This window comes from Gymnodraco acuticeps, unplaced genomic scaffold (genome assembly GCF_902827175.1).
Source record: "Gymnodraco acuticeps unplaced genomic scaffold, fGymAcu1.1, whole genome shotgun sequence".
Classification (NCBI taxonomy): Eukaryota; Metazoa; Chordata; class Actinopteri; order Perciformes; family Bathydraconidae; genus Gymnodraco; species Gymnodraco acuticeps.
Genome location: NW_022990879.1, coordinates 88,281 through 160,143, shown reverse-complemented (window position 1 = coordinate 160,143; position 71,863 = coordinate 88,281). Strand labels below are relative to the sequence as shown.

The 71,863-nt window shown below is 40.2% G+C and overlaps 4 protein-coding genes, 1 non-coding gene and 2 gene segments (V, D, J or C); 4 read left to right on the top strand and 3 right to left on the bottom strand.

Moving 5' to 3' along the window:
* ccdc177 (coiled-coil domain containing 177) overlaps positions 1-18,519 on the bottom strand; it is a 168,015-nt gene extending 149,496 nt beyond the window's left edge. The window contains exon 1 of the mRNA XM_034233413.1: positions 18,195-18,519. The gene's annotated coding sequence lies outside the window, so the exon portion shown is untranslated. The remainder of the gene's footprint in view (positions 1-18,194) is intronic.
* The window catches only part of LOC117557521 (M1-specific T cell receptor beta chain-like), a 37,126-nt gene extending 6,871 nt beyond the window's left edge, over positions 1-30,255 (top strand). The window contains 6 exon segments of the mRNA XM_034233399.1: positions 25,711-25,755; positions 28,156-28,193; positions 28,195-28,510; positions 28,595-28,618; positions 29,183-29,289; positions 30,000-30,255. Coding sequence (XP_034089290.1) covers positions 25,711-25,755; positions 28,156-28,193; positions 28,195-28,510; positions 28,595-28,618; positions 29,183-29,289; positions 30,000-30,026 — 557 coding nt within the window. The 3' untranslated portion in view covers positions 30,027-30,255.
* Positions 16,118-17,403, top strand: LOC117557546. The segment is given in 3 exon segments: positions 16,118-16,206; positions 16,302-16,749; positions 17,109-17,403. Coding segments are annotated over 3 exon segments (501 nt in total).
* Positions 19,085-19,590, top strand: LOC117557552. The segment is given in 1 exon segment: positions 19,085-19,590. A coding segment is annotated over 1 exon segment (363 nt).
* Positions 30,256-40,265: 10,010 nt separating the features above from the next.
* LOC117557539 (4F2 cell-surface antigen heavy chain-like) lies at positions 40,266-51,325 on the bottom strand. 5 transcript variants are annotated; one of them, XM_034233417.1, is made up of 12 exons: positions 50,048-50,209; positions 49,214-49,274; positions 48,453-48,772; positions 47,212-48,358; positions 46,435-46,625; positions 46,084-46,257; positions 45,303-45,400; positions 44,643-44,785; positions 42,822-43,128; positions 42,221-42,280; positions 40,908-41,035; positions 40,266-40,847 (listed from the first exon to the last, which is right to left on the bottom strand). In XM_034233417.1, the coding sequence occupies exons 4-12, from the start codon at positions 47,595-47,597 to the stop codon at positions 40,604-40,606; spliced, it is 1,731 nt and encodes a 576-aa protein (XP_034089308.1). In that variant the 5' UTR covers positions 47,598-48,358; positions 48,453-48,772; positions 49,214-49,274; positions 50,048-50,209; the 3' UTR covers positions 40,266-40,603. The 5 variants fall into 5 exon arrangements, with proteins under 5 accessions (XP_034089308.1, XP_034089311.1, XP_034089309.1 ...); XM_034233420.1 differs by having other exon boundaries at positions 47,212-47,729; XM_034233418.1 differs by lacking the exon at positions 50,048-50,209 and adding an exon at positions 51,100-51,325 and having other exon boundaries at positions 47,212-48,772.
* On the bottom strand, positions 48,173-48,278 carry LOC117557560. Its single transcript, XR_004570734.1, has one exon. It is a non-coding gene; the product is annotated as a U6 spliceosomal RNA (small nuclear RNA).
* Positions 51,326-51,593: 268 nt separating the features above from the next.
* Positions 51,594-68,378, top strand: heatr4 (HEAT repeat containing 4). Its single transcript, XM_034233402.1, has 8 exons — positions 51,594-51,646; positions 55,467-56,012; positions 56,186-56,254; positions 56,761-56,954; positions 57,520-57,624; positions 57,694-57,812; positions 58,234-58,417; positions 68,331-68,378. The coding sequence occupies exons 2-8, from the start codon at positions 55,502-55,504 to the stop codon at positions 68,376-68,378; spliced, it is 1,230 nt and encodes a 409-aa protein (XP_034089293.1). The 5' UTR covers positions 51,594-51,646; positions 55,467-55,501.
* Positions 68,379-71,863: the final 3,485 nt, after the last annotated feature.

Genomic DNA, 71,863 nt, shown 5'->3' with positions numbered 1-71,863 from the left:
TTGCATATGGCTGACTAGTTAACGTGTTGGCCATATGAACGTCAACTAGTTAACTAGTGGATACATATTGCAGCTTACATGTTAACTAGTGAAGGCAACATTTTCACTAGTGAACTAGTTGAAGCCTGTTTTGGTCTTCTAAGCTGACTAGTGAGGCTCAAAATGTGCACTAGTTAACTAGTGAGGTCCAAATTGTCCACTAGATGCACTAGTACAATTGTTTTTACCTTACTAGTTAACTAGTTACACACACTTTAGCTCACTAGTTAACTAGTGAAGCCTTAGAGGAGTCACTAGTGAACTAGTGACACAGATGTTTTTCTTACTAGTTAACTAGTGGAGGGCATTTATTCTCACTAGTGAGGTTATATTATAAACATGTTAGACTTTGACCTTACATGTTGCACATTTGTCTTACATGTAAGCCCTTTCCTTCAACTAGTTTGGCTTTTTTTGCACTAGTGAGCAACTGCATGCAACTAGTTTGCTATTGATTCAACATGTATGGCTTTTTCTTAAACTAGTGGATATTTAGAGCCCACTAGTTGTGCTTTTGTTCTCTCTAGTTCAACACAATGACTTACTAGTTGACGTGTACGTGCAACTAGTTAACTAGTGAATTGTTTAAAAGTCATACATGTTGACTAGTGCATTTGTTGACACATCACTAGTAAACTAGTTGTACGTACACGTCAACTAGTAAGTCATTGTGTTGAACTAGAGAGAACAAAAGCACAACTAGTTGGCTGAAAATATCCACTAGTTCTGGAAAAAGCCATACATGTTGAATCAATAGCTAACTAGTTGCATGCAGTTGCTCACTAGTGCAAAAAAAAGCCAAACTAGTCGAAGGAAAGGCCTTACATGTAAGACAAATGTGCAACATGTCAGGTCAAAGACTAACATGTTTATAATATAACCTCACTAGTGAGAATAAATGCCCTCCACTAGTTAACTAGTAAGAAAAACATCTGTGTCACTAGTTCACTAGTGACTCCTCTAAGGCTTCACTAGTTAACTAGTGAGATAAAGTGTGTGTAACTAGTTAACTAGTAAGGTAAAAACAATTGTACTAGTGCATCTAGTGGACAATTTGGACCTGACTAGTTAACTAGTGCACATTTTGAGCCTCACTAGTCAGCTTAGAAGACCAAAACAGGCTTCAACTAGTTAACTAGTGAACATTTTTCCTTCACTAGTTAACGTGTAAGCTGCAATATGTATCCACTAGTTAACTAGTTGCCGTTCATATGGCCAACACGTTAACTAGTCAGCCATAGGCAAATGAAGCAGGCGGGACCCAGATTTTGATTGGTCAGTGTCCAAACTGAGTGAAGAGCCTTATAAGCAGTGGCGGCTGGTGGATTTTTTTTCTAAGTAGGGCTGTACCACATGCAATCAATTTCAGCAAACATCCCAGTATGACTTAATGCAAAAAAAAACAGTAGTTTCAGTGTTAATTTATCAGTCTTAAATTGTAATGCCTCCATAAACAATTTAAACATTTGAGTCTATGTACAAAAACTTAAAAAACAATTGCATTAGCAATACTTGCATATATATGTATGTATATATATATGATGTATATCATATATATATATATATATATATAAGTTGAAGTTTATTTGCATTAAAAACGTGTGTTTAAACCCTTCTGTTCAAAGTTAATATTTTGTTTCTTAAAAGATTACATCTTTAAAAACATGCTGTTTGCCATTTTTAAAGTTTGATGGAAGAAATTAAAATATAGGTCACTGACGTGGAGCTTTAGGCCTGCAATGCTTTAAAAAAAATGTTTGAGTTGTTTCAGTTTTGAAGAGTGATATGGATGTTAAATACACACATTAGAATAATCTTAAACAAGAACAGGATCTTGAGCCATGATAATCCGTGTATCTACCGTCCAATTGTTTTTCTTTATTAAACACGTAAACGGAAGAGCGTTTGAGAGGCCTTTTTGCTTCTTACCTTACTAAATGGTCTAATGGTCATTGGAGCGAGGGGCGAATCTCACGGAAGTGATTTCAAAACAAAAGCGGTGATAATATTATAAACAAAGGGAAACAAGGTGAATTTAGCGATCACAACGAAAACGGCCAAGACACATATTGAGCCCAGAAAATGGATGTAACTAAGGGCTGTAAATATAATAAGCCTCTGTCTAAAATGGACAACATTGTTAGGAGATTTAAACTATACAGTGATTCTGCACTGCGGTCAACTCCAAATCAGCTGCTCTTCATTCCTGCTATATTTGACGAGTGATACAAATATGTTTTACCACAAGTTCTTAAGAAAACTGACACTGTTGGACTCGGTTCTAGTTTGACTTCTACCAGAAATAAAATGAAGTACTTTTCCTGTGTTCTTTGTGAGTAATCCTCTGTCAGAGTCCCCTCCTTAGTAGGCTACATAATGCATGTTTTCTGCTGTCTTTGATGAATGATACAAATATAATTATATTTTACCATTAGTTCTTAATGAAATTGATACTGTTTGACTTTGTATTAGTTAGCCTACTACTTACAATACATTTACTTTTACTGTGTATTGTTTGAGAAATACTCTGTCAAAGTCCCTGCTGAGAACAACATCAAGCCACTTCTGCTGAGTTTGATGAGGGAATTAATTTTTGTTTCCATTAGTTCTTCGTGAGATTGATCCTGTTGGACTCAGTACTACTGAAACTACCCCCACAAGTACTATGAAGTACTTACTATGTACTTTTCCAGTAATCCTCTGTCAATGTCCCCTCCTGAGAACAAGAATGCATGTTTCTCTGCTATTTTGAATAAGCGTTAAAAAACCTTTCTTCATGAGACTGATATTGTTGGACAGAATATTTTAAGAGGATATGGTGGACATGATATCAGCAATATTTCCAGTCAGTACTCCGGCAGCAGAATTGTACACCTTGGAAAGTCTTTAGAGTCTGGCCTGGATAGCTGGTCTATCCTTCAGCACACTGACACACTCTGTCACTCTTGTTGGCTTCTTATGAAGCTGCTGTCTTTTAATATATGATTATTTCTCAGCTGCTAGTTCATTCCTCGCAGATTCTTCAGTCTCATCAGCCTCATCCTTCCATCAGTCCCAGTCAACGCCTCCAGCACCCTGAATCTTGTGGTGCTTGAAGAAATACACACTGGCTAAGCCGGCCAGGTTATATGCCTTTTTTGGAGCCCTTTTTTGCAATATTTATTAAAATGTCACTAGTTATTTAAACAAACCACTATCTGAGGATAATACAAGCAACCATACAACGCCCTTTATCTAGAGAGCCATTGAAGCCCATGAAGAATTTATCCTTCCACAAATCTTTTCAACTGCTGTAAGTTAGGGCACTATCTGTGCAGAACATTTTAAATATTCTTCATTTGCAGTATTTTTTTCAAAAAGTGTTCAGAAAGACTGCATCAATTATATGCTATATATATATATATATATATATATATATATATTTATATAATATCAATATGTTTATTAACTAACCAAAGTCAATTTAAATAGCGGACACAAATGGGTTAATTGCCATGCATCTGGTGTTTCATATAGTTTACGTTCAATTTAAACTATTTTAGGCAGAAAAACGTATTGACTAAAACTTTTTTAATAATTTACTATCATTTAGAAAGGTTTTTGTGAGAAATCATTTCAAAAGTAAAGTTCATTCAGTATTTCAGTATGAACTATTTGATAGCCCTTATTATAATCATTAAGTCCTTAAAGTTGTAAAATGCACTAAAAGCCGAATCTAGATTTATTTTCTGTCTCCATTCATTCTACTGAGCCGAGAGTAAAAACTCGGGGGCGGGGCTTAAGGGGTGCATGCTCTGTGAAAATCACATATTACGGTTCCCATGTTTGTGTTTGAACTTCTGTGAAGATTGATGGGCGAGGTCTATCTTAAGAGCCAATAGGAGACCGATATGCATCCACTAGTTAACTAGTTGCAGTTCATATGGCTCACTAGTGAACGTGAAGGCCATACACGTTCACTAGTGAGCCTATATATGCAAATGAAGCAGGCGGGACCCATATTCTGATTGGTCAGTTCAGCTCTGTGAGGGAGAGCCTGAGGGGGTGTTCTTCTGCGGTGTTTTTAGCAACGTCTTGAAGACGTGAGGTGCATCAGTCGGATATTTATGCCCACTGTTAACATATTGTCCGTGGGAAGTCAGTCAGTGTGTGTTTTGCCTAGAAAAAATACATGTTTTCTGCTTCGCTCCGCTTTGTGTGTGTGTGTGTGTGTGTGTGTGTGTGTGTGTGTGTGTGTGTGTGTGTGTGTGTGTGTGTGTGTGTGTGTGTGTGTGTGTGTGTGTTTGTTTTTGTTGATGCGAGTGTGCGTATGCTTATGTGTGAGAACACCGGCACTCGAGACACAAAAGTAGAGGAAGTGATCGTGAGACATTTTATCAGCGGTCCTCATGAAATGAATAAAGCAGAAACACTGGACAGATCTTAAAATCAGGGTAACGATAGATCCGTATGAAGATAAACAACCTCTCCATATTTGCCAAGACTAATATTTACGGAAGTCACGGCGATCTCTCAAAGCTGTGATCCGAAGAGGGTTACTTCCTCTTTCAATCCATCAATAATGTCACTCTTTTATCACAATGCCATTATAATCAAGCACCTTTCAAATTGCAGCTTAATACAATGTTTTAAAGAGGATCTATATTCGTGTCTGCAGTCATAAGGCAACTTTTTAATTTTAAGAAAGTCTTCAATGTTCTTACCTAATTTGATATACAATGATCATAATTACACAAATACCTTTGTTTTATATTTTTGTAAATATGGTCATATTTTAAAACACAGTGTATTTAAGCTCTTAAATAAACTATTTGGGCTGGGTGGCGCTCTATATCTTAGGGCCAATAGGAGACCTCGATGCGTTCTTTCCCCTCCTCCTCATTAGCATTCTGTGCAACTAGTGTGACTAGTGCACATTTGGGATCCACTAGTTAACTAGTGAACATTTTAAGCCTCACTAGTTCACTAGTGAAATTTAAACGCATCTCACTAGTTAACTAGTAAAGGGCAAAGGGTTCACTAGTTAACGTGTAGACATTTTGAGCCCCACTAGTTAACTAGTAAGATCAAAAGAGGCGTTAACTAGTGAACATTTTGCCTTTACTAGTTAACTAGTGAGTGATTCTGGGTGCGACTAGTTAACTAGTGCGCTGCAAAATCTCTGACATGTTAACTAGTTGTGCTTCTTTTGTGTGACTAGTTAACATGTCAGAGCTTTTGCAGTGCACTAGTTAACTAGTAAGACTTTTAGGGTCACTAGTACGGTCAGAGGGCCACTAGTTCATCAAAAAGCTTACACGTTGGGACTTTGGTGCTACTAGTGCTGCTCCTGGCGTCACTAGTAAGGCATACGTGTTAACTAGTCGGACAAAAGTGCCACTAGTTGCTGAAAAAGAGCGACTAGTGAAATGTTTTATTCAACTAGTAAAGCAGAGTGCCTGACTAGTTTGACCATATATCTAACAAGTGAAATCAAAGAGCCAACTAGTGTAGTCCGCTGCCGTCTGATATCAAGGAAATTGAATAAATACTCAAATGGCTTGCCATACTAGTTGGCTCTTTGATTTCACTTGTTAGATATATGGTCAAACTAGTCAGGCACTCTGCTTTACTAGTTGAATAAAACATTTCACTAGTCGCTCTTTTTCAGCAACTAGTGGCACTTTTGTCCGACTAGTTACCACGTATGCCTTACTAGTGACGCCAGGAGCAGCACTAGTAGCGCCAAAGTCCCAACGTGTAAGCTTTTTGATGAACTAGTGGCCCTCTGACCGTACTAGTGACCCTAAAAGTCTTACAAGTTAACTAGTGCGCTGCAAAAGCTCTGACATGTTAACTAGTCACACAAAAGAAGCACAACTAGTTAACATGTCAGAGATTTTGCAGCGCACTAGTTAACTAGTCGCACCCAGAATCACTCACTAGTTAACTAGTAAAGGCAAAATGTTCACTAGTTAACTAGTTGACGCCTCTTTTGACCTTACTAGTTAACTAGTGGGGCTCAAAATGTCTACACGTTAACTAGTGAACCCTTTGCCTTTTACTAGTTAACTAGTGAGAGAAGTTTAAATTTCACTAGTGAACTAGTGAGGCTTAAAATGTTCACTAGTTAACTAGTGGATCCCAAATGCGCACTAGTCGCACTAGTTGCACAGAATGCTAATGAGGAGGAGGGGAAAGAACGCATAGAGGTTTCCTATTGGCCCTAAGCTATAGAGCGCCACCCAGCCCAAATAGTTTATTTAAGAGCTTAAATACACTGTGTTTTAAAATATGACCATATTTACAAAAATATAAAACAAAAGTATTTGTGTAATTATGATCATTGTATATCAAATTAGGTAAGAACATTGAAGACTTTCTTAAAATTAAAAAGTTGCCTTATGACTGCAGACACGAATATAGATCCTCTTTAAAACATTTTATTAAGCTGCAATTTGAAAGGTGCTTGGATTATAATGGCATTGTGATAACAGAGGGACATTATTGATGGATTGAAAGAGGAGGTAACCCTCTTCGGATCACAGCTTTGAGAGATCGCCGTGACTTCCGTAAATATTAGTCTTGGCAAATATGGAGAGGTTGTTTATCTTCATACGGATCTATCGTTACCCTGATTTTAAGATCTGTCCAGTGTTTCAGCTTTATTCATTTCATGAGGACCGCTGATAAAATGTCCCACGATCACTTCCTCTACTTTTGTGTCTCGAGTGCCGGTGTTCTCACACACAAGCGTGCGCACATTCGCACCAACAAAAACACACACACAAAGCGGAAGCAGAAACATGTATATTTCTAGGTAAAACACACACTGACTGACTTCCCACGGACAATATGTTAACAGTAGGCACTAAATACCCGACTGATGCACCTCACGTCTTCAAGACCTTGCTAAAAACATCGCAGAAGAACGCCCCCTCAGGCTCTCCCTCACAGAGCTGAACTGACCAATCAGAATCTGGGTCCCGCCTGCTTCATTTGCCTATGGCTGACTAGTTAACGTGTTGGCCATATGAACGGCAACTAGTTAACTAGTGGATGCATATTGCAGCATACACGTTAACTAGTGAAGCCAAAATGTTCACTAGTTAACTAGTTGAAGCCTGTTTTGGTCTTCTAAGCTGACTAGTGAGGCTCAAAATGTGCACTAGTTAACTAGTGAGGTCCAAATTGTCCACTAGATGCACTAGTACAATTGTTTTTTACCTTACTAGTTAACTAGTTACACACACTTTATCTCACTAGTTAACTAGTGAAGCCTTAGAGGAGTCACTAGTGAACTAGTGACACAGATGTTTTTCTTACTAGTTAACTAGTGGAGGGCATTTATTCTCACTAGTGAGGTTATATTATAAACATGTTAGTCTTTGACCTGACATGTTGCACATTTTTCTTACATGTAAGCCCTTTCCTTCGACTAGTTTGGCTTTTTTTTCACTAGTGAGCAACTGCATGCAACTAGTTAGCTATTGATTCAACATGTATGGCTTTTTCCAGAACTAGTGGATATTTTCAGCCAACTAGTTGTGCTTTTGTTCTCTCTAGTTCAACACAATGACTTACTAGTTGACGTGTACGTACAACTAGTTTACTAGTGATGTGTCAACAAATGCACTAGTCAACATGTATGACTTTTAAACAATTCACTAGTTAACTAGTTGCACGTACACGTCAACTAGTAAGTCATTGTGTTGAACTAGAGAGAACAAAAGCACAACTAGTGGGCTGAAAATATCCACTAGTTCTGGAAAAAGCCATACATGTTGAATCAATAGCTAACTAGTTGCATGCAGTTGCTCACTAGTGAAAAAAAAGCCAAACTAGTCGAAGGAAAGGGCTTACATGTAAGAAAAATGTGCAACATGTCAGGTCAAAGACTAACATGTTTATAATATAACCTCACTAGTGAGAATAAATGCCCTCCACTAGTTAACTAGTAAGAAAAACATATGTGTCACTAGTTCACTAGTGACTCCTCTAAGGCTTCACTAGTTAACTAGTGATATAAAGTGTGTGTAACTAGTTAACTAGTAAGGTAAAAACAATTGTACTAGTGCATCTAGTGGACAATTTGGACCTCACTAGTTAACTAGTGCACATTTTGAGCCTCACTAGTCAGCTTAGAAGACCAAACAGGCTTCAACTAGTTAACTAGTGAACATTTTGCCTTCACTAGTTAACATGTAAGCTGCAATATGTATCCACTAGTTAACTAGTTGCCGTTCATATGGCCAACACGTTAACTAGTCAGCCATATGCAAATGAAGCAGGCGGGACCCAGATTTTGATTGGTCAGTGTCCAAACTGAGTGAAGAGCCTTATAAGCAGTGGCGGCTGGTGGATTTTTTTTCTAAGTAGGGCTGTACCACATGCAATCAATTTCAGCAAACATCTCAGTATGACTTAATGCAAAAAAAACAGTAGTTTCAGTGTTAATTTATCAGTCTTAAATTGTAATGCCTCCATAAACAATTTAAACATTTGAGACTATGTACAAAAACTTAAAAAACAATTGCATTAGCAATACTTGCATATATATGTATGTATATATATATGATGTATATCATATATATATATATATATATATATATATATAAGTTGAAGTTTATTTGCATTAAAAACGTGTGTTTAAACCCTTCTGTTCAAAGTTGATATTTTGTTTCTTAAAAGATTACATCTTTAAAAACATGCTGTTTGCCATTTTTAAAGTTTGATGGAAGAAATTAAAATATAGGTCACTGACGTGGAGCTTTAGGCCTGCAATGCTTTAAAAAAAATGTTTGAGTTGTTTCAGTTTTGAAGAGTGATATGGATGTTAAATACACACATTAGTATGAATAATCTTAAACAAGAACACATGATCACAACATGACCCCTCTAGAGTCTGAGTGCCAGGGACTTCAAATTACGTCTGTCATTAATGTTAAATCACCCATTATAACAATTTTATTTCCTTTTTTCTCTTGTCTTAACTGAATAGTTCTGTCTTTAAGTATAACCCAATATAAAGTCCTTTTCCTGCACCATTTTAAGGCTTCAAAAACAGGCATTTTTACTGTATGTGTTTGAAGAAATGACACAATCAATGGCCCAGAATTGTACTTTATAAACTATGAATCTTGTGGTGCTTGAAGAAATACACACTGGCTAAGCCGGCCAGGTTATATATGCCTTTTTTGGAGCCCTTTTTTGCAATATTTATTAAAATGTCACGAGTTATTTAAACAAACCACTATCTGAGGATAATACAAGCAACCATACAACGCCCTTTATCTTCTAGAGAGCCATTGAAGCCCATGAATAATGTATGCTTCCACAAATATTTTCAACTGCTGTAAGTTAGGGCACTATATGTGCAGAACATTTTAAATATTCTTAATTTGCAGTATTTTTTTCAAAAAGTGTTCAGAAAGACTGCATCAATTATATGCTATATATATATATATATATATATATATATATATATATATATATATATATATATTTATATAATATCAATATGTTTATTAACTAACCAAAGTCAATTTAAATAGCGGACACAAATGGGTTAATTGTCATGCATCTGGTGTTTCATATAGTTTACGTTCAATTTCAACTATTTTAGGCAGAAAAACGTATTGACTAAAACTTTTTTAATAATTTACTATCATTTAGAAAGGTTTTTGTGAGAAATCATTTCAAAAGTAAAGTTCATTCAGTATTTCAGTATGAACTATTTGATAGCCCTTATTATAATCATTAAGTCCTTAAAGTTGTAAAATGCACTAAAAGCCGAATCTAGATTTATTTTCTGTCTCCATTCATTCTACTGAGCCGAGAGTAAAAACTCGGGGGCGGGGCTTAAGGGGCGCATGCTCTATGAAAATCACATATTACGGTTCCCATGTTTGTGTTTGAACTTCTGTGAAGATTGATGGGCGAGGTCTATCTTAAGAGCCAATAGGAGACCGATATGCATCCACTAGTTAACTAGTTGCAGTTCATATGGCTCACTAGTGAACGTGAAGGCCATACACGTTCACTAGTGAGCCTATATAGGCAAATGAAGCAGGCGGGACCCATATTCTGATTGGTCAGTTCAGCTCTGTGAGGGAGAGCCTGAGGGGGTGTTCTTCTGCGGTGTTTTTAGCAACGTCTTGAAGACGTGAGGTGCATCAGTCGGGTATTTATGCCCACTGTTAACATATTGTCCGTGGGAAGTCAGTCAGTGTGTGTTTTGCCTAGAAAAATACATGTTTCTGCTTCGCTCCGCTGTGTGTGTGTGTGTGTGTGTGTGTGTGTGTGTGTGTGTGTGTGTGTGTGTGTGTGTGGTGTGTGTGTGTGTGTGTGTGTGTGTGTGTGTGTGTGTGTGTGTGTGTGTGTGTGTGTGTGTGTTTGTTTTTGTTGATGCGAGTGTGCGTATGCTTATGTGTGAGAACACCGGCACTCGAGACACAAAAGTAGAGGAAGTGATCGTGGGACATTTTATCAGCGGTCCTCATGAAATGAATAAAGCTGAAACACTGGACAGATCTTAAAATCAGGGTAACGATAGATCCGTATGAAGATAAACAACCTCTCCATATTTGCCAAGACTAATATTTACGGAAGTCACGGCGATCTCTCAAAGCTGTGATCCGAAGAGGGTTACTTCCTCTTTCAATCCATCAATAATGTCACTCTTTTATCACAATGCCATTATAATCCAGCACCTTTCAAATTGCAGCTTAATACAATGTTTTAAAGAGGATCTATATTCGTGTCTGCAGTCCTAAGGCAACTTTCTAATTTTAAGAAAGTCTTCAATGTTCTTACCTAATTTGATATACAGTCATATGATCATAATAACAAAAAACTTTTGTTTTATATTTTTGTAAATATGGTCATATTTTAAAACACAGTGTATTTAAGCTCTTAAATAAACTATTTGGGCTGGGTGGCGCTCTATATCTTAGGGCCAATAGGAGACCTCGATGAGTTCTTTCACCTCCTCCTCATTAGCATTCTGTGCAACTAGTGTGACTAGTGCACATTTGGGATCCACTAGTTAACTAGTGAACATTTTAAGCCTCACTAGTTCACTAGTGGAATTTAAACTTCTCTCACTAGTTAACTAGTAAAAGGCAAGGGTTCACTAGTTAACGTGTAGACATTTTGAGCCCCACTAGTTAACTAGTAAGGTCAAAAGAGGCGTCAACTAGTTAACTAGTGAACATTTTGCCTTTACTAGTTAACTAGTGAGTTATTCTGGGTGCGACTAGTTAACTAGTGCGCTGCAAAATCTCTGACATGTTAACTAGTTGTGCTTCTTTTGTGTGACTAGTTAACATGTCAGAGCTTTTGCAGCGCACTAGTTAACTTGTAAGACTTTTAGGGTCACTAGTACGGTCAGAGGGCCACTAGTTCATCAAAAAGCTTACACGTTGGGACTTTGGTGCTACTAGTGCTGCTCCTGGCGTCACTAGTAAGGCATACGTGTTAACTAGTCGGACAAAAGTGCCACTAGTTGCTGAAAAAGAGCGACTAGTGAAATGTTTTATTCAACTAGTAAAGCAGCGTGCCTAACTAGTTTGACCATATATCTAACAAGTGAAATCAAAGAGCCAACTAGTGTGGGCCGCTGCCGTCTGATATCAAGGAAATTGAATAAATACTCAAATGGCTTGCCATAATTTAACATGTATGACTTTTTCCAGAACTAGTGGATATTTTCAGCCCACTAGTTGTGCTTTTGTTCTCTCTAGTTCAACACAATGACTTACTAGTTGACGTGTACGTACAACTAGTTTACTAGTGATGTGTCAACAAATGCACTAGTCAACATGTATGACTTTTAAACAATTCACTAGTTAACTAGTTGCACGTACACGTCAACTAGTAAGTCATTGTGTTGAACTAGAGAGAACAAAAGCACAACTAGTTGGCTGAAAATATCCACTAGTTCTGGAAAAAGCCATACATGTTGAATCAATAGCTAACTAGTTGCATGCAGTTGCTCACTAGTGCAAACAAAGCCAAACTAGTCGAAGGAAAGGCCTTACATGTTTAAAAAATGTGTAACATGTAAGGTCAAACACTAACATGTTTATAATATAACCTCACTAGTGAGAATAAATGCCCTCCACTAGTTAACTAGTAAGAAAAACATCTGTCACTAGTTTACTAGTGACTCCTCTAAGGCTTCACTAGTTAACTAGTGAGCTAAAGTGTGTGTAACTAGTTAACTAGTAAGGTAAAAACAATTGTACTAGTGCATCTAGTGGACAATTTGGACCTCACTAGTTAACTAGTGCACATTTTGAGCCTCACTAGTCAGCTTAGAAGACCAAAACAGGCTTCAACTAGTTAACTAGTGAACATTTTGCCTTCACTAGTTAACGTGTATGCTGCAATATGCATCCACTAGTTAACTAGTTGCCGTTCATATGGCCAACACGTTAACTAGTCAGCCATAGGCAAATGAAGCAGGCGGGACCCAGATTCTGATTGGTCAGTTCAGCTCTGTGAGGGAGAGCCTGAGGGGGCGTTCTTCTGCGATGTTTTTAGCAAGGTCTTGAAGACGTGAGGTGCATCAGTCGGGTATTTAGTGCCTACTGTTAACATATTGTCTGTGGGAAGTCAGTCAGTGTGTGTTTTACCTAGAAATATACATGTTTCTGCTTCTGCTATATTCCGCTTTGTGTGTGTGTTTTTGTTGGTGCGAATGTGCGCACGCTTGTGTGTGAGAACACCGGCACTCGAGACACAAAAGTAGAGGAAGTGATCGTGGGACATTTTATCAGCGGTCCTCATGAAATGAATAAAGCTGAAACACTGGACAGATCTTAAAATCAGGGTAACGATAGATCCGTATGAAGATAAACAACCTCTCCATATTTGCCAAGACTAATATTTACGGAAGTCACGGCGATCTCTCAAAGCTGTGATCCGAAGAGCGTTACTTCCTCTTTCTATCCATCAATAATGTCCCTCTGTTATCACAATGCCATTCTAATCCAAGCACCTTTCACATTGCAGTTTAATAACATGTGTTAAAGAGGATCTATATTCCTGCCTGCAGTCCTAAGGCAACTTTCTAATTTTAAGAAAGTCTTCAATGTTCTTACCTAATTTGATATACAGTCATATGATCATAAAAACACAAATACTTTTGTTTTATATTTTTGTAAATATGGTCATATTTTAAAACAGTGTATTTAAGCTCTTAAATAAACTATTTGGGCTGGGTGGCGCTCTATATCTTAGGGCCTATAGGAGACCTCGATGCGTTCTTTCCCCTCCTCCTCATTAGCATTCTGTGCAACTAGTGTGACTAGTGCACATTTGGGATCCACTAGTGCTACTAGTGAACATTTTAAGCCTCACTAGTTCACTAGTGGAATTTAAACTTCTCTCACTAGTTAACTAGTAAAAGGCAAAGGGTTCACTAGTTAACGTGTAGACATTTTGAGCCCCACTAGTTAACTAGTAAGGTCAAAAGAGGCGTCAACTAGTTAACTAGTGAACATTTTGCCTTTACTAGTTAACTAGTGAGTGATTCTGGGTGCGACTAGTTAACTAGTGCGCTGCAAAATCTCTGACATGTTAACTAGTTGTGCTTCTTTTGTGTGACTAGTTAACATGTCAGAGCTTTTGCAGCGCACTAGTTAACTTGTAAGACTTTTAGGGTCACTAGTACGGTCAGAGGGCCACTAGTTCATCAAAAAGCTTACACGTTGGGACTTTGGCGCTACTAGTGCTGCTCCTGGCGTCACTAGTAAGGCATACGTGGTAACTAGTCGGACAAAAGTGCCACTAGTTGCTGAAAAAGAGCGACTAGTGAAATGTTTTATTCAACTAGTAAAGCAGAGTGCCTGACTAGTTTGACCATATATCTAACAAGTGAAATCAAAGAGCCAACTAGTGTAGTCCGCTGCCGTCTGATATCAAGGAAATTGAATAAATACTCAAATGGCTTGCCATAGGAGGAGAACATATCAGTGACTAGACACACGTGTTAAAAGGAAGTGAGGAATGTATGAAGGAAAGGGAAAAAACTAGGGGTGTAACGATACCAAAAACTCACGGTACGATAATATCGCGATAAAAAGTCCACGGTATCATCGTGATATTGAAAAATGTTCTTTATTAAATAATAAATCTGATTTGTACAGCATTTTAGTAGATAGTAGTATTTTAAAGTGTCAACAATATAATAATCAGACCCTGCAATAGAATAAATCAAGTTTCAGTTTAGTTTTTCAAGTAACTCAACTCTAACTCACTCACTCAGTCATCAAGGTTATCTTTTAGGAATATGAGCATGTCCACATTTCCAGGTAGAAGCTGGGATGTTTGGGCGTTTACAAAATCCTCTGCTGTGGAACAAACTCTCTCGCTTGGTACTGATGTTGCTGGGACAGAGAGATATGCTTTGGGCAGTGGGTCAAACTGTGCATTGTCTCTCCACCTCTTCAAAAACAATACAGTTTTTGCCAAGAAGGTGAGGCTTATTGACAGAGATATAAATATACTGTTGGTACGTGTCCATGTCTCTAGGTATGTACATGTAGCCCTGTAAATACCATGTCCTTTTGTGTTATCTGTTGTGTTCATGTTGTAACCTACTTGCTGCCATGTTGGACAGGTCTCCCTTGAAAAAGAGATCGCTGATCTCAATGGGACCATCTGGTTGAATAAAGGTTTCAAAAAAAAATAATCGCGGTATATTATGTCAGTCTCACGACGGTATTGAGACATCTATTTACCGTGATATCACGATATATCGTTACATCCCTAGAAAAAACGGTGTAAAATTAAACGATTGATTGTTTTGTGTTTTCCTGACTAACTGAGGTTGTGCAAATTACTGTCCAGAATCTTCAGAATCAGAAATCAGTTTATTATATTATTATTACCTACAAGTTTTCTTTAGTGTATGAGGAATTGAATTATATATATAAATATGAACAAAAAATATCTTCTATCGATTTGAAAACAAATGAAGTATTACATAAAAATACAATTATGTTACGAAAAACTGAACCAATATTTCTGAATTAAAATTAAAAGATGTCAAAAAGAATATTTGAAGTTGACACTATAACTATGAAAACAATGTGGTATTAAAAGGAACGCTTAGAAGAAAAGTTACAATATAATTTTATTTGCACGGAATTATTGCTAATAATATTTGACATATCAAAATTAAAAACATGTCAAATGTATCTGAATAAAAAAGTGTATAGAAGAACTGGGTTACAAATATGAAAAATACTATTAAAAAAACCTAGATAACTACTAAAAGGAATGTGCAAAAATTCAAAAAGATAATAATAAAGAAATATTTGCAGAGATGTAGTCCATTGAATTATGCACGTGAGAATGTGAAGCATGAAGAAAGATGTTTAAATTGAACCAACAGGTGGAGGCACAGCACGTGGCATGAGGCTTTGTGATAAGATGATGATGATGATGATGAAGAAGATGATGATGATGATGATGATGATGATGGAGCACAAAGCCTCCCCTCTTCCTCCTCACATCAGTGCCTCACCATGTCTCCACATGTGCACACATTCTGGTTACTCTTCATCTGGTTTCCATGTAAGACTTTGGATCTCAACCTGAATATGAAACTACTGTTTGAAAGCTATAAATAATGTATTATCTTCTGGTCGGTTGCTTCAATATGAGTTTAAACTCAAATCTGTTTTCTCCACAGGTCAGGTGAGCGCTGCTACATTTCAACAATCTCCTGCTCAGATAGTGGAGGAGAGCACTGAGGTCCAGATTACATGCAGCCATGATGATTCTTCCCTTTCAGTAATGCTCTGGTATCAGCAGAGAAAAGACAGTCTCTCTATGACCCTCATTGGGTATGGATATGCAACCGGCCAAAACTATGAGGGTCAGTTTGAAAAAGAGTTTGAGCTGACGAGAGAAGACACGCTGACAGGAGCTCTGATTATACGCTCAGCAAACCTGTCACACTCGGCTGTGTATTTCTGCGCTGCCAGTACACAGTGATGTGGTGAACGCCAGTCCCTTACTAAAACCCTCATCTCTTTCCTGAACACGAGATCTGTGCATGTTCACAGGAGGCGGTGTCTCTACACACCATCAGAGGCAGCAGTGTTTCTCCTGCTACAGCACAACTCTGAAGGATGTCTCCAGCTGTGATAGCATTTATCCTCATCTTGCTTTCATGTAAAAAATAAATGCTGCAGAAAAAGATATTTCTAAGAATGCGTTTTCACAGTTTGTTCTGTATTAACTACTTTTTGATTCTGTGTTTCCCACAGATGGAGCTGAGAGTGTGGAGTTTGAGCCAACTCATCCAAAAACAGTCAACGACAAAGACAGGGTAGAAATTGAATGCAGTCATGATAGCAACCTGGATGTAATGCTGTGGTACCAACAAACTGAGAGAGGTCTGATGCATTTCATTGGATACAGCTACACTGGCAGTGAGCCCAACTATGAGAAGGGGTTTGAAAAGCGGTTTGAGATAACAAGAGAAGACGTAAGAAAAGGAGCCCTGATTATTCCCAGTGTGAATCTATCACACTCGGCTGTGTATTTCTGCGCTGCCAGAGAACACAGTGATGTGGTTTGGAGCCACTCCCTCACTAAAACTCCCTCACATGGTCTCTTCACACAGACTCTCAGTGAAGACAGTTCCTCCTGCAGCACAGAGAACCTGGACCATGTCTCCAGCTGTCATCGCATTGCTTCTCCTCTCACTATCATGTAATGCAACTATTTCGATGATCAATTTATCATTAAAGGAACTTTTCATGCTAAACTATCACACAGTGCTGTTCGTTATATATAGTGAACATCTATGTGCTTTGGATGAGGAAACAAGACATTTAAAGACGATTGGACTTCGAGAAACGTGGATGGACATTTTTCAATATTTTCTGACATCTTAAAGACCAAAAGATTCATTAAGAGAGTAATCAGCAGATTGATTGGAAATGCAATTTACTGCCTAAGTAACTATTTAAATTTGAAGATTTCTTGACGGAACCATTTTTAAGAATGTTTTACACCGCATTATATCGCTTCTGTATCAACTAGTTTTTTGATTCTGTGTTTTCCCACAGATGGAGCTGAGAGTGTGGAGTTTGAGCCAACTCATCCCAGAATAGTCAACGACAAAGACGGGGTAGAAATTAAATGCAGGCACAATGATAACAACCTGGATGTAATGCTCTGGTACCAACAAGCAGAGAGAGGTCTGATGAAATTAATTGGATACAGCTATGGCAGTGAGCCCAACTATGAGAAGGGGTTTGAAAATGGATTTAAAATAACAAGACAAGACAAGATGAGAGGAGCTCTGATTATTCAAAGTCTAAATCTATCAGACTCGGCTGTGTATTTCTGCGCTGCCAGAGAACACAGTGATGTGGTTTAATGCCTCTCCCTCACTAAAACCCTGCTCTCATTTTTCTCTGGTGTGTTTGTGTTCAAGATCCTGAGACTGCCTATATCAGCATGCACAGAGAGATCATAATATTAAGGACATTGGGCTGAACAGATATAGGCAAATTCTACAATGTTGTAGACATAAAATAAAATAAAAAATAATAAGGTTAGGTATGTAAAATGATGTGCATTGCACTACAGTATATAGCAATAAATATTCAACTTAAAGTAGCGACAGTAAAAGTAGGCATTGTGCAGATTGGTCCATTTCAGAATAATATATATGATATGTTTTATAATGATTGATCATGAAAGTGTTCTCAAAGCTGGTGAAGGTGCAGCTAGTTTGAATGACTTTGTATACTGCAGGGTAGCTGGTGGATTTACTCCAGGTGGAACTAAAGTCTGATTTAACACTTGATTAAATGTATTCAATAAGTACCTGGAAATTGTACTTAAGTCCAGTACTTGAGTAAATCTACTTTACACCACTGCATGTACAGATGATTATTTAGCTTTCACCAAACCATCAGCATCCAACCCAAATGAAACATAAAGTTCACCAGTGTCAACAATCTCACAGCCATCCCCAACTCAGCAGCCAACATCAGAACATGAACCACAAGCGGCAGAGCAGGAAGTTAGCTAACTAGACCGTTAGCTTAGCCATACGCTAGCTAGCCTAGCGTACATACACAATGTAAACAAAGCTTATAAATCAACTAAGGTTACATATTTAGCATAGCAAACAAAAGTCTTACCTTGGTCGATGTAAGCAGTATCTTCCAGCATTTTAGAGAGGAGTTAAGTCCTTAGGAAGAGTCACAAAAGGACAGGAAATCCAAGTTCAGTCTTCAAGTGTCCAACCGTTGATGTGAGGTGGACCAACCGGCAATCCGTAGCCTAGCAACAACATCTCCGAGCAGAGTAAACTGTAGTTCATGGCGTCCCTAAAACAGGAAATAATGAACTGTTGGCACGCAGTGAACTGGTTTCATGAAATGCGACATAAACTGTAATAACTGTTTAAACGGGTTTTTGTTGACGTAAAAAAGCAATGAAAACCTAATTTGACCTAGTGAGGAGTTTAACGGTCAACACCTTCAGTTGGGAAACGTAACAAAGTGGGCGGGGCGACGTCTGTTTAAAAACGACTTGATTGACCAATCACGTTTCAGCAAGGGTTAGCAGGTGTCAATCATGGATTAATTAAGAGAGCATTCACTGCTATTCATTTGACAATTCACAGAAAAAATTATTTTGAAAATGTTGTAATTTAACCATTGTTTTTTATTTCTATGATGTTAAATGGTAAAAAAAAATCAAATGTAGTGATTAAATAACACCACAAAGTTCTGACAACATCCACCTTAAAAATAAAAAGGACAGAATAACTCTTTATCAGTGAATCAATGATGATTCATATTTAATTATGTGATCATGTGACCTTCTGGTGTGTGTGTGTGTGTGTGTGTGTGTGTGTGTGTGTGTGTGTGTGTGTGTGTGTGTGTGTGTGTGTGTGCGTGCGTGCGTGTGTGCGTGCGTGCGTGCGTGTGTGCTGAGCAGTGATCCTCATTCAGCTGGAGGAAGGCTCATCGATGACACTGAAATGTTTCTCACAGTCCTTCACTTGTCGCTTCTTTTACACTCAGGTGGGTTTACCTCTCTCACATTCACACATCGTATACTTTTGTTTTAAGTTCTTATAACACGTCACCCTCCATGTGCTGCAGGTCTCACTGCGGTGGTCCTTCAGTCTGGAGATCAGATGTCCCAGCCTGGGTCGAATGTGACCTTTGAGTGCAGGATGGGTGGTGGGGGTATGAGCAGCTACACCATGCTCTGGTACCGGCAGGACCGCCCTGGAGCTGCAGTGCAGTTCCTCACTAAAGAGTACGACCAGGCTGCAGGGAACAAAGTGTCCTCTATCGATCCGTCCAAAAACACCTTCTCTCTGCACATCAGTGAGCTGCAACTGAGCGACAGCAGCACTTACTACTGTGCTGCCAAACACAGTGCTGCACTCAGAGCAGAAACTCGTACAGATAACAGGCCGCTGCAGCTGGAGTTGGGCTTATCTGGTTTTGTACTGAAATGGTACCAAAAAAATGAAGACATTATTCAGATCTGAAAGTAGGGTAAGACACACGATGGTACAATGGTGGGCTTTAGTTTATGTAGAATAGTAGTGTCATCTTTTAAGTCTTTAACGCATGGCAGAGGATGTTTTACCGTGTATGTATATATGTGAAGCCAAAGCCAAATGTACATCTGTACAACAAAGGTGTCTATTCTATTTTAGCTCTAATTAAGTTTTTAAGTAATGCCTGTTCTTTGTCAGTGTCCATGCATGTCCTTAAAAAGGAAGACACATACGCAGAGATGTCAGCAATTTCCTCCAAAACCTATAAAAAAGATGAAAAAGTGTGTCGATTATTAAATGAACAGGAAGTCCACAAAGCCACAGAGCTGATGGTGTTTGATAAGCCAGCAGGTGTTAATACTGGAGGATTTTAACCTTCCTACAACATAAGTGCTCTGTACAGAGTCTCCTGTGAGTCCCTCTGGGCTCAGGTCTGCACTTTAGTATAAGATTTAAGTGTGTGTGCAGCCAGGAGGGAGAGATGAGAAGTTCCAGAGGTTTGCACACACTGACCTCTGCAGGGTGCGTGTGGGACTACACTGAGACCGGGTAGTTTATCTGGCCTGTAATGACTTTTAAATGTTTTTAAACCGAGCAACACATTTATGAAGTGGTCTGAATATGGTGGTATTTATATTAAAGTTAAATACTGTAAATGTGATGTATGAATTAAAAAATAAAAACATAACCTCCTCCCTGCTCAGGGCGATAATATAGAAAAACCTGCGGATTTCTTTCTTGAAAATGAAAAATATTAATAAAAGGACAGATACTTTTCTACTTTTTTTACTTTCTACTTTCTACTTTTTTACATTTTGAATGCAGGACTTTTACTGTAACAGAGTATTTCTACACTCTGATACTTCTACTTTTACTCAAGTACAATATCTCAGTACTTCTACTTTTACTCAAATACAAGATCTGAGTACTTCTACTTTTACTCAAGTACAAGATCTGAGTACTTCTACTTTTACTCAAGTACAAGATCTGAGTACTTCAACTTTTACTCAAATACAAGATCTGAGTACTTCTACTTTTACTCAAGTACAAGATCTGAGTACTTCTACTTTTACTCAAGTACAACATCTGAGTACTTTTACTCAAGTACAAGATCTGAGTACTTCTACTTTTACTCAAGTACAAGATCTGAGTACTTCTACTTTTACTCAAGTACAAGATCTGATTACTTCTACTTTTACTCAAGTACAAGATCTGAGTACTTCTACTTTTACTCAAGATCTGAGTAATTCTACTTTTACTCAAGTACAAGATCTGAGTACTTCTACTTTTACTCAAGTACAAGATCTGAGTACTTCTACTTTTACTCAAGATCTGAGTACTTCTACTTTTACTCAAGTACAAGATCTGAGTACTTCTACTTTTACTCAAGTACAAGATCTGATTACTTCTACTTTTACTCAAGTACAAGATCTGAGTACTTCTACTTTTACTCAAGATCTGAGTACTTCTACTTTTACTCAAGTACAAGATCTGAGTACTTCTACTTTTACTCAAGATCTGAGTACTTCTACTTTTACTCAAGTACAAGATCTGAGTACTTCTACTTTTACTCAAGTACAAGATCTGAGTACTTCTACTTTTACTCAAGTACAAGATCTGAGTACTTCTACTTTTACTCAAGTACAAGATCTGAGTACTTCTACTTTTACTCAAGTGCAAGATCTGAGTACTTCTACTCAAGTACAAGATCTGAGTACTTCTACTTCTACTCAAGTACAAGATCTGAGTACTTCTACTTTCACTGAAGTACAAGATCTGATTACTTCTACTTTTACTCAAGTACAAGATCTGAGTACTTCTCCCACCTCTGGTAACAACCCAACTTTATATATATTTTAACTTACACAGGAAATATTGGTGAGTATTTTTTCCAGAGTAATTACTATTTTGCTCTGAAATAGTGATATTTAATCATTTTGGAGTGTATTTATTACTCATAGCTTCTAGAGTGCGATCAAAAATGCAGAGTCAATTATTTTGGAGTCAAACCATGACCACGCTGTAACGGAGGTGATCTCTGGAGCCGTAGATCTCGGTCTCTTATATTATATAGCTTAATTATTGGCGAAGTATATTACTTTGTTCCATGCTAAAACATTGCACAGGAAGCATGTGAATCTATGTCATTTATGCATCTATTTGTCACGATCTGTCTGTGTTTTAGTTTGTCTGTCTCTGTTTCCTGTTGTAGTTTGAAAAGTGTTCCCCCTCCCGTCTTGTCTGTTGCTGGTGATTGTGTTCACCTGGTGCCCTGTGTTTCTCCTCCCTCCTCACCTGTGTCTTGTTGGTTTGATTAGTCCTGTGTGTATTTAGGTTCTGTTTTCCTGTTAGTGTGTGTGAGGTCCTTGTTGCTGGTGACTGTGTTCACGTGAGACAGTCATATTGAGGCTGTGTATCATGAACCACAGCGATGAATTTAAAAAAAAATTAAAATTACCTTCTATTGGGAGTAAAATTACTTTCTAGTTGGAGTAAAATTACCTTCTATTGGGAGTGAAATTACTTTCTAGTTGGAGTAAAATTACTTTCTAGTTGGAGTAAAATTACCTTCTATTGGGAGTAAAATTACTTTCTAGTTGGAGTAAAATTACTTTCTAGTTGGAGTGAAATAACTTTCTAGTTGGAGTAAAATTACCTTCTATTTGGAGTAAAATGACATTTGATTGGGAGTCAAATGACCTTCTAGTTGGAGTGCAATGACGTTCGATTGGGAGTAAAATTACCTATGAGTAAAATGGCAGTAGAGTTGTTTTTAATATACACTACATAGAGTAAATAACCATTAAGCAGAGTCAAATCTAGCACATAATAGAGTCAAATGAACTCTAAAAATACAACTCTGAACAAAGAGTACATTTTACTCTATATAGGTTGGGACCAAATGTAATATTTTTAGAGTAAAATATTCTTCAATTTGAGTCAATTTTACTCAGAGAAGTTATAATGAACCTCCATTCCTCTTACCGACAGATACATCACCATCAGACGCCCTCCAATGAATGGAGGATTAAGGGTATCTCAATTAGGTAAGGTATACTTAAATTAATATAAATACAGAATTTCATGAACAGAACACTATCATACCGGTCAATTATAATAATGTTTTATTTTCCTCTGACTAGTTTTCCGCAGGATTACTACAGTGGGTCTTGTGTTGCTGTGTATTGTGCTACTTGGAGGGCTGATTTACAATATGCATAAGAACAGTAGGTCTGAACTTTTTTCTCTGTTATATATAACAGTCTTTTAAGATGAAGTGAATGTATCCCCAGAGGAACAAGACATTTGATGACTGTATTATTGTACATTTTACACTGTATTAATGGAATGATTTAGTCCACAGAGTAATCTTTTTGGCTTTTGGGGTATATTCACCACGTTGTTCAAATATGATGATCATTAATCCCTTTGAAATGTGGACATAAATATTTTTCATTGAATGCTTGACTGCATTGAAAATAGGGTGATGTTTTCATCGTAGGGATTGTACCTACAGTAAAGTGTTTGCACAAACTGGACTACTCTTAAAAAAATTACAAACGTTTGATCACGTGTCTTATAATACAGTTTATTGGTACATATATTACAGGTTCATATGTAACACTTCAGTGTACAAGCAGTTCTGTTTAGTGCTAATGTCCAGCAAACTGTGCAGTGGGTGATAAAAAGGTTAAACAATGTATGCATGAATTATGTATGTAATTATATAATATAACTGTATTCTACTCGGCGATATGAAGCAGCTTTTTCTATCTCTTTGTATAGGTATCCTGTTAAGTAAGATCTGCAGCCTCTATAACCATGATGCCGCCCACGGCCCCTCGGACCGTGTGGCCGCCAACGACCATGAGGGATAAGAGATCAACTCAGTGAAAGCCGCGCCTGCTGACCAATCAATTGATGTGCAGAGTTTGACCTTGAAAGCTGTTTCTTCTGCTCTGAAATGGAATATATTTGTTACATATTAATAGAATTTTAGATTTTTTGATTTGATTTCAGATTTTTGAATGGGAGAAGTAGTAGATAGAAAACATACCAGACACTAATTATTCAAAGTAGAGTATTTCATTTTATATACGGTAATACTAAGGAGGCATAGGCCTATATGATGATATCATGTTTGACATTATGGATATTAAAAAAGGGATTTGTTTTCCATGTCATTCGTGTGTTTTCTTATCAGAGAGGGAAGTTATTTATTTGTAAGCTCCAAATCCAAATGTTTCCCTCAATGGCCTTCGTGCCCTGAACAAAATGGTGACACCAAAGGCCGAATGGCCTTGCCCCTAAAATGAGGAAATTCTAAGCCTGAACACAATACAAAACACGAGCGCAACAAGTCAAATATGGAGGTTAGAAACGTAAAGTACACGTTGGAATTGAAAAGTCAAATATTGTGCACAAAATCTGCTGGAAAAAAAGTTGTTTGAAATAAAAGTGGTGCAATAACTGTATAAGAATAATAGAGTGTACAATGATGTTTAGTGTTGTGATTTTATAAACACATTTTGGTTAATGATGCATGGTCACAATATTGTTAGAAAGGTATTCAGTAAATTCTATTTTTCCATTACAAAATAAATGTTGTGTCAAATCATAATATTATACAGCTCATACAACTTATATTTAACTTGGTAATCTTGCAGATGTTGACAGATGTTTTGACCACTGGGGGGCAGAACACACTTTTACACATCCAGCTGCGACAGACGAGCAACATTTGCATTCATTTGCAAAATAAAAGATGATTTAATATTCACTTTTCTGTTCTGTTGTGGTTTTATCCAAGGAAAATATCCGTTTTTTCAGCTACACTTTTAAGAGCTAGTCGCACACTTTGCATTCATCCAGGTTGTTTTACCGCCCCGCTGAAAGCAGAGATGAAAAAGCAAAACATTTTGATCATAACGATGCTAAGATGTCACATACAGCTGGTTTATGTAACAATTATCTATGAATTCATCAAAACAAGCGAAACATTTCACATTAGGCCTATAGGTGAATGCGTTTATCTCAGTGAAGTGTCTCTGACGCTGCAGGATGAAGAGGTGGGCAGCGGAGACGTCCCTCCCTCTGAACACAAACACCTCTCTCCCTTCTCCTTCCTCCCTCTTCTTTTCTTAGCTGTCACAGAAATAGCAGCAGTAGAGACACACACACACACACACACACACACACACACACACACACACACACACACACACACACACGTACACACACACACACACACACACACACACTCGCACCACACAGAGAGATGGAGGCTGAGATATGGAGGCGCTGGGGGGAGGGAGGGGGGAGAGAAGCAGAGAGACTTCAGGTTTTTGTCTGATGCTTTTTCACCGTGGGGACAGGGGGCCACGGTGATACAATCCTATAGAGCCGCTGTACAAAAACCTCCTCCATTAACAGCCCCTGTGTTCCTGCTGCAGGCTCCCTGTGGGGGGGGGGGGGGGGGGGCAGGACGGATATCAAGGGTTCAAACTCACTGCTCACTTTGGCAGTAAAACACAATTCATGTGGACAAAATCTGCAGAAGAAATAGTTTTAAAATGATCTTATTATTTATATGTGGAGCATTAGGATGCCTCTCTTTCTCGTCTGGACAGAAACCTTGGACTTGATGACATTATGAATCCTGTCCTGCATGTCTGAGCCTTCCTCCTCCTCCGAGTCTCAACGTGCTGATTCTGGAGAGTTTGGAGACTTTTTGGTCGAGGAGACTCTCAGTGTAACTCTGGAGCTGAAGCTTACTTTGGAAAGGGAACGAAAGTCACTGTTTTAGGTAAGTAGCTTCTCTCCCTGCTTCGGTGTCATGCTACAAACGTAACATCGTTTTAATGTTGGTGTGAAAGTGAAGGAAAACACTGTTGTTGTGAAAGAGTCTATATATTGACCTGAAGGGAGAACACTGTGAGCAACACTCAACCTGCTTACTTTGGACAAGGAACCAGACTCACAGTTTTAGGTAAATATTTCACTAACACTGTGTTTTGATAAATGTCATAGTGCTTTAAAGTTCCATTATGAACGGAAGTATCAGTAAAAACTTTCCAACGATAATCCTGATAGAGAAATAGTTTGATGCTCAGCGTTTCTGCACTGTGACACAGCAAGCGAGGCTTACTTTGGAAAAGGAACCAAACTAACAGTTTTGGGTAAGGATGGCTCATGTATGTAGTAACGTTTTGTAAATGACGCGGTGCATTGAGCAAAGTATTTGGGTTGTTATAGTCCGAGTTGTGCTCCGAGCTTTTTGATATCAAGCTTCAGCTCTGTGCCAATTACCAAGCCTATTTCGGACAGGGAACCAAAGTGACTGTCCTCGGTGAGTAAGAGCTCTGCATTTATAAGTTGTGTGTTACAATTAAAAACTTGAGTGCAATGCAGTAAAAAATAATAATAATAACAATGTTAACACGGTAAAGTAGTTTTAAAGGCAACTTCATCTAAAAGCAGAGTGTCGTGCAGTTTTAGACACGGATCAGGTTCACTGTGACACTGGTTTTAGTGAAGCTTACTTCGGTGGAGGAACTAAGCTAACTGTTTTAGGTAAGACATATATATATATATTGTATATAAAGTCTATGATGAGATGGGAAATGTTCAAAGTGCTGTACATGGTGTGGTCATTTAACAATCATACTGTACTGGAGATCTTTAAAGTTTAAGTTGCTCAGAGCTTTTTGTTCTCGAGCTCAAACGCTGTGTCAGTACGAGGCTTATTTCGGGCAGGGAACTAAAGTGACTGTTCTCGGTGAGTAAAAGCTCTACGTTTCTTTCAAACATTAACTTAGTAAAACATTCAAAAGCCTGACAGGTTGGTCACTGAGAGAAGGTTTTGAATTGCATACATTGTGTAAAAAACACAGCGTGTGAGGCAGGAGCTGTTGGTTTTTAAATTACAAGGAAGTTGCATTTATTATAAACAATAATAGATAATAATTAGTTTAGTAGAGCAGCATGTGGAGCAGTTTTAGACACTGATCAGGTTCACTGTGACCCAGAGCTCAGAGGCTTACTTTGGTGGAGGAACTAAGCTAACAGTTATAGGTAAGAAAATGTTAAAAGTGTATTATTTTTGTTCGATAGATTCGTGATTATTCCTAAAGCAAGTTTGTTGATGTTTTAGAGGTGAAAGTTAATAAGGAAAGTTTTCTCTTTAGCACTGTAGAGTATGTTAAAGTCAAAGTGTTCACATGTCAGAGAAACAAGTGAAAGAGAGCGAGACAGAGAGGCAGCAGGGAGAGTTTGTGTGACAGTGGAAAGTCTCTGTGCTCATACTCCGAGGCTTACTTCGGAGCTGGGACTAAACTCACTGTTTTAGGTAAGAAACGCTGCAGGAGAAACGTCTCTCAGAGCACTTTCATTTCACTTTAAAATAATAGCCAAGGATACAAATATGTTTAGTAGGAATTTAATTTGATAGTTGTGAAAAAAACTGTACGTTAAAACCGTGTTAATAGTTAGTTTGTGCTGTAAAAAACTAGCCTCGTCTTTGTTGAGCGGTAAAACAGCACAGCAGTAAATCTTCTGGCTGAGCTCCAGATTATTTCTCTCACGGCGACTTCTGATCAGCTCTGAGTTCAGTCAGGAGCGGCAACTAACTCACCATTTTAGGTAAGACAGGAAAAATGATGTCAAATAAATTAATGTAATATATGGAGGACATTTGTTTTAGTAGTTTTTTTTATCTTATTCTCATGAGTAGTTAAAATCAGCAGTTTGATAATGTTTAGATTTCATTTGGCAAAGCTTTTCTTTGAGAGTTTGTGCACACAGTTTAAGTAAAAACAGCGCAGACAGTAGCGAGGCTTCAGAGCAGCAGTTTTCCTGAAGCCTTGTTTCAGTGTGAACAACTACGACCCTGCTTACTTTGGCAGAGGCACCAAACTCACAGTGCTGGGTAAGACTATTATTTCTAAAAGAATATGCATAAATGTTTGTTCCTGAGCTTCATTCAACCTAAATCTGCAAAAAAAGAAAATATTATTTTTGTTGAGTGAATGCAGAGTGTTGTCAAAATGATATCTCGAGGTGGTACGGTAAGCCTTTGGTCCTAACGCCAGGCTTTGTCATGAGTTTGTTCTGTTAAATGCATTTGACAGTATTTACAACAGGCAACATTTTATCAATTGCAAAACTAAATGTCTTTACTTGTATTAGTGAAGAAGTGAGGGGGGGGGGGGGGGCAACAACTTTTAGTAAAAAAACACTGAGCTAAATGGTGATTATGGTCCACATGAGCAATACTGCATACATGTACTAACTATTTACTAAAACGATATGCGAAAGCTGAACCTGGAAATCAGATCTGTGTAGAAAACCCCCAGGAACCACGTTGTTTTTAGATGAGCAAATGTTTGTGTCTCATTGCAGACCTCCAGGGTTCTGACACCTTAACATTTTGTAAATCAGAATAAGGTTTAATGCTAATTTGTTTTCACTTGAATTTGCCCTGGTGTTTGGTGCATGTATTAAAACTCATAAACACAGGCTGAGTCCTGTAACCGTCGGTACCATGAATACAGAATGATGTCGGTCCTTTGTCTCTGCAGAAACAGGCCGTGATGTCTCTGCACCGACAGTCACAGTGTTTCCCTCCGTCAGCAAAGGAGTGCAGGAACCAGAGAGACCGTGAGAGGAAGAAGACCCTGGTGTGTGTGGCCAGCGGATTCTACCCGGACCACGTCAGTGTGTCCTGGAAGGTGGGCGGGGGGGCCGTCAGCAGCGGGGTGGCCACCGACAGCAGCGCCCTACGGGAAGACAAGGATCAGACCTACAGGATCAGCAGCAGGCTGAGGGTCTCGGCCTCAGACTGGTTCACACCGGACCGGAAGTTCACCTGCAGGGTCAGCTTCTTCAACGGGACTCACACCAGCCACCATGAAAACACGGTGGAGGGGGTCCAAGGTGAGGCATTTGGGAAATCTCAATGTTTCATTTAAGGGAAAGTGATCATCTGTCCTCGTCTAATCCATCTTTTTCTCTTATCAGGTAAAGAAGGAGTCATGACAAGAGGTGAATATATAATGTTGTATTTCTTGAAACATCAATGCATTCTATTTGGTGTGTTGTGTAGGGGTTCGCAGAAGAGCTGTATTCAGGACCTACTCCAGAGGCCTTGTAGAAAATGATAACATGGAAGCTGAGTGAAGTGTAGAGATAGAAGTTTTATTCTCTAAAGTGTTATCAACTAATTGAAGTAATGTGAAAACACAAAAGCAAACTTAAGACAAAAGTACATATTAATTTATGCTTAACTTGCACAAATAAAACATCCAAGATCAACAAGTTTTTTTTTATCACAAATGCTGCCCGTTATATAAATGAGGCTTGGCTAGCTGCCTTTTTATTTCACAAACTTGCGATTTTTTTAATTTAAATTGTACCCAACAAGCGGGAAAAACTGGTATTTTGTGAGATCTTTTATGAAATCCTAATTATACCAGACACAACTTTGAGTCTGTGCCTAGGATTATTCACTCAGGAGCAAAGTCCCCAGCCCTGATCTATTAGCTCTCTTATAACCCCACTGGATGTTTCCTCTACGTGTCACTAATGTCAGTGTTTGATCTTCTGCAGAGAAATACTTGAAGACGACCCAGGCGGCCAAACTGTCGTACGTTGTGTTCATCGTGAAGAGCAGCGTCTACGGCGCCGGCGTGGCCTTCCTGCTGTGGAGGCTGCAGGTGAGCTCTAACGCAGGGGGGTCAAACTCAAATACACAGTGGGCCAAAATAAAAAAATGGGTACTCGTCGAGGGCCGGACTGGTTCAATGTTTATCGCAGAACTTATTGAAATGAACTTATTGCACATATTAAACCTGGAACTAACAAAGCTTAAATTATTGCCAATAAAACAACATTAAACATTAAATAATCAGTTGCATTCATTTCTTATGGCTCTATCTGCAGCTTTTCCAGAGTCATTTCTTATGAGTACATTTTCCCACAGGCCAACAACAGCTTCAACAAAACTATTCCCCTCAAAGAGAAAACCAAACATGCCCTGTTGTCGTGAGAGAAAGTGCAGAAGGAAGCATCCATTGAACTCAGTGTGCTGCTCTGTGATGCTAGCTCAGATACTTGGCATCTCATCTTGGGTGCAAGGTCATCAATGTTTGGGCTCAGGCTCTGAGCGGAGGAGACCCTCAGGATGGAGTGAAGGTGCAATATACCGGCGGGCCAGATCGAATAGTAATTAGAAATTATCCTGTGGGCCGAAATTAAATCCACCAAGGGCCTGATTTGGCCCCCGGGCCTTGAGTTTGACACATGTGCTCTAACTCATCACTATTATACTGGTGCTGGTTACAAATCAAAGGTCTCATACGTCTCCATTTGGGGATGAACGAGTAATAAAACTGTTCTGACATCGTGTCCTTTCCGTCTGTTGCAGAGTTCAGCCGGAAAGCAGAACAACTGACCCGACCGCTCTGCGTCTGTCAAAAGGATCTGTGGATATATTCACAAAGCTTCGTATGTCACAGCATATTTGCATTTTTATATATAACCAAGCAAATTCAATTCTGCTTGCATTCGATCAACATTATTCTTATGACGATATTAAAGCTAGCACGGCAATAGGAAAACCTTTTATGTCTCTGGTTGTATTTGATGCTTAATTCCTTGCAAATAAAAGTATTTCAACCGTATTGTTTATTTGTCCTTTAATGTCGTTGACGATCTGTTCTTAAAATGATGATCAGGTTTACATACAGTATGTTTCTGAAGCACAAGAGTTTATGCATTAACTTTAGACTCGTTTTAACCGAGAATGGATTAAGGTCATATTTAAAGTCAGTTGCTCCAAATGGTGCACGTATCTCTCCTCTCACATCTCACACATCACTTCCACCGACAGGGTGAAGTATTTTTAGCTGCTCGCCTCTTTTCTGAGAAGCCACTCGTGTGTCTGACGTGTTTCCATTGAGCGACCTGAGAGGTGCCTGAGGTCAGATCATCTGCGTGTTAACACCTTTCTGATCAAATCATCTCACTTTTTTAAGTCTTTTAATTGAAGTCATATATTTTTTTTCCCTTTTGCACAAGTGAGAGACGTTTATGACTTTTTAAAATCTCTTGATGAATGAAGAAGTTTTCCACTTTCAGGAGTTTATTTTACTAACTTTTCTATTTTAAGATTTGATATTTTTTAAGATTTGAGGATTTTGCTTCTTCAACATATTTTTTTAGATTAAAAAAACACATTTTCTAACAAACGTTGTCTATTTGATTCTGTAGATTTCTCCTACGTTCACCAACAGTTAGCATCAATGTCTCATTTGCATATTTCAACATAACATTTCAGCAAACTTGGGATATTTAATTACAACTTTGTCAGCTATGGACTGAGGAAGTTTCATCGAGATATTAGTGTGAAGAAAATCCTGATCATATGTTTTGTTTTTACTACAAGAGACAAGCTTGTGGCGGTTTACATTCTCTCGATGAACAAAGACGTTGTCCCTCAGTTCAGGAAGTGTGTGGGTGCAGGAAGTGTGTGTGTGTGTGTGTGTGTGTGTGTGTGTGTGTGTGTGTGTGTGTGTGTGTGTGTGTGTGTGTGTGTGCAGTGCAGCAGGTGGAGGTGTTGTTGTGCAGAGAGCAGAGACAGGAAGTGGTCACAGAGCAGCAGATCTGAAACCTCCGTCTGCAGGAACACACAGCTGCACTTCCTGTGTAACTGAACACACACAGCTCCATCAGGCTGCTTTGGAAAACAGCTGTTCACGTCCTCTGCTGCACACACAATGTGTTGATGTTTTCATGTTGTAGTAGATAAGAGATGGGAAATAAGACAACTATACACAGTCATTCAAAAACTAAATTATAAAGACACCGAGGGTGTTTCATTGTTATCTCCCACCGGATGTATAAGTACTCTAACTCAAGTACTGTCGTTTTTATATTTGAGGTACTTTACATATACAGTATTACTATTGTATAAACATGTGTTGTATCTACTTCTACATTTGATGCAGATATTGTACTTTTGAGTGCACTCATGGTTTTAACATAACATACAATAATAATATAATTTTTAGATTTGGACAAAACAGAAATGGTGAATGTGTCACTTTGGGCCCGGGAAATGTGAACAAACCAAACAATAAATCCATAAGGAAAATATGAATTACTTCCTAATAATAGTAAATTCCTGCTTTTACAGTAACGCTTTAATAATAATAATATCATACATGTTTTCAGTCATATCAGACATCAATTCAATTCAAAACCTTTATTTATCCAGGTAAAATCCCATTGAGATCAATGATCTCTTTTTCAAGGGAGACCTGCAGCAGTAGGTTCCACAAGAAGACATAAACACATAAACAACAGAACAACAAAAGGACATCATACAGCAAAATGTACAGGGATTACAATTTACATATCTAACCACATGTACAGGTACCAACAGCATCTGATTTTGTAGCATCCATCTGAGCTTTAAAAACATGTAGTGGTACTAGCTTGGTAATTTTCCATTCTTTTTGCAGACTGTTCCATGTTAGTGGAGCTGCACATCTAAAAGCTTTCTTCCCTAAGACAGTCCTAGCACTTGGCACATTTAATAAAACCACAGCATGCGATCTCAGGCAATAAGTACTTTCAATTCGCAGAGAGATCAGGGAGCAGATATAAGATGGTAGTTTATCCAACATGGCTTTGTAAATGAAAAAGTACCAGTGACTGAGCCTCCGTACAGTAAGTGATGGCATAACCGCCTTGGTATACAGGGTACAGTGATGCGTAAGTGCTTTACAATTTGTCAAAAATCTCAGTGCGCTGTGATACGCAGCATCTAACTTGCTCAGGTAATTGGCAGGTGCATTCATATATAACAAATCACCATAGTCCAGCACAGGTAAAAAGGTCACAGAGCCTTTTCCTGGCCTCAAGCGAGAAACAGGACTTATTTCTGTAAAAGAAACCTAGCCTAACCCTCAGCTTTTTAGGCAGGTTATTGACATGAAGTTTAAAAGTGAGACAGTCATCAAGCCAGATACCCAACTATTTGTAACAGGTAACCACTTCAAGTTGTATTTCTTGCGTAGTTACAATATCCAAAGCAGTGTCTGGTGTATTTTTAGCTTTAGCTTTAGAAAAGAGCATTACCTTGGTTTTATCCACATTTAAAAGAAGCTTAAGCTCAGAGAGCTGAGCCTGAATAATGTTAAAAACAGCCTGTAATTTAACAACAGCCTCGATAATCGAGGGACCTGCACAGTACATAACGGTACATGTACAGTTCATAGGGCACAGAGCCTTCTCCGTCGCTGCCCCCTCCCTCTGGAACTCACTCCCACCACCCATCAGAGACTGCACTGACCTCACCACCTTCAAAACACTCACCTCTTCAATCTGGCTTTTAATGTGTGATTGTTTTTGTATTATTTGACTTTAACTTTATATATTTATTTGTTGTTCTTTTCTTTTCACTATATCTGTAAAGCGTCTTTGAGCACCTGTAAAAGCGCTAACAAAATAAATCTATCATTATTATTATAGGTTAATATGTTTATCCATGCAGAGGTACCGCTTTAAAAGTAATAATGAATAATATATGAAAACTTGAACAATAAACATTAATATGAATAAAAAGAAACAAATAAATATAGAGATTAATAAATTACAAATAAAAAATACATATAAATACTAATATGATATTTCAATTCTAAGAAGTGGAAATGTTCTTAATTTGATTCCTTTAAAAACATGTTTGTGCTTATTCAGGTCACACAAACAGGGAACAGTGAGAGAACAGACACATCAAATCAAATCAAGTTTTATTTATATAGCACATTTATAAACGATTTTTGGTCGAGCCAAAGTGCTGTACATAAAATAAAAATAGCCTACAGTAGAGACACTTTACAGCAAATACAACAGCACAGATTGTTCAGAATATCAGTATGAGAAATACGACACCCTCTATCCTTAGACCCTCTATCCTTAGACCCTCTGTCCTCAGACCCTCTGTCCTTAGACCCTCACATCGTACAAGGAAAAACTTCCAGAGAAAACCCACAGTTTAAAGGGAGCATGGGAGAAACCTCAGGGAGAGCAACAGAGGAGGGATCCCTCTCCCAGGACGGACAGACGTGCAATAGATGCCGTGTGTAAATCGAAGAGATAATACATTTTACAGCATATAGACCGAATGTTAGGAAATGCATGTGTCTGTAATAAGAAGACATACTGAGCTGGTGCCTTGTTATTATTATTAAGTCTAGTTTAACTTCCATCCCTGCAGAGGATGTTTGGTAGATTTTCATTAAAGTTTAGATTTGATCAAACTGCAACAGGAATGTGCAGATCTTGCAGATTTGTATGACTTTTTGCAAAGTAAAACCATATATTCAGTTTGAAGGTGAATGAGACATTTCATTTGTGATGTTGAACGACCCCTTGTGGTGCAAACTGAGAATCAAGTCAACATAAAGGACAAACTAAGAGGGGGGGATTTCAGCAGAGATATTTAAATCCTGTCCTAAAAATACTTTTAATAAGAAGGTTTGTTCTTCCAGAGTCACGAGTACAAAGTATTTATTACATTTGGAAAATACTCTCAGTATAAAATCTCCTCCTAGAGCACCATTGAGTTCTTTGTAACCAAGTCTCTCTCAGAGGGGCGTGGGGAGGGGCTCCTTATTTTCATCTGAAGTAACAGACAGAGAATCAGCACTTTGGAAACAGGGCTGAAACAGAGGGGATTATGGGTAATGCTGCAATGATCTGTTTGGTGTTCCAGCCAATCAGAGACATGTTCTGTATATATCTAAGGCCTGTAATATATTGATGAAAAACAGTATAATAGGGGACCTTTAAACCCTTTAAATGCCTGTTTAATTATTTTTAATTATATAATTTTTTCTTACAAAAAAACACAAAACCTTAATTATTTTTTCCATATAATAAATGGTAGGGGGATGGAGCTTCGGTGTTTTTTTTTTTGTCTAGGATATGTCAAAGATTAGCAACAAAATCGTTTTGAATGCATGAGTGTTTTTACGTAATGTCACATACTCTCTCTGGACACCTTCGTGGCCAACAATGCCTCATTGACTTCCATTAAAACCACATTTGTAATCTCACTGCCATTATAGTATAAAACCATGCATTCTGTAAGGTCAGCATTTCATTTAGAGGAAAAGTAGTGATATTTGACATTTTTACTGTATTCTACAAGTACCTACCCATTGTATGCATGAAATTATTTTTATGTTATGGAACCTTACAAATTGAAAGTGGGAAAGTCTAAGCTCCAACCCCCAAAATGCATTCTATTAGTCGAGAAAACTCTCCTGGTGAATTGTATTCAAATTCCAACAACATTTCCAACAAACCCCCCCCTCATCGACCTTGAAGTCTAGCCTCAGTTGCAGCACCGTGGCTGCAGCAGGAGCAGGAGCACTAAGTCGGACTATGTATTTGAGGTTAAAAGACATTTTGCTTAAGATTTTTGTTATAGTTTAATACATTTAACTGTCTAATGAGGTAACCATTTGTAAAACTCCATTGCACTGATTTGTCTTATGTCGTTATTCACTGTTTTGTCACTTGTGAGAAATTATTTACACTGCACATGCACACAGTGAAATGTGTTCTCTGCTTTTAACCCATCCAAGTACCAGCAGTCTAGTACTAGGAGCAGAGGGCAGCTATTGTACAGGAAGTGAACTGGGACCTCTCCAAGTAGCAGTCCACACTCCATATTTTAAGTCTGTTCGGGGACTTGAACCAGCGACCCTACGGCTCCCAGTCCAAGCCCCCTACTGACTGAGCCTCTACTGACTGAGCTATTGCCACTCTGAGTTCCTATTTGTATTCATTGCAAAGATGGCATTAAACAGTATCTGAATAAAACACTGCATGTTGTTATGTGTCATAAACTAACATTTTGGGAATAAATGGCACTTGTTTTCAAGGATTGTTTTTATTAATTTTCATTTTTTATTTTCATTCTCATTGTAATCCTTATAAGCTCTATTTGTTCCCAGATAAAAAGCGTCTCTGGGATCCTCAGGGTGATGAGGGAGGGGTAAATGTTGCAGATTGAAGAAAGAATTCACCAGGAGAGTTTTCTCGACTAATATAATTAGTTTGGGGGGTTGGAGCTTAGACTTTCCGACTTTCAATTTTTAAGGAACACCCTAAGCCGTGTGACTACCCAACGCCACCCCACAAGACTTTGTGTGCAGAAGAGGCTTAGGAAACGGTCATGCAGCCTTTATCTCCCGGTGAGCTGCAGGACTCATCTGAAGAAGACACAAGCTTTGAGGGGGAGTCTGACACGGAATGCTCACTGGAGTCCTCCACTTCTGTGAGTGCCTCTGAACCTCCCTCTGAAAGTGGAGAGGACACTGAGGATCCTGCCCATCCTAACAGTGAGTGGACAGCGAAGAACGGGCAAGTCTGGTCTCCATCTCATGCTGAGATGCTGCGCTACATTCAGGCACCCACCGGCATGATGCCAGGGCCCACGAGATATGCCATATCAAGAATACACGATGTGGCATTCTCTGTTGACCTTTTCTTCACTCCTGACATGATCCAGCTGATTTAGCAAATGACAAACCTATATGGGAGGCGTTCAATGTCAAGATGGAGTGATGTGTATGCCCAAGAGATTTGAGCGTACATGGGACTTCTCATCCTGGCGGGTGTGTACCGATCCAAAGGGGAATCTACCCGAAGCCTGTGGGATGACCAGAGAGGGAGACCAGTCTTCAGGGCCACCCAGTCCCACAAACGATTTCAAATGACAAGCGCTAGGCTCCAATTTGATTACCGACTCACCGGTCATGCAAAATGCACTTTTTCATGTATTTTAAGACACGGACACACCAAGCCGATTTTGGCCATCGATGGATGTCAGGCCGACGATGAGCGTCCTGTCGCCTACTCAGATTGGTGTGTCCCGCACCGTCGTGTCTTTTCGGCCGTGCCGAGTCTGCCGACTCCTTTTTGGCCGAAAACCCGCCCATTCAACATGTCGAATCGGTAGGCAATTTGCCAAAGGCTGTGGGTCAAATAAATCACTCTGATTGGCTGTTCAGCTAGCGAATCAGTGCATGAGAATCGAAACGGAAGTGAGGGACCAAAACAAACTATTAAGAAGGCAAATATGAGATTTCATTTAACTCCAGCTCTCGACACAGGTTCGGGAAAGCCCCGTGAGCTTCTCGCTGTAGAGTGAAAATGGAACGCACACGCTATTTGTTGTTTGTTTTTATCACGCAGTCTGTTCTTCTTCTCTCGGTTATCACGCAGTCTGTCTTCCGGTTGTTGCCTTTTTTGAATGACGAATACACACTACCGCCGCCTGCTGGTAAGGAGAGTTATTGCCCTTCACGCATGTCGGCTGTCTTTGCGGTGTGTTCCAGTGCGACTGTTGGCCAAGACGCAGGAGACGCGAGGCGACACAACAGTCGGGTCCGTCTGTGTGAGTTATTAGTAATCAGGACACGATGTATAATTATAAAAGACAGCAGAGATTTTGTGAATCCTTTCATTATGCATATTAATAACACACAGAAACACTTTAATTTACATTACTCAGTGGTGGGAAGCAAATAAGTACCTTTACTCTGCTGCACTTAAATAAAAATGTTGAGGTACTTGTGATTTACTTGAGTATTTCCATGTTATGCTACTGTGTACTACTCCAATACAGTTCAGAGGTAAATTGTGTATTTTTACTCCACTACATGTATACTTTTAGTTACTTAACAGATCTGGATGAATGATGTGAAATATAATCAAGTCTTGAAGGTCTCCTATCATGCAAAATACACTTTGTGATGTATTTTATACATAAACACGTGTCCCCGGTGCGTCAGGGAACTCACGCAGCGTCAGAAAATAAAACCCTCTCTCTTTTCCTCCGTACCCAAATCTTTTAAAAACGGGTGTACAACGAGTGGATACAGATTTCCATCCGCTGTGACATCGGCGGACCCACAGAAATTTGCTATCAGAAACAATGCCTGACGTGTTTTGGACGTAATCTCGTCTTTGTTTACATGAACAAGCCTCGCTAACACTCAGAGCTAACCTATACTGGAGAGCACATGTGTTTAAAAAGCAGGAAATAAAAAAAGGAACTCACCTTGTGATAAACCCGCAAGAGAAAAAGCATTTGAGCTCCATGCTGTTTCAGAAATAATCTTTGATGTGGTTTAGAACAGGATGGCGTTTTATCACAGCAGAATTTAACTTTATCTCCGGTAGAATTCTGATCAGGCATTAGCTCCGCCTCCTCTTTTAATTTTTTTTAAAGCTAAGGACCCAAAATCAGCGTTTCTCTAACAGGGCTGCAAAAGAGGGGTTTGAGGGATGTCTAAAATGCATGATCTGTTTGTATTTTGAGCAAAACACATCATGTTTTTAACTTTTTATATATTTGTATCTGAGACCCATAATATATGCCTTAAAATAGCATGATAGTTGAACTTTAAATCAGACTTTAGTTCCACCTGGAGTAAATTCACAAGCTACCCTGCAGTATTCTGAGATTGTTGATTGTGAGATTGTATGTGCATTGCCCTCTGCAGGAGACACCATATTTAAATAACGATGCATTATCCAGGGAGTACTGACACTGCCGAGGCTGCAGGGGGAACCAAAAGCTAAGTATTGACTATAGCTGTCAGAGAGAAATTATGGTGTCAAACTCAAGGCCCGGGGGCCAGATCCGGCCGGTGACTTCAAGACCAGAATATAACATGTTTATTATACGGTTACATACCGATTTACGGAAGCACGTTGCCCATAAACTACATGTCCCACAATGCATCTCAAATATGCATTTTTTCCCTCAGAATTTGACTTTTTTCTTCAAAATGTCACTTTTAAAAAATATTTAGGCCATTTTTTCCAGAATTTGTCTTTTCAAATCATTTTGTGACATGCGCACTGAAGAGACTTGCAATTATTTGCCGTAGACTTCTGCTTTCATTCGTAGTTAATTATGAAGTTATTACCCTATCTGATAATAATCCAATGCAGAGGCAATCATGTAATAAAATACATTATTTTATATACATTAAATATTTATATATGTATTTTTATATAGTCTTAAAGTTACATCCAGCCCTTTGAGTGCAACCATAATGCCAATGTGGCCCGCGATGAAATTGAGTTTGACAGCCCTAAATTATGAGGACCAATCTGACCAATAAACTACAGCTGATGGTATCTGAACACAGCAGCTGGTTAGCTTAGCATACACACTGGAAACAGCTAGCATTCATCTTGTTTAAAGGTAACACAAATCAATAAGAATCAAATATTTGTATAAAACACAATGGATGATGAAAGTACAACAAGCAGTTATCGTACATTTAATGGAATCAACTTTTTAGTAAAGTGACATTTTTAATTCTCCCATGCATCTGTTTATGGACTCACGTTAAAATGACATCAGACTTCAATTTGATTTGCTTCGTTTTTATTTTTGTTTCTGCAGATTGAACACTGACAGTGAGCAGGTGTGTCATCAGATTTATATTCAACACTAACAGTAAATGTGAAGGAACAGCTGACATGTATCTAACACGTTAACCAGATCATTCGATTAGAGCTCCATTCAGACTGCGGTGGATTTTCAAGCCGTTGATTGTTTATTATTATCAATCACTTGTTTTTATTTTCATACTCCCGCTGCTAATTCAAAACAAATTCTTACCATGTATTGAATTGTATTAATGTGTGCTTCCCTCCTAATTCAACATGTTAGCTATACCTACTGTGTCTAGCTTTTTATCTGTTCCCTTTGTTACGTAACATTTCCCAGGGACGGACAAATTGAGGATTTCTGATTCAGATTATTTAAAACGGTCTCGCATTAAAAGTCTGCTAAATTCTCTTTAAGCAGTAACATGTTGAACACAAGGTATTCAAACCCTCACTCACTCAATTATAAATACTTTTTTAAAAAAAATCTAAAGTCACACTTGATGATATCAGTTTTTTATATGTGACCTGCTCCATCGAAATCAATCGCATTGACCCGAAGACACATTTTGAGTTGTATACACTGCTGGAAAGAGGAGATTCCTAGCTTTCTAATGATATCAGGATTGTTTTTGTACTCCAAATATTAATCGAAATATGTCACATTATATAATGACTGTCACAGTCATCGTTTTGAGAAAAAGGCGTTTTCTCTTCTCTGGAATCCATCGATCTGATTGGTTATTAGCAAATGATCAAAATACTACGGAGGGAAGATATTTCGGTTTGGATTACTGGTCTGGGGGAAGCTCGCGAGTGTGTGTGTGTGTGTGTATACGTGTGTGTGTTTGTGTAATTTTGCATTTGTGTGTATTGCATTTGTTTCCCGGGGAAAACCCTCACGAGAAACACCGGCTGTTGTTATGCCTGCTGTGACGTCAAGTTACTCCGTTCTCCGCTTGTAATTATGCCGAAGCTTCAAAGTTGTATTTATCATCTGAATTTGCCGAAACAAGTTTAATATTCTGAAAGCCAAGACTTAGTTTAATTGAAATCAGATAAAAACAAACTGTAACGGACCCTGCGGTGTTATCTATGATTACTCTACGCCTTACATTCATAATGTCAGCCGGAGGGAGGGGGGGCGGCGCTGCGGAAGAGCAGATTGCGAGTGAGAGCTGTCTTCGTCCCTTCACAAGCTTCAAACATGTATTTATCGTGTGATTTTGGAAATAAAAGTTTCATATTCTGAAAGCCAAGACTTTGTTTATTTAAAATCAAACAAAACACCGAACCCCGAAAAAATAGTTTTTTACGCAAATCCACGTTTATTTTGAAATGAGCCGTTGCGACTTCCGACTGATTTCGATAGAGCGGGTCACAGATGTGTGTTGAATTTCAATAAGTTATAAAAAGGGAGATTTTGTGTCATCATGGTTTAAGAATAAATGAAACTAAATGGGAGCACGGTGAGGCTCCTCCTGTCTGAATGGAGCTCTAACCCTCATGTTTTCTGGACCTACACACAGATATTGGATCTAAAGTCTACCCGGTGTAGGGAAACCTGAGGAGCGCGGCCTGCTGGGGGCCGAGCCGCAGCTCCTTCAGGTCCACGCTGCTGTCGCCGGGCAGAGCGCTGCTGTTGGTGCTCAGCACAACGACCGCCTGCGGAGGAAGAGCCACGTCGACCAGCTGCAGCACCGCAGACTCTGCTGCAGCGAAGTTAAAGGCTGCCACGTAACGCTCGCTCTGATCCCAAACACGCAGGAACGCCAGCGAGGAGGAGGAGGAGGAGGAGGAGGAGGAGGAGGAGGAGGAGGAGGAGGAGGAGGAGGAGGAGGAGGAGGAGGAGGAGGAGGAGGAGGAGGAGTTAGAGAGCAGCAGGAAGTCTCCGAACATCAGAGAGCGCTCCTTCACTCGCAGCTCGCTCAGAGTCTGGAAGAATCTGCGGAGCGACAGGCGCTCGACTCGCTCCTCCTGTAGAGAGAGGAAGAGGAAGTAAAGAAAAGATTATAATAGATGTCTGAAATAAGGTCTGTGGTTGGCACAAACTGAAGAGATTCATATTTTCTTATTCTATGACATTAAATACGTCAGTAAGCCGCCTTTAGCTCAGCGTGGTGACGTGAAGTCATGTGACCGTGCTATAGTTCCTTTATAGCCCAACATTAGCCTCCTTTAGCTTAGCGGTGGTGACGTGAAGTCATGTGACCGTGCTGTAGTTCCTTTATAGCCCAACATTAGCCGCCTTTAGCTTAGCGGTGGTGACTTGAAGTCATGTGACCGTGCTGTAGTTCCTTTATAGCCCAACATTAGCAACCTTTAGCTTAGCGGTGGTGACGTGAAGTCATGTGACCGTGCTGTAGTTCCTTTATAGCCCAACATTAGCCTCCTTTAGCTTAGCGGTGGTGACGTGAAGTCATGTGACCGTGCTATAGTTCCTTTATAGCCCAACATTAGCCGCCTTTAGCTTAGCGGTGGTGACGTGAAGTCATGTGACCGTGCTGTAGTTCCTTTATAGCCCAACATTAGCCGCCTTTAGCTTAGCGGTGGTGACTTGAAGTCATGTGACCGTGCTATAGTTCCTTTATAGCCCAACATTAGCCGCCTTTAGCTTAGCGGTGGTTACGTGAAGTCATGTGACCGTGCTATAGTTCCTTTATAGCCCAACATTAGCCTCCTTTAGCTTAGCGGTGGTGGCGTGAAGTCATGTGACCGTGCTGTAGTTCCTTTATGGCCCAACATTAGCCTCCTTTAGCTCAGTGGTGTGGACTGAAGTCATGTGACCGTGCTGTAGTTCCTTTATAGCCCAACATTAGCCTCCTTTAGCTTAGCGGTGGTGACTTGAAGTCATGTGACCGTGCTGTAGTTCCTTATAGCCCAACATTCAATTTTACTTCTGGAGATTGCATTAAAACTTCAAAAATCATAAAGTGGTTTTTGCCACAGAGATTATTTTTCTGCAATATTCCAAATTGGAATGCTTTTGTTTCTGGGAGCCTTTGCCACGATAGCTTCTGGATTGGTCTACAAAAACACGTCATCATGCATAACTCTCCTTCTGATATCTCAGGTACGTCTACTGGCTTCCCTTCACCTCTCAGTTCTCATGTGACCTTTAGTTATAACAAGAGGCGGTTTCTCCATCTTTAGTTTCTGTACCTGTAGAGTCCCGTTCAGCTCCTCTTCAGAGTCCCAAAGCATTCTGGGAAACTTGGTGTCCTTTAACACAGATAATAAAATGTCAAGATCAATTACAAATCATCAAGTTTAAATAGTTTTTGTGAAATATCTAGAAAGGTATTATATCTGACCATATTCTATAGATCCGAGCTGTTTCTCTCTTTTTTTGTTTAGTGGTTTGTTTGACTTGTTATGGCTTTATATAGTTTGAGAAAATTAAGAAAGGTCGATAAATATATTGTTTAAAAAAAATACACTACTGGTAATCACAACACACACACACACACACACACACACACACACACACACACACACACACACACACACACACACACACACACACACACACACACACACACACACACACACACACACACACACACACACACACACACACACACACACACACACACACACACACACACACACACACACACACACACACACACACACACACACACACACACACACACACACACACACACACACACACTTGTATACATATCTATACACTGTCTCAGGGACGCGTCCTCACTTCACACCTCAATGATGTAAACAAAGACATAAAAAGCGTCCTCACTTCGTCCATCAGGCCGATCTCGTCCCCGTAGTTAAAGACGGGGGTCCCGGGCAGGGTGAGCAGCAGCAGCTGGTGGAGCCTGAGCAGCGCCGCCCCCCCCACAGAGGCCAGGTGCCCCCCCGCCGGGCCCCCCAGGCTCCAGGCCAGCTGGCTCTGGCTGTGGGACGAGTAGAGGAGCTGGAGGGACTGAGAGGGGTCTGCAGCGGGGGGGCGGAGGACCCCCGAGAGGAGGAGGTCCACCCCGGAGGAGGAGAGGAGGGAGGAGACCTCTTCAGCCGAGGATTGCTCAGTGATGCCGATCAGGACCCTGCACACACATGAGGAATCATTTTATTATTATTTATTGTTTTATTCTTTATTTATTCCAAGACTCAAGGCTTTTATTGTCATTCGTACATTAGCAGTGTAGATCACAGGCTCCAACAGTGCAACACAATAACACAGATCAAATATTTAAATAGTGCAAGGAGTGTATACAGGGTATATGCAGGAATCCTGAAGTCACATGTAAGACCTTTTAAGACCTTTTTTAAGACCCTTTCCATACATTTTAAGACCTCATCGCCACTTGGAGTTTTAACCGGTTACCTTGGCGACACACTTTACCTCACATTGACTATATACAGTATTGATTGTCCTTCCTCCTTATCTTCCAACCATTTGGACGCAGACTTGCATTTCCCCATAACGATGTTTAACAACCGGCGTAAACGGACCTTCGCACGCTATCAAGCAGTGAGCGTGCGATGTCCTGTTCAGATGACGTCAAACCCAACGGGATGCCATCAATAAACTACACAGAATCACACTACACACCTACGCCATGATTACATTCAAGCAGACTGTAGAATACAACCTCTTTGGACCATTTATATACTTATTGAAAACAAGCTACAAAATGTAATACCTTGAAAATGCCCTTTAATACTTTTTAATAGCCTTCATTTTCGCTAAATTGATTTATTAACTTTTAGTACTTTTTAAGACCCCGCGGACACCCTGTTGCAAACAGATGAATGTTACGGATGATTTAAAAAAAATATGTGTATCTTTAATATTTTGTATGCATGCTTCTTAGTTAACATGAAGCTCTCTGGCTCTTTTCTGCTGTAACAAATGTAATTTCCCCTCTGTGGGACGAATAAAGGTATTCTGATTCTGAAACTCCCTCTGGAGGGAACACGGGGATTTTAGCCTCTGCAGACCATTTACATGCACTAAGATAAGAAGTACATTATTGATCGCAATTTGAGAAATGTTTGCGTTGCAGCAGCATAAAAAGACGTGGCATAGAGTGCCGCAGTGACGCGTCCTAAAACCCGGAAGTTAGTTAGCATTTTACCACTTCCGGTTCCTTCGACAAAAACCAATGCAACTTCTCGGATTTTGGAAAATAGCTGTAAATAAGGTCTGTGGTCGAAACACATTTAAGAGACAGATCACGTTTCGTTCAGCCGGATAATCTCCACATGTCTACCCTACTTTTATCATTTATAAAAGGAGGGTAGACATGTGGAAGGAACCGGAAGGAGTTTGCTTCCGGGTTTTAGGACGCGTCACTGTGGCACTCTACATTAGAGAAATTAAAAGACTACAAATAAACATTCCAAAATGTGAACATCTCAAATGGAAATAAAATAGCATTTAAAAAAAGTAGAAAATATACATGTTGAATTACAAATGTACAGTAAGAAGATATAAAGCAGGAAAAAAGACAAAGGTCTATAAGACACAGGTCGCTGCTGCAACAGGCTGTGGAGCACACTACAGGAGAGGGAAACCCCCAGAGAACAGAACAGGGTCTCTTTAAAGTTCCCTGACCTCTTGTCGGGACCCTCGTCCGTCCCGTTCTGGACGATGGCTCGGATGTCGGCCCACAGAGTCGGCACCACGGCAGCGACCCGCTCCACCCCCGACAGCTGCACCCCGTCCACACCTTCCTTCATCCAGAACACCAGAGCAGACTGAGGACAGAGAGAGCTGTGAGAGAGGAGGACTCACACTGCAACACGCAATGGAGGCAGTCTGATTCCTATCACGCAAAATGCACTTTTTGATGTCTTTTATACATCAACATGTGTCCCCGGTGTGTCATGGGAACTCACGCAGCGTCAGAAGATAAAACCCTCTCTCTTTTCCTCCGTACCCACATCTTTAAAAACGGGGAACAACGGAGCTGATCCGATTTGCTTCCGATATGACGTAATATCTGAAATGTGGACCCACGGCCCAATCAGAGACGTTGCTGTCAGAAACAATGCCTGGCGTGTTTTGGACGTAATACGGTCTTTGTTTACATTAGCATTGCTAACACTCAGAGCTAACCTGTACTGGAGAGAGTATGTGTAGAAAATCAGGAAATAAAAGTTGTGTCTTGAAAAACATAATAACAGCTGAGTAATACTTTTATTTATTTTATTTTGTCACTTTTGTGAAACATGAGAACATAAATAAAGTTATTCCTGGGGTCATTGTATTCACCTTGAGTCTCTCGGCCACGCTGGTCACACTGGTGTTGGAGAACCACGGTCCAGATGTTCCCTGATAGTTCGGAGTCAGATCCAGAACCACAGAGATGCCTGCAGAGACACAGCATGTTACCACTAAACTCAAACCTCTTGTTTATTTCTGCATGATGACGTTTAGTCGTTTTTTGTAGGCACATAGAACAACATGTGAAAATCGCCTCAGCTTGTGTTAACCACAGACCTTATTTTAAGCTAACACGTAAAAAAGCTTCAAGACGAGGTGTTGGGAAAATACTGAGTGTCCTCTTCCAACGAGAGTAACTTGATAACAAAGGTATCCCAACTGCAGCTGTGAACATGACAGGATGTATGATTACCTAGAAGAGCATCAGGACTGTTTGAGGCATATGATAGCTATGTGATTAACATGATGATTCAGCCTCTATGGAGAGAGACATATGACAAGCATGCTCATTTCTGACGTGGAGCTAATCTGAAGTAAACATTGAATACTGCTTTCTGTTCCTCCATCTTGTGACTGTGTAACTCCCTCTCTTGGATATCAGCATGTGAAGGACACTGTTCAGGAACTAGTTGATGCTCTGTATGTGAAGACTACTTCTATTCTGGAGAGGATCACAGATACATGGATCCTGAGGTTGAAGCTCAAGCCGGGGACGAGTGAGATGTTTCTAACCTGAGGGAACGAGGAGTGGTAACATCCTGACTCATTTCCTGGTTTTAGGACTCATTCCTGCACCCCTCTTTACAGTCCGACTCCTGATAGTTCTCACCCTTCTTGTGCGCGGCCTGCACGAGGCTCTTGAACTGCTCCAGGCTCCCGGCCTCAGAGGAAACCTCTTCGAACCTCAGACTCATGGCATCGTCAGCCGGAGCGACGTGGACCGGCCCGAGCACCAGCCCCCGGACCTTCAGCTGAGACAGACTGCCGATCTTCTGCTCCACGCCTGGGGGGGGGGGATAAGACAAAATGTCTTATTATCTTATATTAAAGGTGGGGTAGGTCAGTTTGAGAAACCGGCTCGAGATACACTTGTTGTTATATTCCATGGAATGCTCTTAACATCCCAATAGCAATGAATATCTTAAGTGTCTCCCAGAATGAACCTCTCGCTCCTCCTCACCCTTCAGGTCCCGGGTGTCGCTGAAGGCCTGGATGTCTCCCACCTGGTACAGCGGACCCTCGTTCCACCAGTTGATGGCGGGCAGGTCTCTGCAGCGCGGCGCCTGCAGCACGATGAGCACGGCTCCACCCAGCATGCCCAGCCAGCCCAGCCAGAAGACCACCAGCAGCGCCCAGCGGGTCCGCACCCAGCTGAGGAACCACAGGAGCATCAGAACCATCACACACACACGTGCACACACACACACACACACACGCACACACACACACACACACCATGTATATACATCACTTCAGGGGACATCACATTGACTTACATGCATTTCCTGGAGACTTATCCTAACCTTAACCATAACCAACACATGCCTAAGCCTTACCCTTAACCTAACCAAGTCTTCACCCTAAAATTAATGATTCCCCTCATGGGGACCTCCAATTTGTCCCCATAAGGGAGGCCAGTCCCCACACGTGACTGTGTAAACAGATTTAGGTCCCCACAAGTATAGTAATGCTAGGCCACACACACACACACCCTCCAATAACAGGTATTAAGTAAAGCCTCAAAATAAGACGAGATAAAGGATTCAGACTTTCACTTAGTTAATGCCGCCATATTAACCAATATATGAAGATATAAAATATACTGTATACATCAGTATTTGACGATATAAATGTTTGTATAGATGGTAGAGGTGTGTTTAAGGCTGCTTTATTGTCCAACTCTGCCTGTATGTAGGCCAACTGATTCATTGTGTGTGTGTGTGAGGGGCCTGCTCACCCCGGAGTGCCAGCCACCCTCATCAGCTCTTCTTTAGTCAGCCCGGTGAACTTCACCTCCTCCGTCTCCTCCTCGGGGATCTTCAGCTTCACGGAGCCGTTCTTCTCACCCGTGGCTCCCGGTTCTGCTCCCCCGGCAGAAGGTGCCTCCACGGCCCGGTGTCCCTCTCCTTCTCCCCAGGTCATCGGTAGCTTCTCCTGCTCCTCCTGGTCCAGATCCGCTTCACTCACATCGGCCTCCGTCGCATCAGCATCCGCGGCGACCGGAGCGCAATCCTCATCCTCCTCCTTCTCTTTCGGCTCAGCATCATCTTTGGTCTCCACCTCCTTCAGATCCACGTTCGTCTCCACCTCCTTCAGATCCACGTTCGTCTCCTCCGTGGTCATATCGGCGACTGTCCGTTAATTTACCGTTAATTAATCTAACGTAAAAACCCGGTGAATCCCAGTGCTGCACGTTGAGAGGTGGTCGTGATGTCTGTCTGCCTGTAACACTGCAGACAGGTGGTGCATTCATCGCTGTGGGAAATATGGGAACTCGTGTTGACCGCACAATTTAAAATATCAGTTTGAAGGCGAAAAACGCATTCATGTTTCCTGTGAAAACAGAGTCCTAGCTTTACCTTTCCGAGTAGATGTGTACACGATGCAACACACTTAAATAAATAAATGTAAGAAATAACCAGATTAAGTGAAGTTTGCGAGCAGAAACGTGAACCTCAACCTTTGAGTCTAAAGGAAACACTTATATCTACACCCGAGGACACTAAAGTCCATATTTGATCAGGTCTTGTTGTAGTTTTAAGAGATAAATAGATTGAAGGGAAAGTTTTGAACACAGTGACGGGCCGTGAGAGGCTCCACTCTGCAGCTGCAATACCACCAGCGGCCAGGGCGGCGCTGTGTCGCCTAAACCAAATCTTTGAAAAATCATATAAAATCATTAAAATATGATAAAATATGGCAATATAGAACGCTTCACGAATTTGCGTGTCATCCTTGCGCAGGGGCCATGCTAATCTTCTCTGTATCGTTCCAATTTTATTATATGTGCTACCGTAGTAACACAATAATAACCTGTATCTGAGGGGTGAATATAGGTCTCTGAGCATGAAGACCCTTGTCTTGAGGTAGCAGAACACATACAGCTGAAAAAGAGCAAAACACTGGCTTTAAATGGCTTTAAAAGGGCAGAAAACACAGCATACGGAGGTCTGAATGCTAATGCTGTGAGTCTGGTACCTTAAAAGACTCCTCGGGACCGGCTCTGACCCACGTTAGGTCCAGTCTGACCTGTTGAGGAACTGCTAGGGCACATGGGAACTTTATGCAGAGAGCTTTTATGTCACACAGCCAGATCTACTCACCCCTCCTCCTCCTCCATTCATTCCACAGAGGCAGGCGGGGGTGGGGGAGGCACACGGACACCCACATGTCTTCTGTTCTTCCACTCAGACGGTCACGGCAGCAACAACCTCCTCTGATCCACACAGACGGAGGATTTCAGCTCCAGGCGCCAGGCAGTGGACTCCTGGAGCTGCTGAGCTGCTGCTAGATCAAGCCTGAGCGGAAAAAGAGACACAGTTTGGGTGAATTTCACAACCAGAAACAAGCCTGAAAACAGAAGCTGTGTGTAAAGAAATCAAGCAGGAGTAGAAGAAGAAGGAACAATGTGGAGGATACAGCTGAAGCTTCATGTATTGGATCATGTTGTAGCACAGCTTCATTCTTTTAGAGGCCTTAGAAGGGAATAGGAAGAGGTCTTTGGTCTGCATGACAACATCTGCCTTGAATGGAGTACACTGAAACAACTACAAACAGGAAATATGTACACATTTACAGTTTAACTAACAATGTTCCTGAAAACATTCCCAAAACATGTTTGTACAATTGATCTGACTTTTATTTAAGTGAATAAACTCTCAAATGTTATAGTTTGGTTCCTGCTTTCTGCTACTTCCTGTTTACATTTTTAAAATGCCAGCGCAGTTTCACAAACTCACCACCAGGTGTCAGCCTGAGCCCAGTGTCTGGGCAGAAAGGAGCTGCTGTCTGTGCTGTGGTCTGAAGAACATGCAAGAAAAAACACAACATACTGTATAAAACAAAAGAAGCAACCTATAATATTCAACTGTAGTTCATGTGCATTATGCATTGTTTCAACAGTAATACATCCACAACACATGCAGTAATACTGTGTGGTCGGGAGTCGCCAAACCAAAGACCATTAATAAAATCTCACTTTTTACATTTGTTTCTCTTTTTTATAAAAAGTTCTCACCGCCACAAATATTAAAACAGTGTTTTCTTAATCCAGAGTGTAAACTGCATAATTCGGCATAGGATAAACACACCAATGAGCTTTATTTCATTATACTAAATTTAGAATTTCCCAATTTGGGATTAATAAAGTAGGCGATATATCTATCTATAAAGTATATATCTATCATGTAAAATACACAGCGTAGGGAGAACACGAATGCGAGCAAAACAGTGTGTATATTTATACAATATAGCCTACTATAGTGTAAACGCATATAAAAAATTCGAATTATACTGGGTTAAATTGTCTCTTTATTAGTAGTGATATAGCCGTAAACACTTGGAGGGCTCAAGCTAAGTCACCCCCAATCACAGCCCGGTAAATAAGAGTCAATAGTGTATAATTGTATTAGATATGCATGTTTATTTCTATATATATTTACTGTCAATCTGATATTTTAATGGTAACTGTTGTGTATGCTACTACAGCCATTGCAGCTGTTGCTGTGGCGACTTTGGTCTGTCCCGTAGTAACCAGGTAAATCTGGTTTGTATTTCGTTAGTTTCTTGGTTACCTGCGATTGTTTTTGTTCTAGTTGAAGGCCTCAGGTGTTTCTAATATATTCTCCCCTGACACTCATCACTGTCAGTCAGAACAAAGACTGACATCTTCACAAATAAGCTCTCCTCCGGGAAGATAAGGACGAAGCGAAGTTTCAAAATGGCGACAGGTCAACAGGTAAGGACTTAAACAAAAACAAGAAAAACGTGTATTTAAGTTTTCCGGAAGTTAGTTTGCAGTCTTTGCTCAGATTAACTAAAGCCGGAAGATGTATCCTCTGGGAAGCAGTGTTCTTTACTTAAGTATAAATACAAATACTTTGGTCTTAAAATACTCCACAAAGTATTTAAATCCTGATTTCAAAAATACGACTTAACTAAAAGTAAAAAAGTATCAGGATAAATTAAAGTACAATCTGACCCATTTCAGAATAACAAACTACAGAAGTATTATCAGCTAAATGTACAATATGTAAAAGTACTCGTTATGCAATTTTATTTTCACAATATTATATTATTATTGTTATTATTTCCCCCTGTTTTATACGTGGAATAGCTTTTAGTATTGTAATGTGTCAATGTGGACCAAATCTAAGTGATATACTGAGTAGAGAAGTAGTGCTTACAGTAAGTACAATTTTGAGGTACAACTTTACTTGAGTATTTCCATTGTACGCTACTTTCTACTTCTACCCCACTACAATTCAGAGCTAAATTGTGTACTTTTACTCCACTACGTGTATTTAATACCTTTAGTTACTTTACAGTTTGAGGAAACAACATCCGGTTTCGCTATGAGTGGTCGCATTTTCGAGAGCTCCCGCTTTGGCGGTTATTCCTCACGATTTTTTTACATATTTCATCCTCCTGACAATATGGATTATGGACTCCTACCTCAACTCATCAATGAGGCAACATCACTTAGAGAAGGAGAGTAATGAAAGCGGGGATAAAATGAACCACAATGACTTTTACCTTCTCGACGGCTGGAAAAGTAAACACCTCGCTTTTGGAAGTGCAAGCATTCATGCATTATTAACTGCAAACCCGACGCGAAAGTACTTACCCCCGTCAGGCAAACTAGACCGAAGAAGTATGATCGTCTTGGTCTTATTGTTAGCGGGAGACATCCATCTGAATCCGGGTCCGGTGCAGACAAGAAGCCAGTCCTGCAGGCTCGACGAGCTAGCATCTCAATTAGCATCAGAACTAGCATCTCTTCCGCTGCAACATCAACTACGCGACGACAACAGAGACCGTGGAGACAGCGGAGACCAAGGAATAAACGGAGACTTCGAGATTCCCCCGGGGACGCCTCGGCAGACAGACACGCATGAGGCAGTGACGAGAGGAAGAGAACCGAGATCCGAGGGAACAAATATCCGCCATGTTGTTAGCCACCCTGCTAGCATATCAACGGCTAAAGCTACAACGGAGCCTCCCCTCCCCCCACCACCACGACGACAAGCCGGTTGCTGTAACGGACAAAGACAAATATCTGCAAGCTGACGACATTGTGCATTTAAGCAACAAAAATGGACTACATATTTTCCATCTGAACACTAACAGCCTGAGACACAAACTGGCTGAACTCAGGCAGCTATTCATGAACGGTAAGGCAAGCATATTATGCTTTTCTGAGACCAAATTGGACAATTCCATTACAGATTCAGAGATTGAAATTGAAGATTATCTTGTAGTGAGAAGGGACAGGAACGTGAATGGAGGTGGTGTCTGCATGTACATACATAAAGACACCAATTTCAAAAACCGTACTGACCTGCATCATGAAAATATTGAATCTGTGTGGGTTGAAATTCTTTTTGACAATGCTAAATCTGTAATAGTCGGGACAATCTATAGACCACCGGAACAGAGTGACTTTTATGATACATTAGATGGGTGTTTGGCTGATGTGGGGGATGTAGAGACAATTATTATTGGAGACTGGAACACGGATATGCAACGTAAAGACACGTCCGTCTTCAAGTCCTTCAGTAGGATTTGTGATCTGCACGGCTTCAGCCAGCTAATCACCCAACCCCACCCGGGTATGTGAAACAACACAAACTACCATTGATCTCATTCTGACCTCTGACAAGTCCAGGATCTCCAGTAAAGGGGTTATAGCATGCGGGTTAAGTGATCATTATATGATATTCTGTACCCGCAAAAAGCTAAAACAAAGGGCCGGCTGTCACAAAACAGTCATATCTAGAGACCTCAAAAACTACTCTAGCGAGGCCTGTAACCTAGAACTGGAGAGCCTGGACTGGTCAGATGAGCTCAGTGGTACACAAGCTGAAGAAACATGGCTTGGTTTCAAAAACAAATTCTCTGCAATACTCAATGATTTGGCCCCCCTAAGAACAACCAGGGTAACAACTCGCGCTGAGCCGTGGATGCACTCCGGCATACTGACCGCCATGAAAACCAGAGACAAAAAATGCTCTGAGTTTCATAAAAGTCAGTCAATGCTTTCCAAAAGCACGAGCAGTGAACTCCAGGCCCACGTGACTGAACTCAAAATTGAAAGAAACAGACTAAGAAATGACGTAAGCTCCATGATCAAAACTGCCAAAAAGAATTTCATCAATGTCAAAACTGAGGAAAACAAAAATAAACCCCGTGAACTTTGGAAATTACTCAATAACCAGCTTGGCTGCAGTAAAAAACTCAAAACGAGATTTTCTAACTTAAACATAAAGACGGATAACAGGCTCATCACAGACAAACTGGATGTGGCCAAGTACTTGGACATTTTTTTCACAAACATAGCCACAACTCTTGTAAATAAATTACCCTCCCACTCAGGGCTTTTTGGAGTAGATCACATCATGACCTACTACAAAAACCTAGGGGTACGCAAAGATGATTTCAGTCTAGCAAGGGTAACAACAGCAGAGGTACTCATTAAACTGAGCGCCCTCCAACCTAACAAGGCCACTGGCCACGACAATATCCCCTCCAAATTCCTCAGAGACACAGCAACCGCCATCTCACCAGTCATAGCTCACATAATTAACCTCTCCATAAAACAGGGAAAAGTACCCAAAGACTTCAAAATTGCAAGAGTAACCCCCCTGCACAAAAAGGGCAGCAAATTGGACCCAGGCAACTACCGCCCTGTTTCTATACTTACCTCCATCTCGAAAGTCATGGAAAAAATAGTGTATGAACAGGTCGAAAAGTACCTCGCGGAAAAGAAACTAATCTATGAATTTCAATCTGGCTTTAGAACATCCCACTCCACTGACACATGCCTTCTTTATTTGAGCGACCACATCAAACAAGAGGTGGACGAGGGCAAGTACTGCGGCATGGTGATGCTGGACCTACAAAAGGCTTTCGACACTGTCAATCACCCCATTCTGATTGACAAGCTAAAAGCAATTGGTTTTGATAAACTATCGGTGAGCGGGATGCAATCCTACCTGGAGGGGAGGAGAACAGATGGTGGAGGTAAACGGTACTCTGTCCCCCCCCCTCCCAGTGAGCTGTGGTGTTCCACAAGGAAGCATATTAGGTCCGTTACTGTTCCTAATTTATGTAAATGACATGTCATCAGCATGTGACTGCAACTTGTTCCTGTTCGCGGACGACTCAGCCCTGCTGGTCTCTGACAGGAACAGGTTGCAGGTTGAAAAAACCCTCAGCTCCGAGCTCGGCAGAATCTGCACCTGGCTCGCCGATAATAAATTATCATTACACCTGGGTAAAACAGAGTCCATTCTCTTCGGTTCGAAACATAATCTCAGCAAATCCGACGACTTCTCAGTTGCAGTGGGCGACATTATTGTCACAAGTAAGAAGGAAATTACATACCTAGGATCTATTCTTGAGGCAAACCTCTCCTGTGACAAAATGGCATCCAATGTAATAAAAAAAGTCAATCAAAGAACTAGATTCCTATACCGGATCTCCTCTCTGGTAAACAAAAACACCCCTGAAAACTCTGGCAGGAGCACTCATTCAAGGGTACTATGACTATGCTTGCACGTCATGGTACCATAGCACCTCCAAGGCGCTACAAATAAAACTTCAAACATCGCAAAATAAACTGGTCAGACTACTGCTTGACCTTTCATCTAGAACCCACCTCACCTCTGCCCACTTTGACAACCTAGGATGGCTTAGAGTAGACGACAGAGTACAGCTACTTGCAATGGGACCTGATCTACAAGATCCACTACACCTCTATGGTACCCATGTACATGTCAAAATTCTTCCCAAAGGTCAAGGAATACCATGATCATAACACCAGAGGGAGCTCCACAAATCATGTGAAACCCAGATTTGGCACAAAAAAGGGGGAATACACGTTTCGCAATGATTGCCACATCAAGGTGGAACGCTCTTCCCACAACTGTAAAGGAAAGTAAAACTATACTTACCTTCAAAACCTCTCTTAAAGAGCACCTTCGGGGGAGAGCATTGCAAAACTGGCCCAGGTAATGGTACAAATCTCAACCTGTCGTTCAATGGACAGCTTCCCCCCCCCCCATCTATGTATATACTCGCATTTTAGACTCTGTTACTAACTGTATATCTGTAGACTTGGTATGTCTTAAATGTCCGGTTAGGATGTATTAGAACGAAATCTAAAATGAAAATTGTAAACAAGCAATCTATGTAAAAAACCACCTGTATGTAAATTGTAAATAAGCCATCTGTATGTCAAATATGTTTTATATGTCTTAAATGACATGATGAATTGGAAATGGGGGACCCTGATGTAAACAAGACGAAAGTCTTTCTCTGGTCTGCATCCCCTTAACAATTGTATGTTTTGAGCTGTACTGTACTGTACCCAATATACAAGCTGTTAATACACTTTTCAATCAATCAAAAAACAGATGTGGATGAATGATGTGAAATATAATCAAGTGTTAAATCAGACTTTAGTTCCACCTGGAGTAAATCCACCAGCTACCCTGCAGTATACAAAGTCATTCAGACTAGCTGCACCTTTACCAGCTTTGAGAACACTTTCATGATCAATCATTATAAAACACATCATATATATTATTCTGAAATGGACCAATCTGCACAACGACTACTTTTACTGTCGCTACTTTCACTATATTTTGATGCTGATACTTTTCTACTTTTACTTGAGGAACATTTTGAATGCAGGACTTTTACTGTAAACAGAGTATTCCTACACTCTGGTACTTCTACTTTTACTCAAGTATCAGATCTGAGTACTTCTACTTTTACTCAAGTACAGGATCTGAGTACTTCTACTTTTACTTAAGTACAGGATCTGAGTACTTCTACTTTTACTTAAGTACAGGATCTGAGTACTTCTACTTTTACTCAAGTACAGGATCGGAGTACTTCTACTTTTACTTAAGTACAGGATCTGAGTACTTCTACTTTTACTCAAGTACAAGATCTGAAACAATCATTATTACACCCTTATTTCCCTAGTAATCAGAACATGGTGATCATCTAAAGATCATACCATGTTCTGTCTCTGTGGATCTGGATCAGGTGTAATGGATTCCTGTCGTGGCTCCATCCAGCTGAAGAGGTCTCAGCGTCTCTTCCAGAAACTGATCACTGAAGCTGCCACTGGCCTCAGTTTCTCCCCGGACACACTGGAAGACCTAACACCAGGCAAAACCTCCTACAACCAGGCCGACTTCCAGCAGCTATTCAAGCCCAGTGGAGTCCTGAAACCGAGGAAACCGAAAGAGAGGAATCTGTGTCGACCGGCTCCGAGGCCTCCAGGGAGATTCACAGGTTTACTTCCTTTAGAGAAGTCTGAGGATCCGGCACTTCTTCAGCAGCAGACGGTATATATTGTGCAGGAGTCCCAGAGTAGAACCAGGCCGACAGCAGCTAAAAAGGACAAACCTGCTCACATGGCGACACATAGAAACCAGGACCAGAACTTCTTGAATCAGATGGTAAAATACCAAAAGAACCTGCAGAGGCTGAGTGGCTCAGAGAAGATGGCCACACACCCCAGCAGTAAGTATAGGCAACAGTGGAAATTAATGATGTGTTAATAACATAAGATAAATGGGCCTCATCCGTCAAGAGCTTTCAAAGTGTTTCCTTGAGAAAGGTTGTAATAAAAGGCTATGACAGATTACGTATGTCCATTACGTTGTTGTTCAAAAGGAGATACATTTTTTCCACAGAGAGCCTGAAAACAGACCTGAGTGTCCCAGAGGACCGCAACTCCACGGCTGTCAGCAGACCACCAACAGGTACAACACTGCAGACTGTGTGACTGTTTTCTGTCTGAAAACAACTCTCCATTAATGCAGCCTACCTTTTACTCAAATGTCCATGACAATACTGTGCACTCCAAATGGCAGTGCTCGTATCCAGGTGTTTTGGCTTCATTTAGTGCGAGGTAGTGGAAATGCTTCACCCACCTTTATTTACAGTCTATGTTTTTGTATACATCAAACAGTGCAATGTTAGAGCCAGGGCTACTGACTCACAACAACTTGCATCACTTTATAAATAGTTTGAAGTTAATATCAGGATATTTTTGTTAACTAGATTATTTGGTGAAGATTGTGTGGTTTATTGTCACAATTCGGTACAGAAAGATTCATGTGATGTTAATTTGCCTAACAAACTGTTTCAGCTGCTAATATATATTGTAATTGTGATGAATAAGTTGTCCTTCGCTGCATTTATCTCTCAGTACTGACTTGGTATAAGCATATTGGGCTTCCTTTAACCACCTGGTCTTGTGTCTCAGATGCTGCAGGTGCTGACGGCTGGCTGGCTGCACAGTGTTCAGCTCACGGTGGAGATCAACATCACAGAGTCATCCAGAGACTGATAGCACAACTCTGTGAGGCTGATCAGCAGGAGGATCAGCAGGATGATCCGGATCCACCCCTCGATGCCCAGCTGGTGGTTCCTCTGCTCAGCTTCCTCAGCAGCCAGACTGTCAGACACACAGAGTCCCATCAGTGTGTTTACCTGCTCTCAGAGAAACCAGGTTATAATCTGACACCACGTGCACAGTAGAGACCTACGTGTTGCTATTTGAAAACCTGTTACATGAAATCACAGCAGAGAACTCATGATTTCTTTGATCCAGCACAGACACCAGATGACATAAGAAATCCACTGTCTGTCCATCAGCATGTAAACACACTGATGTTTTGGTGTATCTCCAGGGGCGGTTCTAGGGGGGCCCTAACACTGACCTCTGACCCCCCTGTGGCCCCCCCTAACAATAAAACGTTTTTTTTTTATTGTGCCCCCCTCAGAAAATAACTGGCCCCCCCAGTGAAATTGGTCTAGAACCGCCACTGTGTATCTCTTAGCTGTCTGTCTGAATAGTAAAGCTTTGTGTGCAGCTGATGGTTTACAGTAATTACACACTTAGAACATATGTTATATTAAACAGTGTGTTTTGAGGACATGATTGGTTAAACAAGTTAAAAACAAAGAAACCGTGTTTATCTTCCACTGAGTCTTCTAACCCGTCCCCCGTTGTTTCTTCCAGACTCTTGTCCGCTCACTGTTGGCGGAGCAGCTGAACAGCTCTGAGTGGAGAACCAGACTGGTGTCCTGCAACACTCTCTGCTGCCTCAAAGGGCCCATTAATAAGGTCAGAAGATAATAAAGAAATCAGCTCGCGGCCTCCTCCCATGCTCACTCTGTCTCTGCTGTGTTACAGGACGTGGTGCACAAGCTGCTCCACCTGATGTTGAACGACCACAGCAACCCTGTCCGCCGCGCTGCCGCAGAGGCGCTGATGAAGCTGGGGAGGATTCATCAGGTTCACACTGAGCTAAGGTGCTGTGGTAAACGTTCATCAGCACTGCATGCCTACGTATAACAAGAGGCCGCGGACATGGAGACACAAATCAATCAGAAAAGAGAAACAAAACAACATTAAAGAGGCAGGATAATCTGAAGGAGACACAAAAGGACCACAAGGAGATGCAAAAACAAGCCGAGTTCAGAGGCAGAATTTCTTTATTGGTCCCGCAGTGGGGAAATGTACAGTGTTACAGCTAAAGTGGCATAGCAGATAAAAAAGGCATGAAAAAATTAGTAAGCTAACTTATTAAATAGAGAGAAGAAAACCCCATATTAGCAGCAGCAAGAGACATAAGTAACATATCACGGTGTTGAGACATTAATAATATAAATGTGTATGTATTGCACATTGATGATTTGTTGCAGAAGTGTCAGCACCTCTTCTCTGCTGCAGGTTGAAGCTGGAGGAGGGTCGGGGTCTCCGGGGCCGGATGGAGGCTCTGGAAGTGATCTGCCATCTGAAGATAAAGACAGAGACGCTGCTGGAGCCTGTGATTCGCTGCCTGAGTGATGAGTTCACTGCCCTCAGGAAACAAGCCTGTCTGACGGCTGCATCTATGCAGCTGAGGGAGGAGAGGGTAAGAGAGGAGGACGAGTATTTATTATATTAAGGCTCTCTGAGATAACCAATGGGAGCAGCTGAACACTAAGTGAGACTGCATAGGGGAGACCGGGGAGGGCGGGACCTTAAATGAGAACAGTTCATATTAACCTTAAAGGTCTCCTATTATACTGTCTTTCATCAATATATCACAGGTCTCAGATATATCCAGAGCCTGTCTCTGATTGGCTGAAACACCAAACAGATCATTGCAGCATTACCCATAATCCCCTCTGTTTCAGCCCTGTTTCCAAAGTGTTGATTCTCTGTCTGTTACTTTAGATGAAAATAAGGAGCCCCTCCCCACGCCCCTCTGAGAGAGATTTGGTTACAAAGAACTCAATGGTGCTCTAGGAGGAGATTCAGGTGATAATGGGGGGGGGGGGGTTACCTTGGTTGCTGATTGGCTAATGGTTACACAAGACAAAACATCGTTATGACATCATAAAGTGGCCAAAATCTGATCAGCTCATTTTCAGACAGGTTTTTATAGAAATGGATCAAAAAGAGAGAGAATCTTTGTTCCTGAAACTTTCAGAGTCTCTTTCCACAGAGGGGACACATGTTGATGTAGAAGAGACATGAAGAAGAGGGGACACATGTTGATGTAGAAGAGACATGAAGAAGAGGGGACACATGTTGATGAAGAAGAGACATGAGAAGAGGGGACACATGTTGATGTAGAAGAGACATGAAGAAGAGGGGACACATGTTGATGTAGAAGAGACATGAAGAAAGGGGACACATGTTGATGAGAAGAGACATGAAAAGGGGACACATGTTGATGTAGAAGAGACATGAAGAAGAGGGGACAATGTTGATGTAGAAGAGACAGAGAGAACATGTTGATGTAGAGGAGACATGAAGAAGAGGGGCACACATGTGATGTAGAAGAGACATGAAGAAGAGGGGACACATGTTGATGTAGAAGAGACATGAAGAAGAGGGGACACATGTTGATGTAGAAGAGACATAAGAAGAGGGGACACATGTTGATGTAGAAGAGACATGGAGAAGAGGGGACACATGTTGATGTAGAAGAGACATGGAGAAGAGGGGACACATGTTGATGTAGAAGAGACATGAAGAAGAGGGGACACATGTTGATGTAGAAGAGACATGAAGAAGAGGGGACACATGTTGATGTAGAAGAGACATGAAGAAGAGGGGACACATGTTGATGTAGAGAGAGACATGAGAAGAGGGGACACATGTTGATGTAGAAGAGACATGAAGAAGAGGGGACACATGTTGATGTAGAAGAGACATGAAGAAGAGGGACACATGTTGATAGAAGAGACATGAAGAAGAGGGGACACATGTTGATGTAGAAGAGACATGGAGAAAGGGGACACATGTTGATGTAGAAGAGACATGAAGAAAAGGGGACACATGTTGATGTAGAAGAGACATGGAGAAAAGGGGACACATGTTGATGTAGAAGAGACATGAAGAAGAGGGGACACATGTTGATGTAGAAGAGACATGAAGAAGAGGGGACACATGTTGGTAGAAGAGACATGAAGAAGAGGGGACACATGTTGATGTAGAAGAGACATGAAAAAGGGGACACATGTTGATGTAGAAGAGACATGAAGAAGAGGGGACACATGTTGATGTAGAAGAGACATGAAGAAGAGGGGACACATGTTGATGTAGAAGAGACATGAGAAGAGGGGACACATGTTGATGTAGAAGAGACATGAAGAAGAGGGGACACATGTTGATGTAGAAGAGACATGAAGAAGAGGGGACACATGTTGATGTAGAAGAGACATGAAGAAGAGGGGACACATGTTGATGTAGAAGAGACATGAAGAAGAGGGGACACATGTTGATGTAGAAGAGACATGGAGAAAGGGGACACATGTTGATGTAGAAGAGACATGAAGAAGAGGGGACACATGTTGATGTAGAAGAGACATGAAGAAGAGGGGACACATGTTGATGTAGAAGAGACATGAGAAGAGGGGACACATGTTGATGTAGAAGAGACATGAAGAAGAGGGGACACATGTTGATGTAGAAGAGACATGAAGAAGAGGGGACACATGTTGATGTAGAAGAGACATGAAGAAGAGGGGACACATGTTGATGTAGAAGAGACATGAAGAAGAGGGGACACATGTTGATGTAGAAGAGACGACACATGTTGATGTAGAAGAGACATGAAGAAGAGGGGACACATGTTGATGTAGAAGAGACATGAAGAAAAGGGGACACATGTTGATGTAGAAGAGATGAAGAAAAGGGGACACATGTTGATGTAGAAGAGACATGAAGAAGAGGGGACACATGTTGATGTAGAAGAGAGACATGAAGAAGAGGGGACACATGTTGATGTAGAAGAGACATGAAGAAGAGGGGACACATGTTGATGTAGAAGAGACATGAAGAAGAGAGGGGACACATGTTGATGTAGAAGAGACATGAAGAAGAGGGGACACATGTTGATGTAGAAGAGACATGAAGAAGAGGGGACACATGTTGATGTAGAAGAGACATGAAGAAGAGGGGACACATGTTGATGTAGAAGAGACATGAAGAAGAGGGGACACATGTTGATGTAGAAGAGACATGAAGAAGAGGGGACACATGTTGATGTAGAAGAGACATGAAGAAGAGGGGACACATGTTGATGGAGAAGAGACATGAAGAAGAGGGGACACACATGTTGATGTAGAAGAGACATGAAGAAGAGGGGACACATGTTGATGTAGAAGAGACATGAAGAAGAGGGGACACATGTTGATGTAGAAGAGACATGAAGAAGAGGGGACACATGTTGATGTAGAAGAGACATGGAGAAGAGGGACACATGTTGATGTAGAAGAGACATGAAGAAGAGGGGACACATGTTGATGTAGAGGAGACATGAAGAAGAGGGACACATGTTGATGTAGAAGAGACATGAAGAAGAGGGGACACATGTTGATGTAGAAGAGACATGAAGAAGAGGGGACACATGTTGATGTAGAAGAGACATGAAGAAGAGGGGACACATGTTGATGTAGAAGAGACATGAAGAAGAGGGGACACATGTTGATGTAGAAGAGACATGAAGAAAAGGGGACACATGTTGATGTAGAAGAGACATGAAGAAGAGGGGACACATGTTGATGTAGAAGAGACATGAAGAAGAGGGACACATGTTGATGTAGAAGGACATAGAAGAAGAGGGGACACATGTTGATGTAGAAGAGACATGAAGAAGAGGGGACACATGTTGATGTAGAAGAGACATGAAGAAAGGGGACACATGTTGATGTAGAAGAGACATGAGAAGAGGGGACACATGTTGATGTAGAAGAGACATGAAGAAAGGGGACACATGTTGATGTAGAAGAGACATGAAGAAGAGGGGACACATGTTGATGTAGAAGAGACATGAAGAAGAGGGGACACATGTTGATGTAGAAGAGACATGAAGAAGAGGGGACACATGTTGATGTAGAAGAGACTGAAGAAGAGGGGACGACCACATGTTGATGTAGAAGTAGACATGAAGAAGAGGGGACACATGTTGATGTAGAAGAGACATGAAGAAGAGGGGACACATGTTGATGTAGAAGAGACATGAAGAAGAGGGGACACCATGTTGATTGTAGAAGAGACATGAAGAAGAGGGGGACACATGTTGATGTAGAAAGACATGGAAAGAAGAGGGGGACACATGTTGATGTAGAAGAGACATGAAGAAGAGGGGACACATGTTGATGTAGAAGAGACATGGATGAAGAGGGGGACACATGTTGATGTAGAAGAGACATGGAGAAGAGGGGAACACATGTTGATGTAGAAGAGACATGAGAAGAGGGGGACACATGTTGATGTAGAAGAGACATGAAAGAAGTAGGGGACACATGTTGATGTAGAAGAGACATGAAGAAGACAGGTGACCTTTAAGGCTATCTGAGACAACCAATGGGAGGAGCTGAACACTAAGTGAGACAGGAAAGAACGTGGAGGGCGGGGACCTTAATGAGACAGGTGGAAACTAACAGTCTATATTGACCTTAAATATAAAGTCTGCCCAGATGATAACTCAAGCTTCCTCTTTTTTATACAGGCCAGGTTAAACTGTTCAATGACAACATACGCTGCTGCTAAATGAGAAATACCAGAAGTTTAAGACTGCAGTTCAAACTACCAAACAGATTACAGTAGCCTCAGATAACAGCCACAAAAGCATGCAGACATGACTACAGGCCGATGTTATGAAATCATGAAATACTTAATGACTTGATAAAGCTTGTTATCTTGACAAAGTGGCTAGTGAGACACACAAATGTAACAACAGAAATAATTGTGTATTAATAACCTGTGAGCATTTAGTCAGCGACCTGCATCTCTGCAGCTGAGGAGGAGATGGTAAGAGAGGAGGAGGAGTAGTATTTAGTATAATATCTGCAGGGTGTGATATCAGCCGGAGTGTGGTGTGGAGAATTGAAAAACAAAATTGAAATATGTTTTGCTTTATAGTGGTGAGTTGTCTGGCTGCAGCTGGTGGAACACGACACAGCTCCAGATGTTCGACTGTCAGCCATCAGAGGTAAAACATGTTTCCAAATGCCAAAGAGACAGGAGGAATTACAGTACTTTTTAACTGAGAAGGTGTCAATGATCTAAGAAGCTGACTCTTATAAACACAAGCAGAGATGGCAAATTACACACATCCTTTACTCAAGTAGAAGTACAGATACTCGTGTTTAAACATACTCTGGTAAAAGTAGAATTATTGACTAAACTTCTTTACTCAAGTAAAAGTAAAGAAGTATGGGGCTTCGAAATGTACTTCAGGTAGGGTAGGTAAGAACGGAGAAACCAGCTCGAGTGCGCTAGAATTTGAAAATACACACCCGGAAACAATCTGCCCCTTCCTTCAGACTTCCTCACAGAGCCCCTCCTCCAACACACGAACGCACACATGACCAATGAGGGCACGAGATAAGTTTGTGCACAGATGGAAGGCTGACAGGCAGGTAGGCCATCCAGTTACTTTAGCCGGGCCGAGGCAGATGATTGGTCGTGCTTTTTACAGCGCCACGGCTTCCACTGATGATATTTTTTTATGACATAAAGTGTTTCTGAAGTGAATTACCTACCCCCAACTTTAAGTAAAAAGTACCCATAACTAGCAGCTGCTTTAAAGAGTACCTGACCTCCCTTTATATTAATGGAACAATAATATCATTGTTAGCTAATGAATGTTTCCATGCTGAACAACGGCAACATGACAACGTTTCCATTGGTCCCTCTTCTTTAGAGAAGACCAGGAAATGATGGATACACGGATCGTGTTCAAATCAATAGGCACGCAATGACTCTAAAGAATAATGATCACGCATCAAACACACATTCAGACTAAAGGAACCAGCTGTTTGGAAAAATGAGAGAAGTAGAAAGTACAAGTATTTGAGTTCAACATGTAAGAAGTAGAAAGTACAGGTATTTGAGTTCAACATGTAAGAGTAGAAAGTACAGGTATTTGAGTTCAACATGTAAGAAGTAGAAAGTACAGGTATTTGTGTTCAACTGTAAGAAGTAGAAAGTACAGTATTTGTGTTCACATGTAAGAAGTAGAAAGTACAAGGTAATTTGTGTTCAACATGTAAGAAGTAGAAAGTACAGGTATTTGTGTTCAACACGTAAGAAGTAGAAGTACAGTACAGGTATTTGTGTTCAACACGTAAGAAGTAGAAAGTACAGGTTTTGAGTTCAACATGTAAGAAGTAGAAAGTACAAGGTATTTGTTCAACATGTAAGAAGTAGAAAGTACAGGTATTTGTGTTCAACATGTAGAAGTAGAAAGTACAGTATTTGTGTTCAACATGTGAGAAGTAGAAAGTACAGGTATTTGGGTTCAACATGTAAGAAGTAGAAAGTACAGGTATTTGAGTTCAACATGTAAGAAGTAGAAAGTACAGGTATTTGAGTTCAACATGTAAGAAGTAGAAAGTACAGGTATTTGAGTTCAACATGTAGAAAGTAACAGTATTTGAGTTCAACATGTGAGAAGTAGAAAGTACAGGTATTTGGGTTCAACATGTAAGAAGTAGAAAGTACAGTATTTGAGTTCAACATGTAAGAAGTAGAAAGTACAGGTATTTGAGTTCAACATGTAAGAAGTAGAAAGTACAGGTATTTGTGTTCAACATGTAAGAAGTAGAAAGTACAGGTATTTGTGTTCAACATGTAAGAAGTAGAAAGTACAGGTATTTGGGTTCAACATGTAAGAAGTAGAAAGTACAGTATTTGAGTTCAACATGTGAAGTAGAAAGTACAGGTATTTGAGTTCAACATGTAAGAAGTAGAAAGTACAGGTATTTGTGTCAACATGTAAGAAGTAGAAAGTACAGGTATTTGTGTTCAACATGTAAGAAGTAGAAAGTACAGGTATTTGGTTCAACATGTAAGAAGTAGAAAGTACAGGTATTTGTGTTCAACATGTAAGAAGTAGAAAGTACAGGTATTTGAGTTCAACATGTAAGAATGTAGAAAGTACAGGTATTTGTTTCAACATGTAAGAGTAGAAGTACAGGTATTTGTGTTCAACATGTAAGAAGTAGAAAGTATAGGTATTTGAGTTCAACATGTAAGAAGTAGAAGTACAGGTATTTGTGTTCAACATGTAAGAAGTAGAAAGTACAGGTATTTGAGTTCAACATGTAAGAAAGTAGAAAGTACAGGTATTTGAGTTCAACATGTAAGAAGTAGAAAGTACAGGTATTGTGTTCAACATGTAAGATGTAGAAAGTACAGGTATTTGAGTTCAACATGTAAGAAGTAGAAAGTACAGGTATTTGAGTTCAACATGTAAGAAGTAGAAAGTACAGGTATTTGAGTTCAACATGTAAGAAGTAGTAAAGTACAGGTATTTGGGTTCAACATGTAAGAAGTAGAAAGTACAAGTATTTGAGTTCAACATGAGAAGTAGTAGAAAGTACAGGTATTTGAGTTCAACATGTAAGAAGTAGAAAGTACAGGTATTTGGGTTCAACGTGTAAGAAGTAGAAGTACAGGTGTATTTGAGTTTCAACATGTAAGAAGTAGAAAGTACAGGTATTTGAGTTCAACATGTAAGAAGTAGAAAGTACAGGTATTTGTGTTCAACATGTAAGAAGTAGAAAGTACAGTATTTGTGTTCACACGTAAGAAGTAGAAAGTACAGGTATTTGTGTTCAACATGTAAGAAGTAGAAAGTACAGGTATTTGTGTTCAACACGTAAGAAGTAGAAAGTACAGGTATTTGTGTTCAACACGTAAGAAGTAGAAAGTACAGGTATTTGAGTTCAACATGTAAGAAGTAGAAAGTACAGGTATTTGAGTTCAACATGTAAGAAGTAGAAGTACAGGTATTTGAGTTCAACATGTAGAAAGTACAAGTATTTGAGTTCAACATGTGAGAAGTAGAAAGTACAGGTATTTGGGTTCAACATGTAAGAAGTAGAAAGTCAACATGTAAGAAGTAGAAAGTACAGGTATTTGAGTTCAACATGTAAGAAGTAGAAAGTACAGGTATTTGAGTTCAACATGTAAGAAGTAGAAAGTACAGGTATTTGAGTTCAACATGTAAGAAGTAGAAAGTACAGGTATTTGGGTTCAACTGTAAGAAGTAGAAAGTACAAGTATTTGAGTTCAACATGTGAGAAGTAGAAAGTAACAGGTATTGAGTTCAACATGTAAGAAGTAGAAAGTACAGGTATTTGAGTTTCAAACATGTAAGAAGTAGAAAGTACAGGTATTTGTGTTCAACATGTAAGCGGTAGAAAGTACAGGTATTTGTGTTCAACATGTAAGAAGTAGAAAGTACAGGTATTTGGGTTCAACATGTAAGAGTAGAAAGTACAGGTATTTGTGTTCACACATGTAAGAAGTAGAAAGTACAAGGATATGTGAGTTCAACATGTGAGAAGTAGAAAGTACAGGTATTTGAGTTCAACATGTGAGAAGTAGAAAGTACAGGTATTTGTGTTCAACATGTAAGAAGTAGAAAGTATATGTATTTGAGTTCAACATGTAAGAAGTAGAAAGTACAGGTATTTGTGTTCAACATGTAAGAAGTAGAAAGTACAGGTATTTGAGTTCAACATGTAAGAAGTAGAAAGTACAGGTATTTGAGTTCAACATGTAAGAAGTAGAAAGTACAGGTATTTGTGTTCAACATGTAAGAAGTAGAAAGTACAGGTATTTGTGTTCAACATGTAAGAAGTAGAAAGTACAGGTATTTGGGTTCAACATGTAAAAGTAAGTAGAAAGTACAAATTGTTTCAACAGTAAGAAGTAGAAAGTACAGGTATTTGAGTTCAACATGTGAGATGTAGAAAGTACAGGTATTTGAGTTCAACATGTAGAAGTAGAAAGTACAGGTATTTGTGTTCAACATGTAAGAAGTAGAAAGTATATGTATGTAATGTAAGTTCAACATGTAAGAAGTAGAAAGTACAGGTATTTGTGTTCAACATGTAAGAAGTAGAAAGTACAGGTATTTGAGTTCAACATGTAAGAAGTAGAAAGTACAGGTATTTGAGTTCAACATGTAAGAAGTAGAAAGTACAGGTATTTGAGTTCAACATGTAAGAAGTAGAAAGTACAGGTATTTGAGTTCAACATGTAAGAAGTAGAAAGTACAGGTATTTGGGTTCAACATGTAAGAAGTAGAAAGTACAAGTATTTGAGTTCAACATGTGAGAAGTAGAAAGTACAGGTATTTGAGTTCAACATGTAAGAAGTAGAAAGTACAGGTATTTGTGTTCAACATGTAAGAAGTAGAAAGTACAAGGTATTTGTGTTCACATGTAAGAAGTAGAAAGTACAGGTATTTGGGTTCAACATGTAAGAAGTAGAAAGTACAGGTATTTGTGTTCAACATGTAGAAGTAGAAAGTACAGGTATTTGAGTTCAACATGTAAGAAGTAGAAAGTACAGGTATTTGAGTTCAACATGTGAGATGTAGAAAGTACAGGTATTTGAGTTCAACATGTAAGAAGTAGAAAGTACAGGTATTTGGGTTTTCAACATGTTAAGAAGTAGAAAGTACAGGTATTTTGAGTTCAACATGTAAGAAGTAGAAAGTACAGGTATTTGAGTTCAACATGTAAGAAGTAGAAAGTACAGGTATTTGAGTTCAACATGTAAGAAGTTAGAAAGTACAGGTATTTGAGTTCCCAACATGTAAGAAGTAGAAAGTACAGGTATTTGGGTTCAACATGTAGAAGTAGAAAGTACAGGTATTTGGGTTCAACATGTAAGAAGTAGAAAGTACGGATTTGGGTTCAACATGTAGAAGTAGAAAGTACAGGTTATTTGTGTTCAACATGTAAGAAGTAGAAAGTACAGGTAATTTGAGTTCAACATGTGAGAAGTAGAAAGTTCAGGTATTTGGGTTCAACATGTAAGAAGTAGAAAGTACAGGTATTTGGGTTCAACATGTAAGTAGAAAGTACAGGTATTTGTGTTCACTGTAAGAAAGTAGAAAGTACAGGTTATTTGAGTTCAACATGTAAGAAGTAGAAAGTTCAGGTATTTGTGTTCAACATGTAAGAAGTAGAAAGTACAGGTATTTGTGTTCAACATGTAAGAAGTAGCAAAGTACAGGTATTTGAGTTCAACATGTGAGAAGTAGAAAGTACAGGTATTTGTGTTCAACATGTAAGAAGTAGAAAGTACAGGTCTTTGTGTTCAAAATGTAAGAAGTTCAAAGTAAAAAGTCGTCTGAAAAATAAGTAGTGAGGTAAAGTACTGATACCAGAAAAATTTACTTAAGTACAGTAACGAAGTATATGTACTCCCACTACTTCCCACCTCTGTACCACAGGTTGGTTTACAGGACACTAACATGAGCAAAAGTAACACAGTGAACTAATAACCTTGTGTTGTTGTTGTTGCAGCGTTGGGTGTCGTTGGTTTATCCTCCCCAGACGTGCAGGAGGCTCTGATGCACTGCGTGGAGACTGAGAGGGAGGCCGAGCTGCGGGTGGAGGCCTGCAGGATGCTGCAGAGCTCTGGGGTTTCTTCAGACCAGCTGCAGGGCTTCCTGCTGCAGCGTGTCGACTTAGAGTGCAATCCACTGGTTCAGAGGTAAAGGAGCTGTGATTAGAGGACATACAGTGGGGCAAAAAAATATTTAGTCACCAATTGTGCAAGTTCTCCCACTTAAAAAGATGAGAGGCTTGTAATTTTCATCCTTGGTACACTTCAACTATGAGAGACAGAATGAGAAAAAAAAAAATGCAGAAAATCACATTGTCTGATTTTTAAAGAATTTATTTGCAAATGATGGTGGAAAATAAGTATTTGGTCAATAACAAAAGTTCATCTCAATACTTTGTTATATACCCTTTGTTGGCAATGACAGAGGTCAAACGTTTTCTGTAAGTCTTCACAAGGTGTTCACACACTGTTGCTGGTATTTTGGCCCATTCCTCCATGCAGATCTCCTCTGGTGATGTTTTGGGGCTGGTCGCTGGGCAACACGGACTTTCAACTCCCTCCAAAGATTTTCTATGGGGTTGAGATCTGGAGACTGGCTAGGCCACTCCAGGACCTTGAAATGCTTCTTACGAAGCCACTCCTTCGTTACCCCGGGCGGTGTGTTTGGGATCATTGTCATGCTGAAAGACCCAGCCACGTTTCATCTTCAATGCCCTTGCTGATGGAAGGAGGTTGTCACTCAAAATCTCACGATACATGGCCCCCATTCATTCTTTCCTTTACACGGATCAGTGGTCCTGGTCCCTTTGCAGAAACACAGCCCCAAAGCATGATGTTTCCACCCCCCATGTTTCACAGTAGGTGTTCTTTGGATGCAACTCAGCATTCTTTCTCCTCCAAACACGTCTAGTTGAGTTTTTACCAAAAAGTTCTATTTTGGTTTCATCTGACCATATGACATTCTCCCAATCCTCTTCTGGATCATCTAAATGCTCTCTAGCAAACTTCAGACGGGCCTGGACATGTACTGGCTTAAGCAGGGGGACACGTCTGGCACTGCAGGATCTGAGTCCCTGGCGGCGTAGTGTGTTACTGATGTAGCCTTTGTTACTTTGGTCCCAGCTCTCTGCAGGTCATTGACTCGGTCCCCCCGTGTGGTTCTGGGATTTTGCTCACCGTTCTTGTGATCATTTTGACCCCACGGGGTGAGATCTTGCGTGGAGCCCCAGATCGAGGGAGATTACCAGTGGTCTTGTATGTCTTCCATTTTCTAATAATTGCTTCCCACAGTTGATTTCTTCACACCAAGCTGCTTACCTATTGCAGATTCAGTCTTCCCAGCCTGGTGCAGGTCTACCATTTTGTTTCTGGTGTCCTTTGACAGCTCTTTGGTCTTGGCCAAAGTGGAGTTTGGAGTGTGACTGTTTGAGGTTGTGGACAGGTGTCTTTTATACTGATAACGAGTTCAAACGGGTGCCATTAATACAGTTAACGAGTGGAGGACAGAGGAGGCTCTTAAAGAAGAAGTTACAGGTCTGTGAGAGCCAGAAATCTTGTTTGTTTGTAGGTGACCAAATACTTATTTTACCGAGGAATTTACCAATTAATTCATTAAAAATCCTACAATGTGATTTCCTGGATTCTTTCCCCCCATTCTGTCTCTCATAGTTGAAGTGTACCTAGGATGAAGAATTACAGGCCTCTCTCATCTTTTAAGTGGGAGAACTTGCACAATTGGTGGCTGACTAAATACTTTTTTTGCCCCACTGTACATGTGATCATATTTGAAGATAATATACTGAGGAGCTGTGTTCATGCAGGACAATGAAGGAAGTGCTGCAGCTCTGTGACGGCAGCCGGCAGGAGTACGAACATTCACAATACATCAGCCTGCAGGTAGACATCTTTGTATTTAAGATAAGTACTTTATTGATCCCAATGTGGAAATGTTTGTGTTGCAGCAGCATAAAAAGACAAGGCATTGTACAATACAAATTAAAAGACTAGAAATAAACAAGAAAGTAGAAAATATACATGTTGAATTTACAAATTAACAATAACAAGATATAAAGCAAGTTATTATATATACATAAGTATGTGAGAGATGGAATATTAAATATTTATATATGAATATAAAATGTACAGTGTGATCTTAAGTCCAAGAGAAACTATGGAGCAGAGAGTTCTCTGCCAGCCAGTGGTGATTTGTTAAAATAAAGGAAACTCCCACTTGAGGGAACACAGGGATTTTAGCCTTTGCAGACCATTTACATGCACACAAACCTATACAACACTAAATAAACTAAAGAATTATGTGTTCTCTGTGGCAGGTGAAGCGACTGTGTGACTGGAGAGTGATCACAGAGAAGCTGGAGCTGCTGGAGAAGCTGACGACTGAAGGAGAAAGCCTCAAACCCCGCATGTTAGTCCGGCTGCTGAGTCAGCAATATGCGATCGAGCACAAAAAGGCAGATTAGTATTGATCACTGAAGCTGATTGTGTATCTGTTTTCATTTAATAAAGGTTCTGTTTCCATCACGCTGATTTTTGTTTTGTATGTTCACTTTAAAATAAAATCCAAATCCACAGGCAATGGTCTGTATTGCGGCAGTAATCTTAAACAAAGTGCCGCGAGGGACTAAACAAGAGAAAAAACACTGTGGACGCGCAAAAACTCAGTCTTTCCAACACAGTATGCGTTTGACCTTTTATTTCCAAAGCAAAAATGCAATATTCCATATCCATATACGTATATCCTTGTATGCATGCGTGCGTGCGGTCAACACAAATTGTCCTTCTCTAGCTCACTCCCCCATCTATTACAAAGTGTGCAGGTAAAAGCAACCGGATATAAGCACAAACGTCACCACACAAATCCAATGACACGCCCACCACCTATAGTGACTCAAAAAACATGTATCGTAACAAACACAGAAATGGCTTCATATGTGGCTCCTACATTCCGGCCCCTAATTATATCAACATAGTAATTATACAACTGAAAAATGATGTAGGAGACAATCAAGGAAAAAACTTTTAAGGATAAAAACGTCCTTTGTTAAAGTGTCCTTTTCTTCTTTAGGCAAAAAAATAGAAAATAAAATAAAATATATAGTTTGTTAGCCTATGAAGGAGTGATCTTTACTATCACTTAGTAAAAATCGGAAAAAATGTCAAGGTCTATGAAGTTCACTAATTTCCTCACGGCTCTTCTGCTTCCTGTAGAAGGCAGACCTTTGTGATAGGCCTGTCCAGATAGCTAGTTTTTGTCTTCACTCGCACCTGACGTACAAGTCCTCTTCTGTCTGGGATGGTTTGTACAATCCTCCCTGTAAGCCATGAATTGCGAGGTGCTGAGTCATCGACTATGAGCACAATATCTCCTGGTATGAAGTTGCGCTTGACATTTGACCACTTCTGTCGTTCCTGGAGTAGAGGCAAGTACTCCTTAATCCATCGTTTCCAAAACAAGTCTGAGATGTACTGAACT

Excerpts from the sequence above, each read along its gene's own strand:
- LOC117557539 (XM_034233418.1), bottom strand. The coding sequence starts at position 47,597 with ATGACCACGGAGGAGACGAACGTGGATCTGAAGGAGGTGGAGACGAAC. Across the intron at positions 45,401-46,083 it reads GCAGGCCGCGCACAAGAAGG|GCATCTCTGTGGTTCTGGAT; the intron begins GTGAGAACTATC and ends GTGTCTCTGCAG. Across the intron at positions 44,786-45,302 it reads GCGTGGCCGAGAGACTCAAG|TCTGCTCTGGTGTTCTGGAT; the intron begins GTGAATACAATG and ends CTCTGTCCTCAG.
- heatr4 (XM_034233402.1), top strand. The coding sequence starts at position 55,502 with ATGTTCTGTCTCTGTGGATCTGGATCAGGTGTAATGGATTCCTGTCGT. Across the intron at positions 56,255-56,760 it reads TGTCAGCAGACCACCAACAG|ATGCTGCAGGTGCTGACGGC; the intron begins GTACAACACTGC and ends CTTGTGTCTCAG. Across the intron at positions 57,813-58,233 it reads CAGGTTCACACTGAGCTAAG|GTTGAAGCTGGAGGAGGGTC; the intron begins GTGCTGTGGTAA and ends TCTCTGCTGCAG.